The 72,089-nt window shown below is 38.8% G+C and overlaps 3 long non-coding RNA genes across 3 annotated transcripts; 1 reads left to right on the top strand and 2 right to left on the bottom strand.

The window, feature by feature from the left end:
- Positions 1–642: 642 nt before the first annotated feature.
- Positions 643–4,805, bottom strand: LOC136009296 (uncharacterized). The gene is made up of 3 exons (XR_010610468.1): positions 4,702–4,805; positions 3,155–3,330; positions 643–1,106 (listed from the first exon to the last, which is right to left on the bottom strand). It is a non-coding gene; the product is annotated as an uncharacterized LOC136009296 (long non-coding RNA).
- A 4,787-nt stretch (positions 4,806–9,592) lies between these two features.
- LOC136009297 (uncharacterized) lies at positions 9,593–13,668 on the bottom strand. The gene is made up of 3 exons (XR_010610469.1): positions 13,436–13,668; positions 12,083–12,218; positions 9,593–9,988 (listed from the first exon to the last, which is right to left on the bottom strand). It is a non-coding gene; the product is annotated as an uncharacterized LOC136009297 (long non-coding RNA).
- On the top strand, positions 13,317–19,598 carry LOC136009298 (uncharacterized). The gene is made up of 3 exons (XR_010610470.1): positions 13,317–13,400; positions 14,688–14,961; positions 19,348–19,598. It is a non-coding gene; the product is annotated as an uncharacterized LOC136009298 (long non-coding RNA).
- Positions 19,599–72,089: the final 52,491 nt, after the last annotated feature.

Genomic DNA, 72,089 nt, shown 5'->3' on the forward strand with positions numbered 1-72,089 from the left:
CACAAAACTCCAGGTGAGGTCTCACAAGAGCAGAGTAGAGGGGCAGGATCACCTCCTTTGACCTGCTGGTCACGCTCCTTTTGATGCAGCCCAGGATACGGTTGGCTTTCTGGGCTGCGAGCGCACACTGAAGCCGGCTCATGTTCATTTTCTCATCGACCAGCATCCCCAAGTCCTTCTCTACAGGGCCGCTCTGAATCTCTTCTCTGCCCAACCTGTAGCTGTGCCTGGGGTTGCTCTGACCCAGGTGTAGGACCTTGCACTTGTCGTGTTTGAACTTCATAAGGTTGGCATATATATCGAAAGTGGATTTTGAAACTGATGTTAATCAGATCGCATATGCACATCCTTTTCATGACATTGTTGAGAACCTGATCCCTGACACATTAAAAATCTGTAATTAAATTTTAGTGATTTTCATTGATATTATAAACTGTGCAGATTATTTATTGCATCAGAAATAACTCATATAGCAATGTATAGCGAATAGCTGACAAAACATAGACTTCACGTAAGCAAACAAAAATCTTTGTATCATAATGTTTTTGTTATTAAATTGAATAATTTTTCCAAGTTGTCGTCACAGCATTTGCTCCAACTACCACATTTTCAGTGGTGTAAATGAGAACCGAATAGGTACAGCATTTCCTCGTATTTTGTGAGAATAGCTCTTAATGGGCTTTCTCAGTCCAAATAACATTGATCTGGATTAGTGATGATTGCAGATAAATGATAATGAGGGAGAAGTAGGAAAAAGGATTGTAGGATTCAGCACTTTATACTAAAACATAAAGTTTACTCAAAAAATCCATTACATGTGGTCTAATAATGGTTTTAAATGAACTGTTTTGAATTGACAATGGAAACTACAAAGGCTTTTCATAGCTGTCATCATTGTATTTTTCAGATTGCCACATATATACCCAGAATACCTTTTTTTCAGATAAAGAAGTAAATATATCTGCAGTGTTGGAGTACTAGAGCAGAGGAACAGCAGTCCTGTGCAGATGTCACAGAAGTATGGGAATTAAGAAGTACTGGCCTGAGGGAGATTCCTCAAATCCATACAGCAGCTAATGCACACTCCAGTGACATTCTGTGAAGTGCTGAAATGGCACATAATAATTTTCTATTCAGTTTGAGCAACATTCATGCTTATTTTTCACAAGTCTGTTAAACAAAGTGCTACAAGATCTAAGGCCAACAGAACTGAGTTCCAGACGATACAGCATGCATTTTAAATTGCCAGTCCTGCATTTTAATCTGGTAACAGTTCACCTGATACTATGGTTTCAGTCTGTGCTAATTTTTAATGTAGAAGTAATTCTCATAGATTTAGCTGCTAACATCACAATGTTGCAGGCCTCCTGTGTTGTGTTTAAATTCTACAATATGTCTTAAAGACAGAATATAAGTGAAAAGGTACTGAAACTATGGCACTCAAAGTTGTTTAACACTTCTATTGTAGATATAGCAATAGGAACATCTACAGAGGGGTATCTACTAACCCTTGTTTATGCTTTTTACTTTGCAAAGGCAAATGAGTATCTCAGTTTTCTGGTAAAAGCACTAAGAAACTAAGGGACTAAATTATCATTATTGGATTAAGAATACAGTATGTGACATTTCTGAACTCAGATCAGCTGCAAGCTGATTTTGTTTGTGTATAATGCAAACAAAGCCTAGATACATGTCAGGAAAAATTAAATCTCCTATTAAAATTGTTGGGGTCTACTGGCCTTTTAGACTTTTAAGACTCACAATGGCAAATTAAGCCTCTGAACTGCTTCATTCTAAGAGTATAATTAATTTTCCTTTAGACATGGAATGTATGACTTTTTTGAGCTTGTAGTGACTAAACCTTTTTTTTAATTGGTTTAGTGTTGCCAAAACCTTACTAAATATACAGCAGCCTGAAGAGTCATGCAACAGAAATCTTCCTGCTCCATTTGCTTGATCAGACATATATCAATTATTTACCACACAGAAGGTGCAGTATCCTTTAGGGTCATTGAATCTATGGAAAATTGCAGCTGACATTTCTGGAACAGAATTGAATGGCAAGAGCTTCCTAGTATTCATTTATCAAAGGTGAGTTGCAGAGTAACTCCCAAGTTAGCACAAAGAAGGCCACTCTGAGCAAATGAGGTACTGCATTTCTGCCTGCCTGCAGAAAATATGCCCTGAGATGTGAGCACTCAGAAACCCACAAAAAAGTATCAGATTAATTCTAAAAATAAGAGAATGACATTCGTACGGTTATGGCCATATGGCATTTTCCGGTGCTTTAATGATAAAAGCCTTCCATCTCCAAAATTTTAGCTTGTATCAGTTGGAGTAGTATAGTCAGCCTCTCTCATTTCAATATGCACTTTTTATTTCACAGGACAAAAGCCTGCTCTGATGTTCCCTGTGGTCTGAGAGAATTCTCTCACTTTCCCTGAGCTGCATGAAACAAGGCATGTCCAAAGTTGGTTCAGTGGGCTCAGATGGCTGGTCTTTGTTAAAGTTAGTCCAAAACTGCTCAGATTTTATCTTGATAAACCTAAGAGCACCCCCACCTCCTCGCTTTCTGCACCCACTAAACAGAGAGTAGGATGGCAAGCACCAGCGGTACAAGTTAAATTGGCATATCCTCCTCCCACCCACTCTGAGGCACATGGGAATGACTTGCACTGGAAACAGTAGAGGGTTTTTTCAGGTTCAACACCTGAGAGCAAAATTTGTACATATACTTTATATACTTGCAGTCACAGGGCGAGTTTAATAATAAGCAGGAATAAACGTTTCAGCCTGTGAAAATCAAAGATTAACAGTTGTTTGCCCAAGAATCCACCTGGGCACAGGGAGATGGCCAGAAACCAGGGCCTGTGCCAGGTTTCTGTCAACTGCCCCATCTTTCAGAGGCAGAAGACAAGCATGGTCCAGTTTAAATGTTTCTTTGTGAATGCATTAGCCTCCAACATCATAAAGACTAAGTATCCAAACAGAGCGAGGTTGGTGCTGCAGGCCTGAAGATGAAGTCTAAAGCAGAGTTTTGACTCTCTACATCTTGAGTAAGCTAAACAAGGCCCGGATGCTTCATCCCTATTTGGTCAGGTAAGCTTACCTGCCCTGTAAGGCCCTGCCAAATACTACAACGTTTCTCGCTTACCTGGGCAAATAAATAGAGGTATGGCAGGATTCCTGCAATTTGGTGCAGAGAAGTGAAGAACATTTTAGGTTTCATTAACTAGGTCCCTCTCCAGCTGGTATAGCATGCCATGCCAAAGTAGTCACAGGCACAGAAAAATAACAATGGGCTTCACACTTTGGTCATTACTCTGGAATCTATTGAATAGATGAGATTTAAATATGAAGGATATTATGTCATGCTAGGCTCCACCTGCTCTAGAAGTAAAGCTAACAACTTGCCTTAAAGATTTTAATAAATGGCACAGGACTAACTTCTGCTGTTATTGAAGCTAGCCCAAGCAGATATTGTAGAGCTATGAAGACATTGTGCAGAAAAGCTCTGGCTGGCAGTCTTGGGACAAAATTTGGACAAACCAGCAAGGGCTGGCTGCCCAATATGAGAAATCTGTTGTCATATATTATAAACAACCAAAGGCTATCTCTTGATATCAGTTGAAACTTTTGCTCAGCTCTTGATGCAGCAGAATGCATATTAAAATTACGGAATTAACAGTTGGACATATTGCATATAACCATATGATCATAATTTATCTTCCTTAGCAACCAAGGACACTTTGGATACAACAGTATTTTGTTGCCAGGGCAGACTAATCATGATGTTACACTCTTAAGTCCCTTTTTAAAAAATCCAGATGCATTAAAAGTACTAGCATAAGGAACCACTGTTAGTAAGGCACTGAGGTACTGAGCACACTGCATTAGCACTGTGACAGTACGCTTATACAAGAAAAGTCTGCATTTTCTGGGAATTGCCATGATACTCTTTCAGTATCCTTCCTATTTATTTATTTTTCCTCCTCTCACTTAAGTCCAGACACAGCTAACAACAGCTGGTAACTGAGACTGTCTGGACCATCCCTATAGCAATTGTCCCCCACTCATTGTTCATTAAAAAAATTTTATTTTCTATAGACATCAATGCACTCCTATTTAGCTCAGCAGAGCAATATAAACACATCAACTGATCACGACCATTTTAACTTGAAACTGCAAGTTATTTAAGAAGGTAATTTATTATTCATTATTATACATTAAAAAAAAAAATACATAAACACACACTCCAAGTAAAATTTATCTTGCTACAGTGAGTTGCAAAAGAAATGAAGGAGAGGAATATATACTCCTCCCCTCAAGCATCCTCCAACCAAGCAATAACAAAATTACCTTCCTGTTGTAATAGCACAGCTACCTTCCAGCTAAGCTCCAGTAATGTATAGAATAGCTCTGTTGTGCCACACCTGGAAACAATATGCTCTAACAGCAAATACAGAGGACGTTACAGCAGTTTACTACTAAAAGCAATAAGAGCATAGTTACTGTTTAAGACAAAGCAAGTCAGGAGCTAAGGAGCATTTCAGAGCCTGCAGGCATAGGCCTCTCCAGTTTAGGCTGTCCCACCACTCCCAGCAAAGTAAGCAAGACAGATGTAGAAACAACAGTCATGTTGAACCACAATCCTTGATCTTAAGAAAAGACCACAGTAAAGAAAGCAGAGTGAGATCAAACCTGCAAATCAAAGCACCCATCAAGGTCAGGTCCAGCTATCACTAAATAGAAATGAAGGCAGCATCAAGATGTTCTATAACAACATAGAAGCTGTAACAGCCAGAATCCCCCAATTCTCTGATGCAGATGAAACAAGAAGTGAGGCTTCCTGGTAGAAGTTAAGTAGAGTTCTTGGGCCTATGGGGTGTTGAGGAAGCTACAGGTGAGGATGTTTTGCCCAGTCCCATCTGGGCTTATTAGTGCCACATGGGGTCAGTGGGAGAGGAAATGTTTGAAGTTATAATTGTGTGTTGGCTGGGGTTTGTTTGGTCTTTTGTTTTTGTTTTCTGCATACATGGTTGTAGGAAGCTATAAACAGTATGGCAGCATAGGCTGAGGAGAGACATGTCTAGAGCCTGTAACCTATAAGGTGCTGTGGAAGATGGCTGCACAATAACTATAAGATATGTCTCTTTCTAAAGTTCTGTTTTCAGGCAAGTGCAAGTTTACATTTCTCCTGTAATTAATGTATGTACCTACCCAATTAACAGTATTTAATTATTTTCTATTAAAAGAATTTCTAGGATACTAGAGGGTAACAGTGATTGCATACTCATTCTAACTTACAACAGTAGGAGTTTGGGGCTGTGCTTGCTCCTTCCCTCATGTCTCTAGGAGTGAAAAAAATGGCATGAGGAGAAGCATATCCCAGTAGGCAAGTCTCGGGCATGACTTGCAGCACTGTGTGTGGCCTGAGCCCTCCCAGAGACCAGGGGGTCCTGACAAGCTTTTTCTGCACCTTCTCCGGGCTGGGTGGTGAGCAGGGGCTCCTTTGAGGGCCCACCCCTGCCCTGCTCCACTCCCGCTCCCTCTGGGGCTGACAGCGTGTGGCGTGGGTGCTCAGGAGGATGAGGGGGGCTTGGCCTGATTGGGGCCCACCTGTGTGGGAGTTCGAGGCTCACGGTCCAGGTATGACTCAAAAATGATGCTCTACCTTTTGATTTTGGTGGTGGGTTTTTTGTTGGGTTTATTTTTGTCGCTCTGTCTCATTGTAGTGTCCATCGTCCCACCCCACCAACTTTTGCAGGGAAATCCTTATGCTGTTTCATACTATGTGGTTGGAAAGCAATCCTTACGTGGTAATGTAAAGATTAAGTAGCTTTATTAAAAGAAGGACTTAAAACCCCCTACTTCTCCAAGTTTTCAGTAGAAAAGCTGAACCCTTTGCTCCAAGTGCTGGAGCGCAGGAGTTTTGTTCAAACAGCATGAGCCTGTGTAGCCCATAGTTTTCATACATAGCATTCTTTCAAATGGAGTTGAGTTTTCACTAAATTTGATTTAGAATGAATTAAATGTTGGGGTTAAAGTACCTGAGCTTGTTATATATTAGTGAAAAAATTGTGGTTTTTTAATTGCTTTTATTGAAATTCTTGCTTTTTTTGCAAGAAAACAGAAGCTCTCCCTCTGTGCTATGCAATACTGGCTTTACTTCTCATTGTTTTATTGTTAGAGGGTGGAAAATAGAAAGCCGAAATTTGGATTCCTCCAAAACACTGACCCTATCTTCTCTTTTTCAATGCTCATGTATACCCTATAATTGACATTTAATGCTTCTTTGTTTCTGTCCCACTAATCCTTCTGGAGGAGGATATTTTCATAAAGCAGGGGTTGGGTTGGAAATGCTATTACTCATCTAAATGCTGTTTGAACAGTTCAGTTGGTATTGGGCATGTGCCTTTAGTGACTGCTTTCTGAGGGTCCATGTTCATAGGCACAACCTCACTAACCCTTGCCTGACAGGCTTGCCATTTGTTAGAGCAGTTCTTGCCCACTGCTAATGGGCCTTGTGCGTGCTGGTGATCATGAAGTTTTTAATTTAAAACTTGCATCTGGTGGATTCCAGAAGCAATTTTCACAGCTGGCTGATAGCTTGGTAATTTGAAAGGCAAAAAAAATGTGTGTGCAAACCCAAATCATGACATAAAACCACCCAGCTGCAATGAAAACAAACTGTAGTTTAGGGAATCTGTAATTGCTGACACACAAAGTATGTGTTTCTCCATGATACTTGTAAAATATAGCCTTAAAAATATGCTGGGAAGCAGATGTGGATGTAAAGGTTGTTACGAGTGCTGTATTGCTGTCACTGTCTTTTGTTCCATCAGATACTTAACCCTCTTTCTTTCCTCACCAACCATGGAGTTACCATGCAGATTTCTCATTAAACTCTGTGAATTTTGATAATTATCTCTCAGCTTCAAGCACGCTGAAACATAACCTGAGGAATGATGAGTGTTTAGCAGTCAAAAAATGGTGATAGTTTTCTTATGTAATAGTAAACAACAACAGAAATACAGAAACTAAGAAATGCCAGTGTAATTTTACCCTTGCCTCATAAGCTTGTAGGAGTTATTTTTTAAGTTTTGGCTCATACACTGGCTCACCTGTTACAGCACTTCATGTAATTTTTAAGGGAGCAGACTTCAGTTCTATAAGCCTGGAGGTGTGGCCTTCATACCTTCTGTTTCTATGTTGGGAGATTTGCAGGATCAATCATTTCCCTCAGACTTGTGGTATATCTGGCAACTAAAAAAAGAAGCAACAAACCCCTCCGAAAAAAAACGCAGACCAAACCACAACTTGGGTCTCTAGGAAAATGTCTTCTCCATCACTTCTAAGATATCTGTTTCCTTGCTGCTCAGAAGCTATTTGGTCTTGGCTCATGCTGCAGGTGTTTGACTTATTTGTCAAAAGTTGGATTTTGAACCATATTTTTCTCTCACAAAGGCTCCTCAAGCTTCTTATGGTCAGCTAAACTCAGAGGTGTAATCTTCTGTATTCTGTTTGACACAAAGCACAGCAGTCTACGCAAAGCAGTTAGATAGTCTTTCTTACTGCCTGGGCACTCTTTTTTAAAAAGGCATAACTTGTGATTTGTTAATGATGCATAAAGAAAGTGTGTCTGATTTGAAACTGTGGCTTAAATGATTTCGGGTGGAAAGAAGAAGGGAAAATCTGAGGAGTCTGTTGGAAACTGGACTGTTCAGGTTTTGTCTGAAAACACTCAAGTATTTTTATTAGCAAAGAGAAATTTTTCATTTAGAGTTGTCTTTCTCTGGTGCCCTGTGTTTCGTAACTTGTTCAGGCAAACCCTTCTCTTTATTTGTTGTGTAAGTCCATGCTCATGTCAGAACTAGCTAGCTGTAGAAAAGCACACAAAAATGCAGCAGTGTACCTAGCTGCAAAAGTGTGGAACTAGATATGGTGATGCTCTGCACTATCCCCACTGAATATGGAGTACAACCAAAACATGGATTTTAGCTATGTAGTCTATTTACTTATATATCATTCATCGTTTCTAGTAGCAAATAGAGCTTGACCCATACATACAAGAACCACTTCTACCGTGACAAGTATGGCATTTATTCACAGCCATATTTTAGAGCAAGACCCAAATGTGGGACCAGTTTTGACATAGAAGCAAGCTGAGATCAGGGGTTGAAATTTCAAATATCCTCAGTGTATTCTCTAGAGGTGATTGCTCTGAGTTGTATTGAATCTTGGGAGGACTTATTTCTTGTCTTTTGAGTATGTCCTTGTCCCCTTCACCCCTAGAAGGATGAAACATGCCTTTCAGTCTATTAAAGATAAAATACAAAACAAAAGAGCATTAAAAATGAGTCATCTTTGATCACTTGCCTTTTAAGAAGGTGACTCAAGTAGTTGTTTTGTGCTTATTGTCACTTTAAGAAACTTCTGAAATGTTCCATCAACCAAAAATGTGCAAAGCCTAAATGCGTTTTGATTATTTATGTATTTTTACAGTTCTCTTGTGCACTCTCCTTTGAATCAAACACAGTCGTTAGATAGCTCCAGAAAGTGGAGCTTGACAGTTGTCTCTGGGTGACAGTTACAATCAACAGAAATGTAAAAGTAAGCTGATTATTACCTAACTGATAGCTGTTCAGAAAGCCTGTGGAGAGTCTGACCAAACTTCCAAATTTGATAAAAATCCCAAAGATGGATTATTCCTTCCTCATGTTAGTTTGAATTCATTTTTGTTTGTGTGGTATTCAACATGGAAAATTCCCTTCTTCAAATTAAGTATAAAACTTAAGTTCCTCAGGAAAACCATATTCAAATTATACTTCAGAATTATTATGATACACCCAGCAGATTTTGAGTTGAAGGCTGGTCTTAATTTGACTCTAATAACCTTTGTCCCAAAACGTTTTTTTTTTTTTTGTAATAAAAGGTGTGGAAAACACATTTTTGAAGCATGAATGCTCAAAGCTGGAAGCAAATTTTTAATTATATGCATACTATAAAAGTTTACAAGTAGGGCTCTGGTGGCTAGTTTTGCAAATCACCTTCCTCTTAAATTGGTTAGAATCTTGAGGCTTACAGCTCAATCTAAAAATGTTAGGTGAAAGTCAGACGTATACTTTGATCTGTGTTGAAGTAGTTAACATGCAAGTCGAATGATAAATTCATTACTCCTGTATGAATAAGCTGGGTGACTGAGTAACACAGCATGAATTTCAAACTGTGTTTTACTAATGCCTTTGAATAATTCGGACATGATTGTGTGCTGGACAATTTAATTTTTTGGAAAAGTTAATATTACTTTATTATACACTTTAGAACCTCCCATAAGGAAGGGCAAGCTGTGATATGAAGTGTGGTATCAGAGAAGATGCCATACTTGAAATTTGACTTTTGTGCCTCTAATGAATCTGTCTTACTAACCTTGGAAGTCAGGGATGATAGCAAGCTGAGAGTTTGTTATGAGAAAATACATACGTGAGATTAATCTTCTGACTTACTATAGGAAATGCATCATGAGAGTGTGACAGCAAGTTGCAAAGTTGAGTTGGAGTTCATCCCATAGTCAAGACAAGTTTGGACATGCAAGGCTTTGAGACACTTTTATTCCCCCCACTTCAGTTCATCACACTTTAAGGATCAAAACAGGAGTAAAACTTTTGAGTCATGAAATAGCAAAGCACAATGCACACAGATAACCTGATGTGTTCAAGTCTAGCATTTATAGCTCATTGGGAAAGGATGGGGAACCTGTACAGCCCCATATTTTTTTTTATATAATAGGAAATTATGCTTTTTTTTTTTCTTCTTTTCAAACAGAAGTTCCTCTTCCTTTGCTCCTTGCAGTCTGGTGTTTGGAAGGGATGTGATGTAGTGTAGTCACGGTATTGTTTTCTCCCAGCTTGCTACTGCTCTGCAAACATACTGCCCGTCTGCTGACGCTCATCCAAGTCCTGGGTGTGCTAGCATGTGTTGCCTGTGACTGAAAGAAGGATGTAGGAGAGGTAAAGCAGGTAGAGAAATAGGTTAAGAGCTTGAAACAGCTATGTTATGAGAAAAGGGAAGAAGTGGAGAAGCCTGAGGAATGGCCATGTGGCTGGGGCTTGAAAACCACAAGGACAGTGGTGATTGTTGAAGTGCTGTTGACCAAATCCCACAGCACTACAACCAGGGGCCACTTGAGGAAACTGTCAGATCAATTTGGGATGGCTTAGAGAAAGTACTCCCCTCATCCACCAGTGAGCTTTGGGAACTTCAGGTGATCCAAGGATAAGGAGGCAGGTTGTACCAGCAAGCTGGAGAAGGGGGAGTGGAAATTGGGATAGACAACTTGCTTGCAGTAGGTTCTTAAACTGATGGGAGTAAGCAGGGAGGGTACCCTCTAACAAGCCTCACTTAAGAAACAAACAAAACCAAAGCTGTACTCTGGCTGCTAGGAAGGTGTGGAGGGGACAGACAACAGTAGGCAGGCTTGCTGCTTACAGTCAGTAGCATCTGCTGGTGCTGCTGCTGAAGAACAAATACTGTGTAAGATGGACCATTGATCTGATCTAGTAGGGCATTTCTAATGTTCTCTATCTTAAGCCTCCAAATTATTCCAATAAACAGGTGTATGCTAATGAATGCTTGTCCTTTACAGAAAGCTTTATTTTTACCTTTCTGCCCAGACCATTTTCTTTAAATGCACACAAGAGACTGATCAGTGTAAGATGAATGCTGCTTTAACTTTCCTAAAGAAAGTTAAATGGTCTTGAAAAGAATTCATGTTTGAAATATTTCACAGTAGAGCTATAAAGAGAAAGTACCTTCTTGTCTCTGATTCTGTTCAGACCCTTCTATTTATTTTTTTTTTTCTTTAGTTGTCTCTGCTGGGCTACATGTCTCGTGTTATACCTTTGTACTTCCCCCAGTGCATGGAGTCATCCAAGTAATTCACATCATTTATATACTGGCACAATTAAATCATCACCTTCTGTACTGTTTGGGACTTGCTCTTCTGGAATGAAAATTATGGGTTTGACAGATATGTCAACCAGGGAAAGACTAGGTATTTTTTCTACTGTGGATTTAAGTAGAGCAATTTCTACATATACATAGTTAGATGGCTGTAGTTGTCACATGGCTACTCAAAAATGATGCCTTTTCTTGCCTCTTGTGTCTAATTTCAGATATCTCAAGAATATTTCTGTGCACAGAATATTAGAAAATGATTAACAGCTCAATGTGCTTTCATCACAAGGCTATTATTTTCAATGCTTTGCTTGCACAAAGCACAGGCAGCTGTGTCCTATTCTTCTGTGATGCAGCAGTGCAGTGTCTGGTCATTATACCATCCTAATATGTTAAATTATACCAATATCATAAAGCAATAGCAATTTAAAAAAAAAAATAAACTGCTCAATTAAAAAAAATAAAACCCTTGACAACTCCCCAAATTTTTCAAAGGAAGCAACAGATGTTAAACTGAAACTGAGAGCTTTTTATATTTTGGTCAAACATTCATTCCACAAAACCTATTTCAAATTTCAGCTTTTTGAGCTAAAGGAGAGGGAAAGGAAGTGAAGCAGACTGCTTCATAACCTAGATCCTGTTTTTCTTTTAATTCCTAAACATTTCTAAAACTGCAATTGTAGAAGACTTTACTGCACAGGATTCCAGAGTGACATTTGGTTCACGTGGACAGTTATGCTTTCCCTGTTCACTCTTACTGTCCAAATTCTGAGAAAGTGATGGGTTCCAATTTGGTATCTGTTGACTGGCTACTCCAGTAGGGAAACTCAAGTTTGATTGGGAAAGGAAGTTTTGTGGTCAAGTTTCAAGTTATCTTTCATGTTCCCATCAGTTCTGACCCCATTGTCCTGCCTTTTCTGACAAGCCCTTGAGCTTTTATCCTCAGCTCCTGTGCCATCCTGCCTAGAGCTCTTCTCAGGAATACCTGAATATGCCCCCAGATTACCTTAAACTTGCACATTTGTCAGCCAACTGCATGTGCTGTGTACTTCCATGATGGAACAATGGTACTGTGTTTTCCATTGTGGAACAGGAAGGGGTGGAAGACTGCAAGAGGGGCTCATACCTGTGTCTGTAAAGGTGTTGTGATTTATGGATATAGTAGTCCTTCACCTCTTAACAGTGAATTCAGTTGTTTTCTTTGGTAACAAATCCTGCTGAAATGAATTTCCAAGGTATTTGGCTGGTTGAAGCGATTGCACCTATGTGAATGGAGATTTGGCTTCTGTCAGAAGGAACCATCTCAAGAGTTAGGTAGAACCAGTATGACTGGGGCCTTCCCAGCCTAATCCTTAGTTCAGCCAGAAACCAGTTCTTCTGGTCTTGTAACCAGACAAGAAATCTGTCAGGGAAATATGGGTTTGGAACAACAGCCAGTTGCTGTCAGCTTATCAAGTAGTAAGAGAGGAAAAAACTTAGTATTACAAGCACAGGGTTGAGTGTGTGAGAGAGAATTCAAGTTACTGTTCCCAATGCTGGCAAGTAACCAGTGATTTTTAATTTTTTCCACTGAGGGTGGGTTATTCCTTAAAAATATCTGAATGCAGCTTTTTGACTACATTACTAAACTTATGGCGTAAAATTTATACAAACCTATGTCAGGTGTGAAATGTATTACTAGACATCTAATACAAACAGGAAAATTCTTCTGAAGAGATTTCAGTTAGGCTTTTTCATAGTAAAATTTGTCTAAAACATTGGCTGTCTAAAAAGGTACTAGAAATGACATAATGTGATAATTAGAAATGGTTCTATTAGGCAAGGCAACTGATTGCATGGTTTACATTTCTAGCAGCTTTGCTATGTCACTTTGATTTGGAGGAAATTGGAATGAAAGAAAACCCAGTAGCTAACTGCTCCCTGAAGTACTGAAAAACTGTAGTGTAAAGCAAGCAGAAATAATTCAGGGGATTTCTCTGCAGGTGAGTCAGCTCTGCAGGGTACTGTATGAGAAACCTGCAATAGATATAAAGACGGTTTTGTATTCACAGCATTAGTTGAATATTGACACGTAAATGAAGAATATGTGCTGCAATATTTATTTTAAAATAATTCTTAAGGCCTTTCACAATAAGGAATAAAACTGTACCATGACTCTGAAATAGAAATAGTAATGAAAACATGAAGTTTTAAATTTAAGTATTGATAAATGCTAAAAAAGCAAAGAGAAAATGATTTGTGAAAATTGGTTTCCTGAATCAACTTTTTGTATCATATAGCCTAATTCAATGGAATGAAATACTTCTTGAATGTTTTTTTTTTTTTTTTTTTTGGAGGACTTTAAAGGACTGCTTGGAACATCAGAACATGCAGCAGCTATTCCCTGCTTTTCCTGTTGAGAAACAATATTATTGAAGAAAGTAAACCAAATAAGATTAGAGACAGTAAGTAGAAGCTAAGTGTAACCTAGACCACTTACAGACTTAAGGTTGACGTAAGTCAAGGCATCCTGAGTAGGCATTGTCCAAGGCATCCAAGGCATTGTCTGCAATGTGGTATCAGTTCATGCTGCATTGGATGATGCAGACTGGTAATTCTGTTCCTTCATTCACTAACGTGTTTTCAAATGGAGTCCCTCATAAAGGACTCAAGACACTGACACTGCTTCAGTACTGAAAGAAATTGATTTAACTGTACTCAAATTCAATCTGCACATTGCTGAAAGGAAAAAAAGAACAACCATCAGCACCTGAAGTTTCTAAAGGAGTCTGGCAACCACAGTGCTATTTTGAAGTTTCAACCCAGATTCAGATCACCTCCTGAACTGCTGCAGCTGTCAGGCTGCCTGTTCTTGTTAATTATACTACATTGGTACCTAACTTAGGGCAGTTGGTGTCTGGAGCATGCAGCATAAGGTGACACAAGGTAGCATCAGGATGAACTTGTATTTTCTTCCATGGAATTATTAATTCCTTTCCTGCTTGCCACAGTTGCATCACACCCAATTACAAGTGCTGTGTGATGCTCAGACCCTTTGCCATCTGGGATGGGAAATATTATTTCCTCCTCTGGTAGTGATCAGAGGAGAATGTGTGAAATGGATGAAGATTTTTAGAGGATTATAGGTGAAATTTGAGAGTTAAAATGGTTGGCTTGCATGGAATATAAAAAAAGTGAGAAGGCTGAAAAGAGCTGCTCATCCTGACAGTGCCAAAGAAGGGGATTAGGCTGTTGATACCATCATTGTCAGGCTAGCTGCTGAGCCTCAGCACTGTGAAATGTATAAAGGTGCCTGTGAGCAGAGTGGTGAGCCTTCCCCAGCAGGGCCGCAAAATAGGCAAGGAAAAGGAAAACTGGTGAATGGCTTCATGCAGTGGCCTCTGAGGCACAAATAAGAAAAGGGGCCACACAGGTTTCTGGGATATGTGTCTGTTTTCAGGATGTGATGTGCCAGCACAAAGCATTCAGAAAGGCAGCAGGCTTGTGGGAAGCACTTAAAAAATATGAACAGCAAAAAAAAAAAAACCCAAAACCAACCAAACACCCTCCCCTCCGAAAAAAAAAAACCAAAAAACAACCCAACAAACTGCTCTGTTGTATATATGCAGCTGCATTACCCAAATGTATAAAACTGGCATCTGATGGAGATGAGTCCTAGTGATGTCCAACAAATGACACAGTTTGAATACTGTGATATGAACAGTATTTCAGTATGTTCTTCATATCTTCAGTCTCCAGGAAAATGAGTCAGGAGCTAGACAGCACACCATGCAGAGGAACTGGTTACCTGCCCAGCTGCATGCAGAGAGGTCATGAGTAGATAAAAAAGCTTGGTTGCCTGAAGCAACTCAAGTGGATATGGAAGAAGCCGAAGCTCTCAGGTTACTTATCAGAGTGGCTTATTTCTCCATGCTTTGAAATAGTGCTGTTCTGCAGACCAGGTAATCATGACTATGGGAGACTGTTTCCTGTCTTTGCTCCTGTGAGCAGATAAAGATATCAAAGGTGAGCACTGTCTGCATGACAGATTTTTTCCCTTTTTTATTCATTTTCTCCAAGGGGGGAAAAAACCCGTTTTAAATTCTTTAGAATCATGGAGTTGTGTAGCAGTATAATCTTTTGTTCACGTCTTTGTCAGGATTGTTTTATTTAGTATTCAGGGCACAAGACTCTTTCATCAAGTGTATTGGCATATTGATTTGTGCCTGAAGTTAGGGGGGCTACTTTTACCTGTATGATGAATAAAGCCAGAGGATGGCTTGGCAAAACAGATTCATGCTGGAATCTACATTAGGGCTTTGTTTAAATATGAATACATTCAATAATAGAAGCTTTAAAGTTATATTTTATTTTTATATTTCATTCTACTGCTATGTGTGTTATTCTTGACTCTCAATTTACGAAATACCTGGGCATCCTTGTACAACTGTATGTAACAACTGTTACTTTATGTAACAATAAGGGGTTTTACCAATGACAAATACAAATTGGTCAAAGAAAAAAATCACTCAAGCATAATCCTAGCTACCAAGATACTTTAAAGTCCATATTGCTTCAGAAAATACTTCCCTAAGCCTGTAACTAAAGGTACAGATTAGATTATTTTGCTAATTTAAGTGGACATACAGATTTACTCTGCACATACAGTAATGAAAAGTAGCAAAACCACTTTGTGGCAGTCTGTCATTTTGTTGACTTTAATATTAATAATTTCTCGGAATGATCCATTCATCTTGTATTTTGTGTGTCTTACATCTAAATGCTAGCTGTAATTTATGATAAATGAATACTATTTCACTGTCTTGCTGTAGCACTTCTTCATAATTCTTCTAATCGCAGTGTGATTCAGGAACTTACTGAAAATGTTTTAGCCTGAAAAGCTATCCTAGAATGACGTACATACCTACCTGCCAGCATAACAAGCCTCTATTCAAACTCTGTTCTAATCTCTAGCTAGCTAAAAAATGCTGAAGCACAACATTATGTTTTCAACATAAGTTTCTAAAAAAAATTTACAACTTCAAACTCTGTCTTGTATTTAAGTAATTTGGTCTGCTGAGTTAAATTATTGGAATTGGAGTCTATGGGTTTCACTGTTAGAAGAAAAAAAAAAAACTGCACAACAATGAAATATCAGGTGCATAGCAAATGAGATTAGTTTATCAGCCAACGCTGTGTTACTTCTCTGCTAATGTAGATCACATGCATCTCCCAGGTACTGCTTCAAAGAGTTATCATATCTGGGAGTAAAAGTAATTGTTATAACACAATAGAAGGCTCTGCTCAACAAACAAATGACTTAGCTCATGGGGGCCTGATAATGAGAAAGCTTTACTTCACTTCCATTCACTTATCAATAAGATATAGTTCTCCATAATGTTCAAATTCTTTTTGGGGAGAATGGCAATGAAACTGTGTTATTGCCAATATAAATGCTAAATTTGCCTTTTCAATTACAGACTCATTCTTTCCAGGTGGGAGCAATAGCACAAAAATGATGATTAATGGCCTCACAACAATGCCGTACATAAAATATTCAGTCAAACCCCAAGAGTTGTGTATCTTAAAATGATTTTGAGAAGCATATAGATTACCAAAAAAATTTAGATATGCTGCTTAACCCTGTGTATGATTTCCTAGTGTATTTGAGTCAATTAAAAACCTAGGTCCTGTTCTCAAAAGTGCAAGGCATTTATAAGTTCAAACCTCTTTAAAAGACAGTGGCAGTTTCTAACAGTGTTATTGTTAGAAGCTAAGTTGGTTTTGTTTTTTAATTAAAAAGTAATTTTTCTTGGTTTGATTGTCTTCACAAAAATATCATAATTTCACCTCAATTATGATAAGAGTGAACATCCCACCTAATCGAGTATAATTCACAGAAGATTACCTAGTACTCCAGCTGACTGTGCCTAATAAAAGAAATAAATAAGATGAGATATCACTAGATCTCAAAGAAGTTGTATCAGAAGTGAAAACTTTATCATTGATCTTCTTTCCCTCTTCGTGTGTTCCTGAGAACAAGAAATTCAGAGGACCCCATCTTTTTTATCCATAAACCGAAGTATAGATGGAAAAGCAGTGGCACCCATCTATCTGACCCTCTGCCAATTGCCTCAGGAGCCAGTCTTTGCGGGGGAGAAGCAGGTGCCTGTGATGCTCACTGAGGAGTTGTTTGAATCCCATGAATGGATAGGCCTTTGCCTATCAGGTTTTCATTATATAAACTTCAGATATGTGGAATATTATTTTGGGGTCACGTCCTTTTTGTAGTAAAGCTTTGCTGTTAAATACTACAGCATTTGGATCCGTTATGGTATTACTAGCCATAAGCACGGGTACAATGAAGAAGCAAGCCTGTTACTCCCTCCTTGCTTCTTATGCAAAAAGCCAAATTAGTTATCTGTATTTTCGTTACGACTTATTTCATGTTAGCAGACCAGGCATTTAGGATTTAAACTTTTTCCTGAGAACATTTGATGCAGCCTTCTCTGAGGAAGTTTTTGTGGTGGTTTTTACTGCTTGAGGCAGTATTACCTGTAAGCAGAACTGCTCCCAGGTGCCTCAACAGCATGCTCAAGGGCTCTGTTGAGGTTCTCATTTCTGTGAGAACAAGCCACTGCCTTTAGCCACATCCTAAGAGCAAAATTTAACTGTAGAACCACCTCGGTGGTGTGGGAGCAGTTCATTGTAAAATGTTCCTTAAGTCTTCTGGTTAAAACTTAAATTGGAGCTAAAGTAAATGAAATTTCTTTTTAAAATGGCAATACAGGGTATGTGCCCTACGTTACTGGAAGAGTTATTATAAATAATTACTCTACTGGGTGGTTTTTGCTTTATACTTGATCATTTCAGAATTTTCTGTAATATTACAGTAGCTCAAAACTAGGTATGATGAATTAGAAACTTTAGATGAAGTCTTGTGCTTATAAAGCAGAAAATACTGAGATTAAACACTACTGTCCTGCTTTAAAAATAAATGTCTGCAATATTATACAACCACACTTTAGAAAAGTGCACATCTGACAGGTGTCAGCTTCCCTGAGGAGTCATCACAGTGATATGAAAATAATGAACTAAACAGCAATGATTAAACAGTCATTTTGATAAAACTATAACCATTCCAGAGAAATAATGTCATGTAAAGAAAGATCAAAGTTATATAAAACTGAATATAAGATGGTATTAACACTGAGGTACACCAGTTAAAAATACAATCTTTATGTAAGAAAGTAAGAGCAATAAAATTGGGTAGCGTGAACAGGCAGAAGTTTAATAAAGACTGAGCTTCAAGAAGAAGTTTAACATTTCCGCAACAGTGGAGTTAGATTCCTCTGGGATACCCATTTCTGTCCTTACTTTTAGAAATATTTTGGGATAAGTATTTAAAATGAATACACTATTTTTTTATTATTTTTTTAAACTAGAGTTTTCTAGCAGACTTTCTGCTAAAAGAAGTCTTAAGTGGCTCCTGCCATAGGCACAGACATGATCAAGTATATTTAAATTTAAATTGACAAAATATTTTAGTGAGGCGCTGCAGATACCACAATTTGCTTTCCTTATTTACATACATTTATCTGTTCATTATTTTTCAAATATCACCTGTTTGATGTGTTTTGACTCAGAATGATCTAATGAAAATACATGGTAATTTTCCCTCAATTCAATTTCCCCAAAGAAGTCCCGGTGAAATATTCAGATGAGTTTTGGGTGTAGATTAGTAAGAAAAATATATGCTAAATACCTATAGGTATGTTTTATAAAATTATGAGCTTAAGGTAACATAACAAAATTCTTTTTCAGCCTTCTAGCACTCTGATGCTTATTTCTCTTCCGTTTTTTATCCTAGATGCTATATTAGGAGAAGATTTTATGAAACTAGTTGCATTCATTGTCATGAAAATATCTGTTGGTTTTAGCTAGTTAAATGGAACAAATATGAGTGTACCTTTTGCTATAATTGCTATACTAACTATACAGTACCATTAATATACTTGTTACTATATTGTAGCTGTAACTACTAAACTATTCATCTTTTTAAAAGAAAGTGTTGAGAAGCTTGTAGTTTCATGTTATGCTGTCAAGCATAATAATAGCAACACTGAATTGCTTCTGTCCTGAAAGGAAGGTTAAAATAGAATAATTTTGGTGTGGTTTTGTTTGTTTGTTTATTTTTACCTACACACATTCTGATGAGGTGCAATGATGTTGTCTTGTGCTTTGTGAATTTTCAATTTAAAGATTTTGCACTGCTGTTTGTCGCATATTTCATTAGGCATCTGTATGAAGTTCATTGTCTTCATAAAGTAGATTTCTAGGGTGCTTGCAAAAAAGTATCTAAAAAGATAATAGATGTCTCTGCTCTAAATAATTTATTTAGTTCTCTTAAAGTCCTCAGGAAAATCTGGCAGAACAGATAAGGCTTGAGTCTCCCATCTATGCAAGCTGGACTCTGTTGCATCAGAATGAGAAGTGCTCTGCAGAGAAGACTCTTCAAGCAGCCATTCTTCCTTGAGCCCTGACAACTGTTCCAGGGGATCAGTGAAATACTAGTGTATGCATAGACCACGAAATACTAGCGAGATCTCTTGTCTGTTACGGGTGTCAGTTTAACTCATGATCTTGTTCCACTGCCTTCGAGCTCTCAGCCAAATTTCTTTGAACTTAAAGGGTAAAAAATAATTTTCCTGCAGAGTACAGCATGCTCAGATGCCGAAATAGGAAAGCTCACATGCTCTAGAAATCCAGAGGCATCAGAGTTTAGTGATGTTATTGGAGCTCTCGGGGCAGTCCCTAGTGTCCTTTTCTTGTAAGATTGCAGGCCTGATGTGAGCATCCTCAGTAAACTTGTACTTTACAGGTCTGTCATCTTACCGGAGATGTGGCCATTACCAAAGTATCATTACATCAGGACAGATCCATTTCTGAGTCCTTAGGCAGGACTTGCGAGTCTTAATTTTCCTCACATTTTGAGCTATGTAACTCCACACACTAAGGGGCGTGTGTGTATATTGCAGATTACTTTTGCATGTAAAGGAAAGGAGAGTTAGACTTAATGGGAGGCTTTGGTGAAATAAATGTTCCCTTGCTTGTACCTTCAAAAGCATGCTGCCTGAGAAATATATTAAAATCAGTGTGTCCCTTTGCATGCTTTATCAAATCCTAGCTATTAAATCTGTCATCAAGCAGTTGCTCAGCTTGCCAAAGGACATCTTGATCTGAAGTCCAGAGAATGAAGCATATAATTGACTCACTACTGACCAGCTGTCACAACAGCCCCCTCCTCCCTCAAACACTAATGAAAGGAAGCAAATGAGATGTCATGATTCAAACTTTTATTCTGATGACATCCCATTGTTGTGCTCTAGCACTGAGCCAAACCGAACTGAAGAGAAATCATTCTCCTCATTACGTTTTCCAAAAGCATATTAAAATCACTTGTGTGCTGATATGGCTGCAGGCTCGGACTGAAACTTCAGAAAAGAAGCCAATATGCTGTTTGAGATAATGGTAATGTATGCAAAACAGAAAGAAAAAGATGCTGTCAAGCCTGGGGGAAAAAAAAAAAAACAACAAAAAACCAAACCCCACAATTTTAACACACCTGAAGAATCAGACATGTTATTGGCAAAATATTTGTGATGATCTATATTGGCCATTATGTGGTCTGTCTATAGAATATAACTGATTAATTCACTTCATGATCTCACTTTTTAGCTGGATACCCATATGAAGTTAAATAGCAGGCACAGCTTAGACCTGCTACAGCATACAGATAAAATCCAGACCTACTGTCAGACTTCCCCAGTAACAATTTCCACCATGTGGAAAGCTGGAAGCTGCAGGTGCCCTGTCCCTGAATGTGTTCAAGGCCAGGTTGGATGGGGCTTTTGAGCAACCTGGTCTAGTGGCAGGGGGGTTGGAATTAGGTGATCTATAACGCAACCTGCCTAGGAATGTCCTCTGGACAGGGTTGTTTGTGGTTTATTTTGTTCCTCCTCCCTTCTTCCCTGCCCTCCACGAAATCCAGTTGTACAATGAAAGAAAATATGACAACATCATTTTAAAACAGGGAACATGAGGTGTAGATGTGTTGTCAGAAAGGACAGTCTTTCTTTTCTAGCCCCTTGCCCTGCCAGGAGAGGCTGTATGGCCTTAGAGCAGCCTAAGACTTTTCAGTTTTTACCTCTGAAACAGGCTTGTATGAGCGCTTTGTGGCTCATGGGGGAGAACTTGCATTCCTTTCAGACTCTGAAACAATTAAAACAAAAGGTTGAGAGGGGAGAGAAATAAAGAATAAAAAGCGATTTTTGTAAATACATGTTGTACCTCCATCAATTATTGCCTTATGTTTAAAAGAATTGATTGAAAGCTACAACTTCAACACTACTAAAGCTGACTAAACAAGATCAACAACAAAAGGCAAACTCTTTCAGTTTTGTAGGGGGTTTTAAATATGAAGTTATATCAAAATTTTTTCTTAACAAAACTCTTTCATAGCAGTCAAGAATGGTTTGAAATATATATATAAGTGCAGAAACACACATCCTTTATGTTTTTTCTGAGACGCCATATTCTGCAGTAGATCCATTGCTGAGTTTTCAGATAATGAAGGTAGATTGTTTTTAGTGATTTCTGTCAGGTGAATTAGAGATGATTTATCACTGTTTTCTCTGAAACAACTGAGTGTAGAATTAAGTCTATTACTTTGTTTCTTGTAGGACAAAATTGTCCTGGTATTGGATTCATAGTGTTGAGACCAACACAGTGTTTGTGTAATTCCAGTCACTTCATGTTTATTTTTTGTGCGTGGAGTTTTGGATTGGAAATTAATCAGCTTTTTTTGTTTGGTTGGTTTTGATATTTTTTTTTTTTTCAGAAGGATGTGTACATGGTGTATAGCTGAACGCATTTGAAACACGACATGCAAATGCAGACCAGAGCTACAAATGAGCCTTGTTCAGATTGATCTGAATTTCAGCAGGCACAAGAATGTTATTCAGAATTTTCTAGTAAACAAAATTCAGTTAATGGGAAAACCTTTCACAACAAAAAAGCAAAACAAACAAACAAGATTCCATAACCAAACCCCTAAAATGATACCTGGGTTCTTGAGCATAAACTACAGACACAGATGGCTTGGTTACCCCAGTCTGCAGATGACAGTATTCCTCTAAACCCTCACTATGGTTGTGGGTTTTTTTGGTTTTTTTTTTTTTTTTTTTTTACACCAGAACAGTGCTTACTGTTTGAGAATATAATTGCAACAATCTTTATTCGTGAGGTGAGAATTCAATTTCTGCAGAGGAATTTAAATAGCAAGTGCAGATAGTTATCTTCCTGACATTTGAAAAACGGAAAAAAAAGTTATCTTGAGGTGAGATTGCTTTTCAGAGAGGATGACATGCATTACCTGAAGAACACATTTCAGAAAATCCCTATTCTTTATCCAGAGGTGATGCTAGTTCTCTTTATCAGAGAAGTTGGCAATTGGGAAAAGATCCATTATTTTTGAGGAAGGGCTGCAATTGGCTTGCTGCTGCAGAGAACATTGGAATAGAGTGCCTTCTGCAGAGAAGGAAGATTTTATCCAGTGAGACTTCCAAATTCTTTTCAGTTTTGTGGTAAACTTCTTGTGCTCTTAATCCTTATCATTGATTTAAACATTAAATGAATGTGAGCTCCTTAACAGACAAACATCATGTCTATTGGGTAGTCAACATGAGAGTGAAATTGCTTGCACTCTCTAAAACCTCAGTCATTATGAGAGCAGCAGAATTAATGACTTTCTTTGGATTTGTGTCCTGTCTGCCTGTTGCCTGTCCCAACCCCCTGTTGTGTTCTCCTTTTACCCTTCTCAGCATATCTACACCACCCCTTGCCATACCTCCTGCTGTTTGTTATTATTTCTTCTCCTTCCCACTGAGTTGCTTTCCCTGGCCAGCCAAGCCATTGACCATGGGTCCTGTGCCCAAACCTGCAGTACAGAGGGGGCCTTGCTGGGCAGCTTTTACTGCCTGCCTTCCCTGCAGCGAGGGGGAGAGTTGCAGAGCTCATGCTTCCCCTTCCCTTCCCTGTAGGACACTAATTCAGTTCTGTCTTCTGTCAGGCATCTGTTTCTTATACCTCTACCTTGGCCACATTGAAATTGGCCAAGGGAATGAAAAGTAGTATTAGGAGAAGGCTAACAGATGGAAAGCAGTGCTATAACCCTCCCCTTTCATTAGAGAATCAGCGTTAAAACACAGACCCCCTGCTTCTCCCTTTTCTCCCCACCTCTGTGGAAGGAATTTCTTCATTTGTATGTAGCATGAAAACAAACTGATAAGTTTTCAAGGTGTGAGTCAATACAGCAGACCAGACTGTTACTGTTATTTTAAACGGGTGCTGCTTTCATACATGGTCTCCTGAAGGTTAATAACAAGCTATTTGAACTTCGTAATCCCATGGAAGACACCTCTGGACTTTCTAGAAGACAATTTTTAGACTCTCATTATACCTAGAAAAGCTGGAAAAGCAGTATACTAACTCAGCACATGAATGATCCTGTTTTATACTACTTTCATAGCCAATGTTGCTTAGGTTTTGGGGTTATCTATCCTTTGCATTACCTTAATCTGAACAGAGGTTGCTGTCCCTTTCTGATAAATAAACTTTTCTGCAATCCAATTTCCTGCCCTCAGTATGTTTAATCTATTAACAGGCAAGTTTAAATTGCACAACCTCTGTGCCAGCCCTTGTGTCCCCTAGACTTGCTGCTCTTTGGCATGTGGCAGTGGCTTCTCGCCATGCAAACAGAGTGACTGTGGCCCAGAACCAGCAAAAGCCAACTTCTGGCTTGAGTTTCTACTGGGGGCGAGCAGTAGTGAAGATGCCTCAGCAACCTTGCCACAGGCTGAGAAAGTGAAATAAATCAGATTCCTCGCAATAAGGAAGGTTAGTTATGGGAAGGGTAGCTAATCAAAACCACCTTTGTAAACAGTCAGCAGTTCTAAAAGAGATGGGGCAAACTCAGTAACTTCAAATGGACTGTTTCTGGACAAGCTGTTTGTCAGTTTGCAGTGATAAACCTTTATAGTGTGGATGTGCTAGGAACGGACTTTTTCTTCTTACTTAAGCTATAAACCTGTGTGGCTTGATAGGATCAAAGAAAGAAAGAACATGTATTTTCATTCTTCTGTCTTGGGAATGGAGGACTCTTAAGCCTGTTTCAAAACTAATAGTGAAGCTAACCACTTCTGCAGGTGTACTTAAAAATGGCAAAACGAGAAGAGATTATTCCAGAGTTCCAAATTAATTAATTGATTTTTTTTTTTCAGAAATTTGTCAGTATAGATTTAGTTAGGTTAATATTCAGGTTTTAATATTATGGGGATTAATTATATGCCAGAAAGATAGCTCATTGTAATATGCTTATCTAAAACTATTTTTCGAGTCTGGATGTTATGTAATTTAATAAGATATTACAAAAACTGACTTCAAGAGTTCAGTAACTTATTTCACGCTGGAATAAAAACAACAAAATGGCCTTATGTTTATTTGGCACCTCTGAAAGTGTTGGCAGTCACTCACACTACTCTGAAAGTAGACACCGTATTCTGGTCTACAATTTCATACTCAGAAGCTATTCAATATTCTCCCACTACAATTCTTGCTTCTGGTTCTTGGCTGCTAAAAATAATTTTTCTTGACAAAATGGAAGGGAAGTAGATAAGCACAACAAAGAGAATTAATAGAAGACATTTACTATGTAGGAGAGGATACTAATCATAGAATAAAGGAAAAAATTATATGTCACCTTCTGGTATAAATTCACTGCTCTACCATATGTCTTTTAGTTATGATAAAATTTCTTCAGCAGCTTCATTTTTTTTTTTTTGTTAAGCATATATTTTATAATCTTTTCTTACTCTGAACATATTATTTAACAGGCAGTATTTCTTTGTTATTTTATATGGTATTCAGAATCTTGAGTGATTGGTTTATGAATAAAGGATAAAACTTTTGCTTGAAGAGAATGAGTCCTTTCTTACACTATCATATATCTATTCTGTCAGTGAGGGTATCAGAGATAGCACTACTATCCATTAAATCATCACTCTTTCTTTCCTTGTCTAGAGTTTCATACTGCTTCCCATTACTGTACTGTCAGAACAAGTTCTGTGGAAAAACAGCTGGTAAAAATGGGATACCTTTCATATCTTCAGCTGCAAGAGAAGAGTTGAATTATGATTATGTGAGAGATTCATTTGGCCCTGATTTTGATAAACAGAAGACCCTCATCTCCCTCTGTGAAGCTGCAAATGATAGATGCAGGCCACATTTGACATTTCTCAGCCTCCTCAGGAGTCCTGAGTCTCTTTAAAGAATTTTACAGATATCACAGACCTAAATATCTTAAACCCTCTAGGTAGTAGGAGCATGGCATAACTATCTTTCTTTGTGTTGGAAACCTGGTCTATCAGCTCAGGAGCAAAACAGCAGTTTCAGTGGAGGCTGAGGGAGGAGGATGAGTCTGAGAGGATATGGACAGATTGTGGGGGGTATCATCAGCTCTGAGCTGTCTAAGATGCTGACATCTGAGTTGTTACTCCAAGCTCCCTTTCCTGGCCTGTGGTGGGGGCTTCCAGACAATAAATGCCTTTGCTTCTCTGAAAGCAGGTGTTTTGAATGTTTTTCCATAGACTCTCAAGAAAGCCTGAAATGATCAGCATGGACTTGATGTGAATGTTGAGAGATGGAAACCGGGACAAGTGAACCCCCCCCAGCCAGCACTGCATGCTCCTTCTTCACGCTGTCTTGTGAGTCAGCTGCTTGAAAATTTTTTGATGGTCATTTCAGCATGCTCTTTAATAAGCATAGCATTTGGTCACTGTAGTGGCTGTTATTTCTCCACAAGTATGTATGAATAATGCTGTTAATGGGAATTATTCCGTAAGAACAGAGCCATGCTTTCTTTATCAGTAAAGGTGATGCCCTAAAAACTTTACGTTGTGCTACTGCTCACAGTTTCATGGGATATATACATATATATATATATTTAATAGTCCTCCTTATTAAAACTAAATAATATAGTTAAGTTAGAAATCTGGAATTTATGTAGGGTAGGGCAAGGGAAGATGGCAGAACCTCTTTTTTAATTTCTTTAAGAACAAAGAATAATTCAGAGCAACACTGGGCTGCCACATCACATGTAGAGTTTTACCCTTGAACTTATAGAGTTACCTCTCCAGAAGTAGTGAGGACTGCCAGTAGCAAAAGTCTGCCAGCTGCTCTTTAGCGTCTGGATTTGGATTTACCAACCATTTCAAGGTAACTGTTTTCACTTTAAGTTAAAAGGGAAAAAAGAGGGGGGGCAGTGCTCAAAGGAGAACTGCTTGCAGTCTAACCTTGTGCTTTCTGTGCACAATGTACTGTTTTAGATGGCTAGCCCTGATGTATCTGTAGGAAATTCAGTTGTTTTTCTTTTGTTCCCTCGGGCAAGCCTCCAGAACCTTGGTATAATCTTTTTGGTTATATAGTCACCTAGATAACTTCAGGTACATTAATAGAAAAAGCATCATTGAAGGGGAAGCAACACAGTGTGTATCAGTGAAGCTGCTACATCTCCTTCAAGAAAACCCTCTTTTTCCTTTTTTTTTTTTTTCTTTTTTCTCCTGAAATGGCTATACTTAGATAAGAAAGACAGCTTTGGCTTCCGTGTCATTCTTTGGGTCTTTAGTGCCTAGTGCTTCTGCTGAAGGACTTTCTGGAAGGGTCCATAATGATTAATGTCCTCACAAAAATCAAGGCCAGAATTATTCCTAGTGTATTTTGTGTGGCTTTTCTAACCCACTGGATTTATGAAAATGTGTCATGCCAAAATGACAAGGATTGTATAGAAATTTTTCATGCTGTTTGATCCTCAGAAGGTGTTCTGAACTAATAAAGTTTGCAGTGGCTTGCAGAAGAAAACTATATAAAGCTTTGTGCCCTTTATGGTCTTTCACTCAATGCTTTAATGCATCTATATCTATAGCAAGTCCCTTGAAAAATCTTTCTTCACCTCGTATGAAGAAAGAACTGAGGAATAAAGTATGGATATGTACCTATGTATGAGATCCAGATAGATTAATTCAGAAGACTTGATGGTGTTGAGAACTGAAACTGCAAATGCAGCTGGGGAGAGACAAAGCACTGTTTCAATTTGCAAGAGGATGCTTGCAACTGATATTTACAGATACTACATCTATTTTATCCATGTTTTCTAAAGTCTTGATTGAAAGAGTGCAAGAATTATGGAGCTTTTGGCCAGATAGTTCAGATAATAAATATGAATTAAGTATCTTATATGGCTTATATTTTTCATCAACTTAAATAGTTTATTTAATATATTTTATCACCTTCCTTTCTGCAGCATTCAATGAAGTCCAATCTATGACTGAAAATTAGGAATAGCTAAATTTGGATGTTGAAAATGCCAGCTGCCTTTTGTTTTTAGAAAGATAATCACTTTTCATAACAAAATGATATATATTTTAAAGTGAAAAGGAAGATTGAGTTTACTTCAGATCACATCGGCTTTAGCAGGAAATACTAGTTTCTAAGGCTTTATCTGGGATTATCAGTCTGGATTTTCCTATTTTTTTAGCATCTAGGTATTTGTTGCTATGAAGACTGTCAAGTGTCTTATTGATATCCATTAAGGTTAAAGTTGATAAGATCAAAGATACAAGTTGTGGATACATCTCAGTATAGCTCTTTTTCTTACGTATACCCCACATGGCCCCTTCACAAACTTCAGGTTTGCTGCTTTCAGTGAAGGAAAAGCACTACGGGCAAGGGGGGAAAAAGGTGCAGGAAAATGGAGTGCAAAAATGTACTCCTTGCTGCTGGAATACTGAATTGATGGCGGTAGCATCACTCCAGTTTCCAGGAAGGAGTGAGGTGGGAGAGGGAAAACCAGCCAGTGTACAGCAAATTGAAAGGGTCAGCACAGTGATCTACACAACAGTCTACACAGATGCTCTGGTATTACTGTAAAACCTGCACCTAATCATTTCCATTGTTGTTCATTAGTCTGTAAACCATGCACTTTGTGTACCACAAGTAACAGGACTGACTTGTAACCCTGGCCAGGGAAAAAAGCTGCACAACTATTTTGGAGGTGACACATATTTTAAACTAAACCAATAAAGTTATAACTTAAAGGATATTTGAGATTCATTGAGTGCCAAAAATACATGCACAACAATTTGCTGATGAAAAATCATCCCAGGAAATCAAAGGCTGCTTGAAGGCTTAGCTGAATTTGACTTTGCATTGCACTGCTACCCAGGAAGATTATTTATTTCTGTGTTATGGTAGCTGGTGAGACACTGCATAGTACTGTGCAGAAATACACTGTGACAGCAGAGACACAGTATGTATATTTAAGAAAATGAGGCACTAATATCTTGTTAACAACAGATAATTATGAACAAATGTATTCCCTGAGGCTACAAAGAAATTCAAGAATGAAAATGAGCAATAATTCTCCAGTTTATTATGGCTGCTTAAAAAGCGATCCCAAAAGGAATCTCTCATCATTTCTTCAGCAATGACTAAAGATATAGTTTTGTTATAAAGGGTGTTTTAGGTAACAGTTGGGAGATTTGTCATGATGTAATGGGCTAAAATCTTGTAAATAAAAAGTTGTGATAATAGCAGTGCCAGATGCAAATATTATGCTATAGCAACTGGCAGATGATAGCTACAAATAACATTTTCTGCAAGTTTCAAGTAATTTCACATGATGTTCTGGGCTTGGCTTGTCAAAGATTGTAACTGAGTGCTTCAAAGTTGGTTAAGCAAGACTGGTCACCTAGCAAATGTAAGTATCTCTGAAAATCCTAACCAGAAAAAAATCTGTCAGCATTAGTGAAACTTTGCATGTGAAGAATTAATGTATGAATAGGAAGGCTGAAAATAAGAGGGAAAATTACCTTGCCAGAGATCAATATAATCATCAATAGTTAAATGAGATAATGCATTATTAAAGTAGCCATATACTAGGAAATTCATTATTAAGCTACTTGCTTACCAGTAAAGATGTGTTGTGGTTTAAGCCCCCCTGGTAACTCAAAACCATGCAGCTGCTCGCTCACTCCCCTGCCTTCTTCCTCCCCCTGCTCCTGGAGGGATGGGGAGGAGGATCAAAAGAATATAACTCCCATGGGCTGAGATAAGAACAGTCCAGTAACTAAGGTATAACACAAACCACTGCTGCTACCACCAATAATAATAATGATAAGGGAAATAACAAGGGGAGTGAACATAAAATTAAAAGGGGAAAAGGAAAATAATAAGCACAAGTGATGCATAATGCAATTGCTCACTACTCACCTACTGATACCCAGCCTGACCTGAGAAGCAATCAGGGACTTCTGGGTGACTCTCCCCAGTTTATATACTGGGCATGACATGCTGTGGTATGGAATACACCTTTGGCTAGTTTGGGTCAGGTGTCCGGTGTTTGCTTTCTCCCAGCTTCCCCTACCCCTTCTCACTGGCAGAGCATGAGACTGAAAAGTCCTTGATTGGTGTAAACATTACTTAGCAACAGCTGAAAACATTGGTGTTATCACCATTGTTCTCAGACTAAAGTCAAAAACACAGCACTGCACCAGCTGCTAAGAAGGGGAAAAATAACTGTTACAGCTGAACCCAGAACAAGATGTTGTACAGTATTACTAAACCTGACAAGGGTATGCATTGTGATCGAACTATGACAGTATGTACAGGTGTCCTGAATTTCACTTAGGACCTGTCTGTTTCTGAGTATCTATAGGGTGGGAGTCAAAAGGCCTAAATGAGATGATGGTCCTAAACAGCAGCATGTAGGTGAAAAAATGTTTGCTTTTTTTATACAGGGCTTGGTTCTCCATTTCTATTTTTAAAGTACTGCATTAAATACAGCAATACCCTTTACATTAAATTACATTGCAATTAATATGCCAGGCACTGTTTTCCTAAATTAAATATGTTGATATGTAACTTAATACTAGCTGTCTTGGTTATTGTGGTCTTTATCATAGCAAACATGTAAAATTGCATGTGATAAGTCTCAGTGATAGAATAGGAGGAGAATTAGAGCTAGGAAACAGAGTAAGATTTCTGCCATTATAGATAATTTCTCTACTATAATTTCCCTGAAATAATCATTACCACTGATTTTACTTACCTACTCTTGCTCTTTTATGTTTGTTTTTATTTTCCTTCTGTACCCATGCAAAGATAATTGAAACAGATTGTATGCCTTTGCTATGGTACATGAATTTGCCATAACATATTTATATTGTGGTGCATGATTAATTTGTTAAGTCACTGGAAAACAGTTTCTTCAGTGGAGGTTCTTTAAACTCTTACAATTTCTCTATTAATGGCAAGAAAGGAATAACTGCTGTAATTGTTTTATATGTGATATGATGACGAGGGAACATCGCTCTGGACCCTTTTTTCTTTTTTTTTAGGAAGTTAGTGTTTGTTGTGGTGTCTGATGAGTGCCCTGTTGATCTTCTGTAAGATAAAGGCTAATGTATGACAAAATACCCCATGGGCCATACGTTGTTTTTCATCTGCAAGTAGAGTGACCGATTAAAAATCATTTCCCCTGTGCGTGGTCATCTGGTACTGGTGTAATATTGAATTTTCTGGAAGCAGCTGGGGTTAGGAAGGTAGATGTGCAGGCCATGGCAAGAGGAGGTATCTACATCCTGCCTAAAGTACAGAATTTGTACATTTGACTTTGTCATTTACAACCCTTCCCCAAAATATGTGGGAGAGCTCTTAGGAAATGCATTACTGATGGTTGTGAAAGAGCCTTAACCTTATGATTATGGTGCAGAAAGACTTTTGGAAGCTGGTGGGAAGGGTACCCAGTCCATACTACAAAATGTATGAGACAGCCCTGGCTTTTCTGTCAGATTTCAGCAGCTGTTCTCAATGAGCAGTGTGATTTAACACATGTGTCAGAAGGATTTGGTCATAATTTTTCTCCTGCCTAAAGGCTCCTAGAGATTTCCCTTGTCTAAAGGGCTCAGCCGTATCTTTTATGCTGCTTGTTGGCTGAAATGACAATTACACATTAGCTGCTTCTTCCTCCTTCCAACAGTGTCAGAAATATGGAGCTATAGAAAGCATGGAATAAAATGACAATAATTTTAGCCTTTCTTCCAGAAAGTCATGGCTTTTTCTTACACAGGATTTAGCAGGCATCTCTGATATTCTTTTCCCTTCCCCCTTCCCCCCTGCCCCCTTTCCATTTTAATTGTGTGTCTTCCAGTCTCTGAAACATTTTTAAGTAACGTCTTTCCACTTTGGTTTCATAAGACCAAAGCAAATAATATTATTTGTGTTGTCATTTCCAAAGTTGATGATATCAAATTGTGATTCCCACAGCTGTTAAGATGTACTCCCAGACATTATTTGACAGAAAATTTTCCCCAAATACTGAAATTGAAAAACAAACCAAAAGGTACTGGTATGTATTTTATAAATAATGTGGTGTTACATTCATTTATTTGATGTTGTATGTGTAAATAAATATGGTACAGCTGACAAGGAGAACTTGGAGACTTGATTGCAACCTGAAACATAGCAAATCCCTATGGCAAATAAGGACTGAGCTCCCCAAAATGAAAGCATAGGCACGATGCAAGCAAAGCCCTTTTTGTCCCATGTAGTCACTTGAGCTGAATTCAGTATCTTCTATTGATATAATCTATTTCCTTTATTTAAGGAAATAATTTCTTTTATTAAATAACTTTATTTTCCTTTATTAAATAAATTTATTTAATTTAATATTTTTATTTATTTATTAAGATACTGAATTCAATTAAAGTGACTACATGGGACCTTATATGTCATTATAATAAGGATTGTCCCTGCAATCATAAACTTTATGTAATACCTACAGGATTCTTGATAGTTTCCATTTAGCTCTGAGAATTATTGTTCGCCTTTCTGTGACAAACCCATGCCAGTTTTTTCTTACTATAGTTAACAACCTTGCTGATCTCCATGGTTATAGAACCTTATGTTTCACAACAGAATCTATCCAGAGTAAGGTGAGCTGCTTAATGACATCCTAGACTTCTTCAGTCTAATTTTGTCTCCCTCTACTTAGTTGTGTATGAAGCAAGTTTTCTATTGTCTTCAGTGAAAAAAGGACTTAGATTTTTTTTTTTTTTTTAATTGTAGGCAGGGAAATGAATTAAAAGTCATAAATTAAAAAGAATTAAAAGAAAAGCTGAATATGAAAGCGTACCAGTAATTATAGCTGCTTTTGTTTGCTCTTCCTTCGGTAAAGCAGCATGGCCTCTTTAATACTGTATTCAGACTCAAGATACATCTTTGCATACCCAGGTCAATGTGTGGGGTACTTTAGGAAGTTACTTTTCTCTTTCAGTGCCACTTTGTTAATCTGAATAGCAAAGGTAATGGTTGCGATTTCGTTTGCATCGTGCTTTGTGACCTGCTGGTAGAAAGACTATGCAATAACTAGGTATTGTAATTACCATTATTCTTCAAAGATTGTTATTTTCTTGGTTTAACCAAAACAGTGTCATAATTTCTAGGTTTATTATTCTACTTTTTATATTTTATTGATTATATTTAATAAATTAAATATTGTGACATTATCTTCTAATGTAAAACTCTGGCAAAATATATTTATTGTCTTAATAGAACAGCTAAATGGAAGATTAAAATGCAGATGAGGTGAACTGCCTGAAGAGAACAAACTCACTAAACTAGTTTATTACTATAATGATGTATTCTGGAACAATTTTTAAAAGTCTGTTAGCATACATAAAAACATTGTTAACTCTTTGTTTAAAATAATTCTGAAACCTGTTCAGCAGAAGAGCTGATGTTTGAGAGGTTAGGTGACCTACGTGAAAATTGTAGGGGTTTATGATTGCCTATTTGTTGCCATCTTCTTTTTTGTTTCATTACACTTCTAGATGTACACTTTATTGATGCACATAGCTAGTATTTGCAGAATCCTCTAAGGTCTTGGAATCAATTCATATGGTGCTGTAGTTAGTTTCAAAAGTTTATAGCAAAGCATAAAAAATGCTTCCCTTGAGTATGTATTTTTTGAGTTTATTGATTATTCGCTCATTATTTTTGAAGCGAGAGAATATAAATACAGCTCCCAAATTATGTTTTCTCTCTCACAACTACTTTAATGTAAAGCAAAAGGCTTACTTTCCTCATGATGGCCTTCAAATGAATCTAAACTAAAGGTGATACTCTTTCATGGATTTTTATAATACTGTTCACTAACGATCTCTATATGCCAGTGAGGATATGTGGTTATTAAAGAATACATATATATATATATATAGTTTTATATATGTAATTCATACACAGTATTTATACTGCAAAGGAAGGAGAAGCCAGCACATAATTCTATTGTAAGTACCATACCAGAGAGGTGACAGGCTTGTGAATTGGTCAACAGGAATAAAACACAATGGCAAGTAGATGCAAAGACCCTTATATGTTACTCTTCTTGCTCGTTTCTCTTGTACCTCTTATGCAGAGATTTCCAATTCCAGATTTTGTAAACAAAACTCATAGCAAACCTTTGTGAATTCAAACTAATTGTGTTAGAAGGAGGAAACAGTTAAGCCATATCATGAGCCATTACTGTTGGTCATGAATTTCACTGTTCTTATTAAGAGGAGAGTACACTTTTTGGTTTTCTGCCAGGCCCTGACCCCTGGACAGCCCTAAGGGGATGGGGGTTGACAGCTATGGGTCCTGGAACCCATGGGCAGGGGAGATCTGAGTGGGAGTGGGCTGTGAGAGGGAATCCCTCCTTGCTTAGGGCTGCTGCAGGCCCTGCCCTCAGTCTCAATACATGCTACTTGCCTAGCTGATTGTCAAGGGGCTAAGGTCCGGGAGTGAATGCCTGTCTGGTGGTCTTGTGTCCCCTGTGGCCAAAGCTGCCCTGACTGAGGGCCAGCCCCACTCCTCTGCTTCCTGATGTTTCCTAACTAGTTTTTTTCTTGATGACTTTAGATGCAGTTAGATGGATGCTCTCCCCCAGTAGATATTCAGGACAAGATTAGATTGCCCAATTCTATAGCATTTGATAAAGCGAAGAATTTGAAAAGCAGGCCAAAGAGATAGCAGATCAAGAGAAAAGCACCATCTATTATTGGAAGGCAAATTTGAAAATAAAGATTAGAAATATTTTAAATTTACTGTAAAAAACTTTAAAGGTTTAGTTAATCTGTTTTCCAAAGACCTCTCACTGCAAGCTTCTTTATAAGCTAGTATTCTTAAGTCTGCACTGAACAGATCTGTTACCAAACTAGCAATGAACCCAGTGTTTTGGGTTCAGTACCTTTGCAGTTGCAATAGGAACAGTCAAGCATTTCTACTTACTAATATAAACAGCGGATTCACATAATGGGCTTGTGTACATCTGTGTTAAACTGCTAATCTTGGTTGGAACAGTTGTTAATGTGAGACAAAAATGAACAGATGTCTTCAGTGTTTTTATACATGAGAATACTTTCTAGGAAATGATGATAAAAAGGATCATTTGCTTTCAGATGTGTCCACTGTAGAAATATGTATAGTTTTGCATGCATCCATATTGTCCATTCAGTGTTCTCAGCATATGTACACATTTGGGCCTCTTGTACAAAAAGCCGTTGGGATGCATATAGGCAGTATGGTTGTGCTTATGCATATATAATCAGGATACTTGTGATATTCTGAATGTAAGAATTTTGCCCTGAAATCAGTGTGGAAAAGATGAGATATAATGACTGTATCTGCACCCTGTCATGCCATCCAGGTGGTACCCTTACAACAGCTGTCCAGTCCAGTGTCAATGAAGCAGCTTGGTGAATACCTCAATTCTTTTGTCAGGGAGAAATCTCAGGAGAAACAGAGAGCCTTCAGGCACACTCTGCTGCAGTGTGAACCACATGCATCTTAGAGTGCCTTAAACTGGTCAATACTGCATGATCATCATCCCCTCTCCACCTCTGAATCCCCATGCTTTTTGGTTTTTTTAGGGGGAAGTGGGATAGAAGTTCTTGAATTTTAGGAAAGAATAATTCACATACGTATTTTAGCCATTTCCTGTGGAAAGATAGCTGATATTAAGGTACTTTGCCATGTGGAGATAGAAGAAGATGGTTTAACCTGAAACTGATGAAGAGGTTGCTGCTGATTTCCATTTATAACTGTGACTCATTTAACTGAGACATAATTTAAGTACAGCCAATCTGTAAATATATTCATTAGAATAAACCCATTAACTCATTATTTATCATTTGGTTCATTCTTGTCATTCACATACTTCTAGATTAGCTCAGAAATACACATAGGAACTGGGCCCAACAAGTACAATTTAGTTACTTTAATACATCCTTTTTGACACACACAAAAATAAAACGGTCAGCAGGCCACTGCATTTCCTTTATTTAATAAAACTGCATATAAATGACACAATGAAAAATGCTTGCATTGAAATTCTTTAGGAGACTGGCAAACGATGTTGGATGATGCTCTCAGGTGCACATTTGGATGTCATTCACTTAATACACATTATATGAAAGGCACTGTATAAAACTAGAGTTCCTTCCATTCCACTTTGCTCTTGTATTTTCCCTTGCATTCACAGAATACAGGTAGACAGTGTATAGTTGGGTGGGGCTGCCAAGGAGATAAATTTTGATATTAATAAAATGTCATTGTGGTTCCACTGCCGCTATACTCCTGTCTGTGAGCATATTAAATATTTTAAAATTAATTCTATTTATGGTTCTTTACTGAGTAATCATCCGGGCAATCTCTGTTTTGGTTTGTTTTGGTAAAACTCACTACAGGTAGTGGTGTACATTTGCATTTTCCCACTTGACTATGACAAGGAAAAAAAGTGCTTCCCAAAGTTGCTTGAGACTTAGCAGTGTGAGGGTACAAAGAGCATTGTGTCTTCTCCAGTAGGTGTGGCTGGTTTGAAACATAGTCCTGCAAGATAAAACCCAGATGTAGCCTTTCAGAGATCGGTTGTCTGTGACAGCAGATGTAGCTGGTTTCTTTCTGTTGTGGAAAATAGGCAGAGAACATATGTAGGGAAACAGGTAGCATACACAGAAGCTTTCACGTCAGATGTGATGTGACGTCTTAGGCCCCAGGAGTAATTCACTCTCAGGAACTGATTTTAATTACTGTTGTGGACTGCCGTCCTGCTGCTAGCATATATCCTCTTCTAAGCAATGTTGTCACTACACACAGCCTTGCAACTAAGTATACAGAGTCCCTCATGTCAAAAGAATATTTGACTGACTGCTGAAAAAATTGAATTATTTGAATGTCATATGTAGCAGCATGTTATTCCAGTTTATGGAATTCAAACTGTATTTGTTGAGAAACTAAGACTAAACAGATTTTTTTATATTTAAAGGTGTTTTTATCTACCATATGAAATGAATAAAAAAAGGCAACGTAACACATTGTTATATATGCCAAGAAGTGTACCTGGGCTTTACCTTATAGGGGCTGAAATATGTGCCACTATCAAAGCATAACCAGTCTTGGATCACTAGTGGGAACTGACTTGGTCAGAGTAGCTTAATAAATTTCCCCACACATTAATGAACATGTACAAGTTTTTATTCCCTTGTCAACTTTTTAGATTTTACTTTTTGCTCCCCTTTCCACCCATCAGGATTTATAGCTAAATTGACGAACAGCTGCATATAAAGTTTAAACAAATCTGGTATATTGTTCCCCCAAATACATACAGGCATACTATGGACAAGGCCTAGCTTTTTTGTATTTACAAAAATACCTGTAATCATGGCTGTCCTCTAAGGGTCCAGTAAGAGGTTACATGCAAATTTTATTCAGAGAGTTATGATCATAACAAAATGTATTGGAAGTGTTTTTATTATAGGATCATAGAATAGTTAGGGTTGGAAAGGACCTTAAGAATATCTAGTTCAAACCCCCTGCCATGGGTAGGGATGCCTCACTTTACACCATGTTGCCCAAAGCTCTGTCCAACCTGGCCTTGAACTCTGGCAGTGATGGAGCATTCACACTTCTCTGGGCAACCATGCCAAGTGCAAGGTCCTAAATGTGGGTCAGAGCAATCCCAGGCACAGCTACAGTTTGGGCAGAGAAGAGATTCAGAGCAGCCCTGGGGAGAAGGACTTGGAGGGTGTTGGTCAATGAGATACTGGAAGGCTGCTATGAGGTCTCCATGCAGCCTTCTCTTCTCCATGCAGCCTTCTCTTCTCCATGCTGAACAGCCCCGACTTTCTCATCCTGTCTTCATACGGGAGGTGCTCCAGTCCCCTGATCATCCTCGTGGCCCTCCTCTGGACTTGTTCCAGCAGTTCCATGTCCTTTTTATGTTGAGGACACCAGAACTGCACACAATACTCCAGGTGAGGTCTCACAAGAGCAGAGTAGAGGGGCAGGATCACCTCCTGTTAGTCACGCTCCTTTTGATGCAGCCCAGGATACGGTTGGCTTTCTGGGCTGCGAGCGCACACTGAAGCCGGCTCATGTTCATTTTCTCATCGACCAGCACCCCCAAGTTCTTCTCCACAGGGCTGCTTTGAATCTCTTCTCTGCCCAGTCTGTAGCTGTGCCTGGGATTGCCCTGACCCATTTTCCACTGAGCAAGCTGAAATACCCTGAAGTATTTGTGATTTCAGGTAAAAAAATGCACAAGCTTTGCAATCCTTTACCTCCATTTTCAGGTCACTGTCTCTGCATACAAAAAACCTCTTATCTTATGTGTTTGTTTGTTTTGCTGACCCTCCAATCAAATATTTTAAAATCCATCTTTCTTCTCTTTACAGGTTTTAGAAAGTAGGATGAGTATTTCCTGGAAATAAATAGACAGTGATAACTGCCATAGTTCTTGTTACAGTCTGGTATAGGAATAAACCATAGATTAAGGAATAAACTGTGGCACAGGAATAAATCTACAGATTATCTAAGTTTATGGAGTAGGCTCAGGTTTCTTCAGAGAAAAGTAGGAAGTGTCTGACTAGGTCAGGAGAGAGTACTGGGTGTTTGCTAGGGGAGTATGAGGTGTTTCATCCCAGTGAGTCATAAGGGAGAACCTATTTCCCCTTACTTCCAGGGTAGGTGCCAAAAACAAGGCATGTACTACTGTGTTTCGAGAAATGCAGAAAGTTCCCCTGTGCTGTATTTAGTGTTAGTTTGAAAATGCTTACCAGGGCTTCTGTGCACAAGAGCATTTTGCTTAAAAAAACAACCCTCAGACCCCCAGTGTATTATTTTAGATTTCAGTCAAGCTTGAATGCAAGACTGCATCATGGGCTACTCAACCCCAAGGTCCATAAGAGCAAGTAAAAGAAATTTTAAGTGGCAAAGAATAATAAGGTTAAAAAAGTGAAAATGTTCAAATTCTGCGTAATTTGTCTAAATGTTTGTCAATGAAAGGGGCTTGCTTTTAGTTTGAAGAATGAATCAAATATCCTTTTTCACTGTGTGGATTTGGAAATGAAGTTAGTTTAGTACTTGATTGGCAGCAAAAATGCCCAATTGAAGTTTTATGGATCACTGATAAATGCCAGCTTCAGCATTCCCTAGAAGCTTGGAGAAATTAAACTGGGCTGTCTGGAGCTCAGTAGGCTAGCTACCTTTTTTTCACTTTCAGACATGAGTTGATTGATTTGCTGAAAGGTAATTTATTGAGGGGGAAGGGCAACAGGATAATTTACAGTGCAATGGGATGATTTGCCATCCCTAAAATTGCTTTTTCTGAAATCTGAAGCAGTCCTCTTCTTGGCAAGGCTATTAGGGGAGCCACTCTCTGCTTCCCACTGCTTTGGACACAGCCTTCTCTCAGGTTGTGATTTTCAGGTCCCTGTTACATCTACTACTCTGCTCACATCAGCCTACATCCTGGCAGAAGCTGGCTATGCAGCTCAAGTCCCTTGGCTACTGCTCCCAAGGCAGTCTGACTCTGCTTCATTACACGCTCAGAGTGCTTGTGCTGCAGCAGCTTGCTGTAGCTGCTCTTGGCAGCCCCTGGTAAGATTGGCAGCTGCCTCTTCAGAGGGTATTTCTGCTACCTGAACAAATACCTACATGTAGTTCCTCACTAACAAGGCACTCCTGGAGCAGTCTTTACTGTCCCTTTTCTTAGATTCCCACCTTTTTACTTTGAGCAGTTGCCCGAGCCACACTTCAGCACTTTTGGTTGCCCCAGACTTGTAAAAATCCTTCATCGTTGCAAAATATCATCTATTTCATACTATGGTACATTTGTTAACAAAAACACTTCTGTTGAAACAACATTTAAAAATGTTTTAGGCCTGCTCATTTGTATCTTTCTACAAATTTTTCTGTACATCATTTGTCAGTTGAATATCTTTTATTTTCTCTGGGCAGAGCTCAATTTTCTAAAGCTTGATCCACTGCACTTACATCAGTAGAGGAAGTGATGCTATTTTAAATTATGGCTTGATTTTGATGCTTGAGCTGTTCACTCAAAATGGCTTTCAACTGCCTTCTTTTGTTTAGAAATACCCAAGAATTACAGCTTTTTACTACAGTTATCTTAAAATAGTTGTCTTTACAGTTTGCTTTCAGTAATTTCTTCTTATTATATTCATCTAGACTCAATGTTCTTGAACCCATTGATTAAACATATATGTGAGAGTTTGCTTATTTTGAGCCTAAGAATTAGAGAAAATTTTGAGGCTATTTCTGACCCAGGGCTCCCATGTGTAGTGGAAAAAATACCTCAAACACTGGTATAGAAAATCCTGATGTGTCCCTTAGGCAAACAGTTCAGCACCTTGAATTGTAACTGATAATAGAAAATTCAGTACTGAGTTGCCGAGTGCATTTTAAAGTTTTACTGCTTTATTTTATTACGTAGAAAAAGTAATAATTTCCTTCACAGCCTAGATGAGATGATAACTGTTTTCAGGGCTTTTCTATGGACAGAGTTAATCTAGCAGGATTTCTGTCTCATTCCTTCTTGTATTTCTCTGCTAGTGTTTCTTTTCCCCACACCCCTACTATCTCAAGAGATGCCTTAAATTATATTCAGCCTGGGTAAGACAAATAAATGGGGAGAACAAAAAGCAGCACAGCTTGCCTTAATGGTAATGAACTGAGAATTTCCTTGGAAATTGTAGTCTGAATAAAGAATAAATTGAAGTTGTTAAAATTTCAGAGAACAATCAGCATATTCCATAACTGACATCAAAATATTTGTACAGCCATACATGTCTTAAACAGTAATGGTTGCATTCCTATTTTTTGGAAAATAATCAACCCTTCTGTACCGTGGCAAACAGAATCTCAGATCTGGTCTTTCCTCTGTGTTATTTACTTATGCCCTCAATGACAGGAAGAGGAGATGTAAAGAAGTTCACTTCTCTCTTTCTCTGTATCTCTAATTTTTGTATGGGGACCTATTATTTAGGGCAGTGACATTAACTGCTTTGGTTTGAGTATCTTTCCTCCACTCTCTTTTTGTTTGTGGCAGTCCTGCAGTATCAGATTCTGAAAATCCTGGCTGTTTTGGAGAGAAAAGTTAACATTTCACCCATGTTTATTTGTAAACCACAAACAAATAGTCTTTCTTATTCATTATTTAATACATAGAATCTAACATGGAAAACAAAGAAGACCGTAGTGAGAGAGAGGTCTCCTTGGGACACTCGTAGGTACATGGAAAGTCTGTTTTCAAAGGAGCTTCCAGAAGGGTCAGTCAGGAGAACGAACAGAAGAGGAGAGTTTTATGTGACTTGCCCCAGTTTATAGGGAAGGTAACTGAAAGAATTGAGAATACATCACAACAGTTTTGACTCACAGGTTGCTACTCTTATAATTGGATGTTAATTTTTGCAGCTACCTCAAAATATAATTTTTGTTGTCAGTGAAACAGGAGAGATAAAACATTCCTAAGTAAGAAAAGGCAGATATCATACAAATGCAAAAAAAAGATTCAGCTAAAGTTACGAAGGATTTGCCATGCAAATAGCTAAGTTATTTAGAGGGAATTGTATGAATTGGAAGAAGGTTTAAGTGTGAACAGTTGTGTAAGTTTGATGTGCTTTGACTTCCAGGATAATTACAATCTATCAATGGAAATGTATCTTGAAATATATGGCAAATAAGAGAATCTTTCAGGTTTCAATGGTGTTAATGAATACCTCTTGTATGTTAAGAACATGCCTTCACGCTGCTGAAATCAACATCATATCTGCTGAAGAGCCTAGAAGTTCTAGTTCAAAGGAAGTTAAAAAATATTGGGTGTACTGGAGAAGAGATTACTGAGAAAAGGAAGAAATTACTGGAAAAAAATCACACCTGTAACTTATAGAATCATAGAATAGAACTTTTATTTTTGTTTCCTTCTGAAGCAGAAAAATAGACTTCTGCCTTGAGAGTAGGAATCTTTCCTGGCTGGTTGCCACTCAGAGTCTTGTATTCCATTTATCTTACTAACTTTTAATCATTTATTTTGCTGTTAAAAAGATTGCTTAAATCTAAGGAAAGTGTAGTTGAAGCATGAGACAATGAGGTGAAATCTGAAGTCTCCAAGTAACTTCAGTGCTTCTTCTGTTCTCCCTACCTTGCCCCCACATTTCAAGTCATACTGTCTGTCATATGAACTGATATCGAAGTCAACGGGATTAGTCTTTAGGCATTTTTCAGGAAACCACACTCTTACAAGTATAATAGACACAAGTCATAAAATATTACTCTAGCTGAAGAAAGCCAGAGAGAATTGTGGAGCAGTTAGCTATCTAGGTAATAGAGATCTTAACATTTAACACAAAAGTTCTCTTAAGTGGTCATGTTAATTGGCATATTGATAGATATACTGTATGTTACAGAAAATATTCTAATATTCATGTTTGATATGGAAAGAATGCCTTCCCCCACTCCCGGTGTGTTTTGGTTAAGTCTAAGACTAGACCTTCAAAAATTATCAGTAACTTAACAGTTCATTTGTTAAATTGCTGAGTTTTCTGATGTTGATTATGGGATTAGTCCCACAGCCAGCATGCATAAGAAACACTCCTTGAAATTGCTGAGTCATTTCAGACAGAATAATAATTCAAGTGAATTACCTTGAATTAGCTGAAACAGATGTGTTCCTGGTTTTAGCAAAAATCACCTATAAAAATTAAAATAAGTCAATTTACTAGGCGGCTAACTTGATCTATAAATTCCTCTCTAGAGGGATCTAATGAAAGCTCTGGGTGCAGGGTTGGGCTGTATGTTTAGCAGCTAATTTGCATCTTAGCTGGTATTTGCCTTGCTACAGTGGAAGAATAATTGGAAATACATGCACTGTATTAAATGTGTTGACTGAGGCTGCAAATTGGAGGAGATTGTGTTTGGTATATAAATCTGGAGAGGACTGCCAGCTTTGGTCATAAATATGTAGCTTTCTGAATTCTATGTCAGATAATAAAAAATATGTCAATGACTGATGAAATGTAGATTTCCAATTATTTTAACAAAAATAAACTGCCTTTTTTGGATGTATTTATTACAAATGTTTCATCAGTTCTAGTTGAAAGAATAGGATGGAGGGTGCATAACTGGAGGGGATTCCTGGGTGAATAACAAACTAATGTGTTCAAAATTCCAGTGGGAAAAGGAAGACTTATGTTTGTCTTTTGCAGTAGTAATTCATTCACTCTGTTGTTTTCAAAGGAAGAGAGCTGTATTTTTAATATTCTGATAGAAGGAATTTATGAACTTAGTCTGCCTGTGACACTGCAATAAAAACATTTGGAATTACAAAAAATTATCTTTTCAGTATGCTTTAAAACTGTATCAAAACACTGGAAAGAGATAAGTTTTTGTTTCAGGAAGGATATAAGAAAGATAGTCTCATTAACAGAGCTGGATACCAACAGCTTTGTGAGACCACCTAGTTTAACTTTCATGGTTTCTCTGGGAAATTGTGTAATTTTGATGCTGCAGAGAACACAGCCACCTCATAGAGGGGAATAGAGATATATTAATGAAGATGGGCTATGTGAACATGTGCCTGTGTTAAGATGTATTACAGGGTCTCATAATAAAAAATTCTGACTTGCAACTCAGAATTAAGGTTGGTGTACTGAGGGTTTAAGAGCTGCTTGTCAAGAGATACGCTTCCTGTTTGGGATGCTGTCCTGGGTTCAGCAGTAGCAGTCATTTTTCTCCTTCTTAGCTAGTGCAGTGCTGTGTTTTGATTTTTTGGCTTGGGAACAGAGCTGACAACACCGATGTTTTCAGTTGCTGCTCGAATGTTTGGTCTGGCCAAGGACTTTCTGAGCCTCATGCTCTGCCTGGGAGGAGAGAAGACTGGGAGGAAGCAGAGACAGGACACCTGACCCAAACTGACCAAAGAGGTATTCCATACCACAGCACGTCATGCCCAGGATGTAACGGGGAATTACCCCTGAAGGGCTAGGGGACTGCAGGGTTGGACGAGGTATCGGTCAGTACTCAGCTGGGGGAAGTGGGGCGAGTTATTGATCGGCTGGTGCTGAGGTGTTGTATTCTCTTCCCTTCTTATTTCTTTTATCATTATTATTATTGGTGGTAGCAGTAGTGATTTGTGTTATACCCTAGTTACTAAACTGTTCTTATCTCAACCCATGGGAGTTGCATTCTTTTCGATTCTCCTCTCCGTCCCTCCAGGAGCAGGGGGAGGGCAAGAAGGGGGGGAGTGAGTGAACGAGGTTTGTGGTTGGGTTTAAGCCACGACAGATGCTCTTCTCAAGTTCAGGCCATTCTCTTCATACCAAATGTCTAAAATCCTGAGCTAATTAAATGTCTTGGTGTACTAAAACACACACCTAATTCACAGGTTCAGTGAGGCTTGGGAGTATGAGGTCTTACAGAATTTGCTTCTACAAAGGGAAAAAACGTGGGTTCTGTGCACTGTTTTCATTCAAGTACTTTAAGAGGGTGGGGATAATACAGGTTAGCATGGATTACACAAGTATTATGAAATCTTTCCCAAACTATTTCTTTGGTGTTATAACAGACTATAGGTAGTGAATGAAAAGAGTGCTTTTCTACTTTGGGAGACTAGGGAAGACACAAACAAGAGCTGTGCCTTTCCCAGCAGTTCTAGTATACTCTTTTGCCTGTAACTATCTGTCTGTAAGCAAAACCTTGTGCTGAAGAACATAAGCAACTGTGTTTTATTGAGCAATTACTTTTTCTTGACATTTTTTTAGAAGAACTCTGATCAAACACACATGAGATAGGAAAGCAGATGTGTAGGTGAAGACTAATACAAAGGGTGGAAATTACCTAGATTGCATGGAAATGTCATTACTTTACATATAGCACACTGCAGTGTTTTTTTTTCTAGATGTGCTGGTTTGGGCAATGCTGAGCTTCTATGCTGCTAACTTTTATTATGTCGGCTGTTACAGTGACCTACATAGAATCACAGAATGGTTTGGGTTGGAAGGGACCTTAAAGGATGCACTAGTTCCAACCTCTCTGCCATGGGCAGAGACACTTTCCTCTAGATCAGGTTGCTTCAAGCCATGTTTAGCCTGGCCTTGAGCACCTCCAGTGATTGGGCAACCACAGCTTCTCTGTTCCAGTGCCTCACCATTCTCACAGTAAAAAAAATTCTTCCTATTATCCAATCTTAATCTATCCTCCTTCATCTTAAAGCCATTAACCCTTGTTCTGTCACTGCAGACCCTTGTAAAAAGTCCCTCTCGAGATTTCTTGAAGACTGCCTTTAGGTACTGGAAGGCTGCTATAATGAAGGTCTCACTGGAGCCTTCTGTTCTCCAGGCTGAATAAGCCCAGCTCTCTCAGCCTGTCTTCATTAAGAGAGGTCTTCACCCCTCTGATCATCTTCATGGCCTTTCTTTGGACTCATTCAAGCAGGTTCATGTCCTTCCTGCCTTGGTGGCACCAGCGCTGAATGCAATACTCCAGGTGGGGTCTCATGATTGCTGAGTAGAGGGGGAGAATCACCTCCCCTGACTTGCTGGCCACATGTGGTTTGGTGAAATTACATACTACTATGAATAATTTTACCCAAGCATACATGTGCTTTGAAGCATAGTCTTAGAGCATCTGTTGTTTATTTTTTTTGTTCCATTTTTTTTTTCTTTCCCCTTTCTTTTTCAGTTTTGATCCTAAATCCATTTTATCCCTGGTGGTATATTTTCAAAGAACCCCATTTTGGAGGACACTTCCATTTCAAGTGTCCATTATTTAACAGTGCAGAACATATTTTTGCAAAAGTGAGATGTGCTTACAGTTCACTCAGGATAGGAATTTCTATATAGGAACAATACTTGTTAGTATGTCTAGCAAGTGAAAAAAGAAACTCTGAATTATTCTTATTCCACCCCCCCCCCCCAACAAACTACCAAGTAAGCTAAAGACATGACAGTCATGACAGTTTGCCCCTTTTCTTGTTTGTAGTCCCCCTTTTAGGGGAGAACATCTGCCACATTCCAAGGCAGATAAAATAAATGAAGACATAGAGACTATACAGAGCCTAGATTTATATTAGCACACTGTCTTAGTGCAGTAATTTCAATATGATGTATACGGAGACTACGCTTTCACAGCTACCCTGGTTACAAGTTCATCTCGTACTTCTTGCTTGTGCTTTTCTTCTTTGAAAATACACATAATTAAAATTTAGTACATAATCTATGAAAGCACCTTTGTCTCTTACAGGAAAATGGGTAGAATAACCTTTCATCTAGGAATTACATTGTAAACCAAATACCATTTTGATTTCAACTACCTAACAAGAAAGAAACCTTTGTAAGTTGCATGTTGCATCTGTTGATTATATTACAACAGAGGAAAGGAAACAGCAATATTATCAAAGCTCGAGTGACTTTTTACTAACAGTGGTCATGAAGAACAGCAAGGTTATTATTCATAAATTCACCAGCTGTAAAGCACTTACCCTGATAGAGTAGGAACCAATAGAACAGGAAGCTTGGTAATGATTTTCAGGCTAACCAAAACGCATATCAAACTTTGATTTCTTGGTGTTTTCTTCTCTTTCATTTCATTTGGATATACCTAGTGAGGGACATGCACATGTCATCTACCTGGACTTGTGCAAAGCGTTTGACACTGTCCCACACGACATCCTTCTCTCTAAATTGGAGAGATATCAATTTGATGGATGGACCACTCGGTGGATAAAGAACTGGCAGGATGGCCGCACACAAAGAGTTGTGGTCAATGGCTCGATGGCCGGCTGGAGACCGGTAACAAGTGGTGTCCCTCAGGGATCGGTGTTGGGACCGGCCTTGTTTAACATCTTCGTCGCTGACATGGACAGTGGGATTGAGTGTGCCCTCAGCAAGTTTGCCGATGACACCAAGCTGTGTGGTCCGGTTGATATGCTGGAGGGAAGGAATGCCATCCAGAGGGACCTTGACACGCTTGTGAGGTGGGCTGATGCCAGCCTTATAAAGTTCAACCACGACAAGTGCAAGGTCCTACACCTGGGTCGGGGCAATCCCAGGCACGGCTACAGACTGGGCAAAGAAGAGATTCAGAGCGGCCCTGTGGAGAAGGACTTGGGGGTGCTGGTCGATGAGAAAATGAACATGAGTCGGCTTCAGTGTGCGCTTGCAGCCCAGAAAGCCAACCGTATCCTGGGCTGCATCAAAAGGATTGTGACCAACAGGTCGAAGGAGGTGATCCTGCCCCTCTACTCTGCTCTTGTGAGACCTCACCTGGAGTTTTGTGTGCAGTTCTGGTGTCCTCAACATAAAAAGGACATGAAACTGCTGGAACAAGTCCAGAGGAGGGCCACGAGGATGATCAGGGGACTGGAGCACCTCCTGTATGAAGACAGGCTGAGGAAGTTGGGGCTGTTCAGCCTGGAGAAGAGAAGGCTGCGTGGAGACCTCATAGCAGCCTTCCAGTACCTGAAGGGGGCCTATAGGGATGCTGGGGAGGGACTCTTCATCAGGGACTGTAGTGACAGGACAAGGGGTAACAGGTTAAAACTTAAACAGGGGAAGTTTAGATTGGATATAAGGAGGAAATTCTTTCCTGTTAGGGTGGTGAGACACTGGAATGGGTTGCCCAGGGACGTTGTGAGTGCTCCATCACTGGCGGTGTTCAAGGCCAGGTTGGATGAATCCTTGTGTGGGATGGTTTAGTGAGAGGTGTCCCTGTCCATGGCAGGGGGGTTGGAACTAGATGATCTTGAGGTCCTTTCCAACCCTAACTATTCTATGATTCTATGAATGCATGGAGGAGCAGCTGATCAACCCAGAAGCTAAATAAAGAGCTACCTCAACTCTGAGCCATCCATTTTCAGTAGAAGCAGCTCATCTGAGGAAAAGGTAGATAGCTATTATGATGACCTGGGCTAAATGAAAAAAATGCAATTAAAGCTATGAAAAATTATTCTAATGACCAGAGCTGCTTTGTGTAGCATCCAAAATTTATTGCACTGTGTCATTACATTATAACTGCTGTGGTAAATTTAATTTCTGTTTTAGTTACCAGTTTTTTTCTGGAAAGCAATAAGGTTTCTATCATTCTATGGATGATAAAGATGTAACATGCTTAGGTACATTTTTTTAATTTAGCAGAAAGTAATTTTTCCACTTGATCCAAGATAGGAAATTACAAATTATAAGGAAAATAATTTTGTAAGAAGGCAACCCAAAAGTATGCTTTATACAAACTCTCTGGTGAAAAAAACCCTTTGTTCAATAGATATGCAGCTGAAGATGAGTTCTGTGAGAGCACTAATGGGCATTAATGGCCCTGACGAACCTCACCTGTAACCTCCACTCTACTCATGAGACTGGAGGTCCAACCTCAGCTCCCCTCAGGGCACCTCCCTGGGATTGACCTATGTTATAGGTCCTATGCCTTCATACTTTTGCATCTGTAAAAAAAATTGATAGTTTTGTCTCCACTTCATGTGTTAATTCACTTAACTGTGAGATGTTAAGTGATGAGAAAGCAGGTAGGTTTTAAAGCAGTCGGTTCAGGCTGGATGTAGCTACCTGCAGCCTATAGGTTGTCGATAGATAAAAAAATCGTATAAACTGAAATGCTGTAATGCTTATCTGAATGCTTTGAGACATAAATAACTCAATCCTCAGTATCTAGTCAGACATCACATTCCTAAAGGAAAAGACTTCATGCTCTGTGTAAATGAAGGAAAGTAAGTCTTATTGAGATCAGTAGAAATACTGCAAGTATTCAGCTCTATTTGTGGTGCTGGTGGGGGAAATAGGGACTTCTTTTCCTGAAAGGTGAGTGTTTTCTTCTATGATCTAGGTAATTAATTGTTTCTATATGAAACACTTTTAGAGTAAAGGACAGGCTTTCATATTTAAAATATTAAGCTATGTGGATAAAGTCCTGAATCTCACCATGCAAAAATTTCAAGCAAAGGCTGTGCTTGAAAAGAGCTTTCTGTAGGTCACTGTGCACCTCTGTAGAGATGGGATTTTGTCTTGGTTTTGGTCTTGGTCTTGGTCTGTATGTATGAGCCAGCAAGCACAGGGACTGGGAGTAGGTGAAGAACCCTCAAGAGTAATAAAATACAGATGGACCTTGTGAGGTCTTGTTGTAACTCAAGTCACTAGTAGCAAGGCCCTATTTACAGTGGATAGAGGGAGGACTTGCATATAAAATCTTCCTATTGCTGCCTATCTTAGTTGCTTAAATTATTTTGCAGAGGTATTTATTCTAGCACAATTTAGTGAAATATGTAGTAATTTTTTAAATTTTATTTTATTTTAAAGCCTTTTGGTTGTTTCCAGGAATTTACTGTAGGAGGAGAAAAGGTGTTAGGCAGATCTAGTTCAAAACCCTTGTTGACTTGGTATACTCTGCAGAACTAGTGAAAAGCTGGATGCATAAACCACGTGGCGTTTGTGTAATATTTTCAAAACATTGGAAAACCTGTATCATATTCTACAATCAGTTTTCAGAAAGCTAGTTATGGCTAGACTGAAAGAATTTCACCCTTTAAATGACTGCTGTAACTTGCTGTGCTTTTTGAAACATCCTAGCTCTGTTTAGCCCCTGGCTAAAAGGGTAACTGGTGTGTGTGTGTATATATATAGATATATATATTTAAGCTTGTCTTGCTTAGTAGGCTACTTGTAGAACAGAAAAAAACACTAAATCAAGTGTGAAACAAAAATTTTTATTCATCAGTTTATTTCATTTAAGGGAAGAACTAAATTTTTGTCCTTCCTCTGTAAATCTCTTCCACTGTAAATCTCCTAAATGCTGATGTCCCACCTAGCAGACAGCTATAAATTTGAAAAAAAAAAAAAAAAGCTGCTTTATTATTTTTCAAGGTTTTAAATGTTACATGTCTTTATCTTCTAAATCCAGTAGAAGATACCCTTTAGATTCAGTTTGAATTCAGTAGCTTAAAGTTATTAGCCGTAACGGAAAAGTAATTACACTTGAAAGCTGAGGACACCTGATGTGGAAATCATCTGTAGACAATAAATATAAAATGTGACAACTGTTTTCAAGTGAAATCAACTTTAGACATCTTTATTAAGTATGTCGTTGATCGCTTTGTAGAGCGGTCTTCTTAATGTGACTTATTTGGCATGAGGGATTTAATTGAAAAGGCATTCTGAAAGAATAATTTTGTGTCTTATAGCTAAAACCCTATAAATATGTTAACTGTTTAAGGAACATCATATATTTAATAGAAACCTTCCTCAGTTAAAAGTGACTGGAAGGTCTTCAAGGAGGAATACAGAAAAATTAAGGGATAACAGATAATACAGGTTGTAATGCAACTATGCAGTAAATTTGGCCTGAATTCTGACTTCTGGACAAAGTGTTCAAGTACTTTTAGTCCCTTTAAAATTATTTGAGAGCTGAGAGCTGAGAGTTGTTGTTTCTCTTTTGAAGAACACAATAATTAGTTTCTAGATTTGCTGAAAACTTCCTTTTCACGGTTGTTATTGGTAAATCCACAATACCACGTTTACTAGACATAGCATTATTGTGTCAACTTTACACCAATGTTTTGCTTCTTGTGAAAATGCTTTGGGTCTTACTATGATTGCTTTTATTTTACAGGAATATATATTGATTGAATACTGCATTTTGTAATAATATTTTCTGTAAATTAGTAAAATAATTAAGTTAGAATTGGATTATGACAGTTTTTTTTTGGGGAGCTATTTTTTTTTTGGGGGGGGGTGTTGGTTTTTTGTTTGGGGTTTTTTTTTCTTTTATCAGTGCTACCAGAACAAGTGTTGTGGTTTACTCTGTATTCTATCTTTTGGCAATACATGTTCTGTCCGTAAGAAGCCTCTGCTTTGTTTTATTATTTTTAAGTGTGTATGAGATGGTTTCTTGCCTAATGTCCACTCAGCCTTCCAGGACTTAAGAGATTGATATATGTTACAACTACCTTCAAACCCTGACTTTAGTTTGTATTTAGGTGTTGAAGATGGCTGACTTACCTTCCTCCACTAAACTGTTGAGTATCCAGCAGCTCTCACTGAAGAATTTGGGTAATCAAATGTTTGGAAAGATCAATCCACATATTCTGCAACCTATGAATATGGCTTTAAGAGGCTGAATTCTGAAAAAAGTTACATATACATATGCATGAACATATATTTAAGATTTTGTTTTGGGATAGAAGGAAATTTTATGAAAAACTACTGTGTTGTGGAATATTATTAACCATTGAAAGTATAAGAAGTGTAAAGATGGTCCTTGTTTGGGAATGTTTAAGAGTCCATCCCCCACCCCATTCATACGTGCTTTTAAGCTTCAGTTACTGCAAATACTGTGTAAAGCTTCTCTGGGAGCAAACACATTGCTGTGTGTAGACACACAATTAAGAAATAGCAAATTTACTGGTAAATTCCATAAAACTTGTAAGACGGAAAAGATAGACTGACATTAAAAATATGTACTCTTCAAGATGAACATTGGATGTTTGTAAACTATATGAGATGTGGTCTATTTTAATGACTTCACTGAATTCCAAGCTAGTGCTGTTGCTGCCAGGACATCCATTCTGTCTGGAGCATTCAATAAGAAATGCAGCTGCTCTACTTAACCCAAGGTCAGCCATGCTTTCATAAACCAAAAAAATCTCATTTTTGACAAGACGGAACTTAATTTGGCCAATTTTAGTATATTAGAATTGTAAATTAAAATTGTAAATTATGCAGATGCATTTGGCATACAACAGCTATGTTTGAAAGATGATTTTTTCTACCTTTGTAGAATTGGTTCATAGAATTGTAGGATACCAGATTAGAAGGGACCTCAAGGATCATCTGGTTCAACCTTTCTAGTCAGAAGCAGTCTAGACAAGATGGCCCAGCACCCTGTCCAGATGAATCATAGATATGTCCAGTGCTGGGGAGTCCACCACTTGCCTGGGAAGATTGTTCCAGTGGGTTATTGTTTGTACTATGAAAAATTTTGCTCTTGTTGTCCAACTGGAATCTCCCCAGGAGTAATTTGCACCCATTACCACTCACCTTTTCCATGTGACTCCTTGAAAAAAAAGTCTCCATCTTCTTTGTAGGTACCCTTTAAATACAGGAACATGGTGATAAGTTCCCCCTGAGCTTTTTTTTCCTAAGCTCCCTCTGTGCCTTTTTTCTTCAAGGCCAAAGAAACCTGGTTCTCTCAGGCTTTCCTCACATGGCGGGCTACCCAGTTCTCTGATCATTTTTGTGGCCCTTTTCTGAAATGTCTCCAGCCTGTCCACATAATTTTGTAGAGCAGGGACCAAAACTGAACACAGTATTCCAGGTGTGGCCTGGCATGCAGTGAGTAGAATGGGATAATGACTTCTCAGTCTGTGCTGGTGGTGCCCTTGTTGATGTAACCTAGCATCTTTTTGGCCACCTTTGCCACAGCAGCACACTGTTATACATCGTGAACTTCAGATCCCTTTCTGGAGAGCTGCTCCCATCCAGGTAGATTCCAGGCTGTACTATACTCCTGGAATACATTTTCCCTGTGGCAGGACTTTACACTTGTCCTGGTTGAACTTACACTTCTCTTTGTTGCAGGTCTTCCTGCAGCGTGGTTCTCCCTTCTGAAGTGTCCACTTCCCCACTCAGTTTTGTACCATTGCAAAACTTGCTGAGGGTACACTTGATCCCATCTTCCAGATCACTTATGAAGATATTAAATGTGTTGGGCCTCATATCGACCCCTGGAGGACCCCACTTGTGACAGGCTGAGAGCCATTTACTACCATCCTCTGAGTGTGGCCAGTCAGCCAGGTTCCCACCCACTGCATAGACCACTTGTCTAGACCATAACACATCATTTCCTCTAAGAGTAGGCTGTGGGAAACCATGCTGAAAGCCTTGGAGAAATCCAGGTAGACAATATCCACCTCTCATCCTGCATCAACCAACCAGGTTACTTTGTCATAGGAGGCAATCAGGTTTGTCAGGCATTTTGCCCCTGGTGAATTCATGCTAGCTTTTCCCAATCATATGCTTTATTTGACTTGTAATAGCCCCAAGGAGGATTAGTTCCATAACTCTCCCAAGGACTGAAGTAAAACTGAAGGGCCTATAATTTCCTGGACCCTCCTTTGAGTCATCCTTGTAGATGGCGGTGACATTAGCCTTCTTCCAGTCTTCTGGATGTCCCTTGATCTCCACAGCTTCTCAGAGATTACTAAGAGCAGTCTCACAATGACATCAGCCAGCTCTTTTAACACTCTTGGGTGGATACTGCCAGGGACCACCAATTTGTAAGGGTCAAACTCCTGTAGTAGTTCACATACCAACTCTTCCTTCCCAGATTTTTGTTCCCAAGGTCTGGGCCCAGCAATGCAAGTAAACACAGAGGTGAAGAAAGTGTTGAACCTCAGCTTTTTTCAGTGTTGTTGGTGACTAATTCACCTGTCTTGCTTAACAGGAAGCCAATATTTTCTTTTGGTTTCTGCATGTTTACATACCTCAAGAACCCTTTCTTGTAGTTTTTCTACATTTCTGGCCAATTTCAGTTCAAGCTGCTCTTTTGCTTCACTAACTGCACACCATGGTAATGCTCAGTGGGTGTCTGCTTGTCCATCTCTGGTACACTTCTCTTTTGGTTTTGAGTCGAAGAAGTCTGGCAGCAAAAGGCCTCTCATAGTGATATATATATGTAGTGGGTTCTCCTAGCTGGTGATCTTGTACCTAAGAAGAAAATCACTCATGTTCATCAGAAGTGCTCATTAAGCAAACTTAAATTTGTTCCATTGTCTGAAACTTGACTGTCCCCAACGGACTGTGATGAATAATGCTCATTACTTAGATTAAACTTTCAGCTTTGGAAAGAGTACTACATTGTAAAATGTTTCACATAATTAGGCCAAGAGAAGTCATGGAGATAAATGGTAAAGTTTTAATCAATTAACTGGAAAAGTCTAGGTATACTACATACCATCAGACTTACAATAGTTCACAGTTAACACTGGGTATTGAAGTGTTTTCATACCCACTGGGGAATAAAAATCATGCCTGGGTGTTTTCCCTCTTAGCTGAACAAGATACTGACATGGCCTGATGTACTCCTGTCGTCTTTGGGGGCTGCTTACTTTTTGAAAGCAAAGCAGCTATACTTGTCCGTATGGTTGCCCAAGTGGTGTTCTCAGTGCTGAACTCGATACGAAGCAGTCTGCTCTTCACTGTAGATCAGGTAATACCAAGCCAGCCTGTGAGCTCTTAATTGGGCAATTAATATGAGAAATGGAGGCTATAACTTTAAACTTTATGATATGGAATAATACAGCATGCAAGTTCCCTGCTATGATGTGTAAATAAAAGAATAAATAACACAAAAGCTTGCTTATAATTTCACACAGACTACTAATACCGAATAATTGCTTTATAACAGCATCTTTCTTTGCACAGTTTTCATTTGTTATGCTTTAATTGTTAGGAGTGCTTAGTGAGCTGAATCCAGAACTTGTAAGTTTTATGCAGAAATAAAACACTTAGCAAAGGCACTGCTTTTCATCCTGTTTTCCTGAGAGATTTGCACTGTGCCATTTAAATTGCAATTGAAAGGCAAAAGAGGAAACAGTGGAATAAAGTTGCGAGATTGTTACGTATAGCAGAAGGAAGAGGAATGGCAGAATAGCTTCTACTGCAGAAAAAAACCCTGTTAGTAACCTGAATATTTCATGATTAGAAACCGTGGTTTGGTCCAGTAAGAGTGAGAAGGTCAGAATAAGTGCATTGCAAGTTTGGTACAGCTGCATCTATCTTTACTTCAAAATCAGAATGAAAACAGTTTATTAAAGGCAAACACCCCATGGTGGAAAAGGGAAAGTTCTTGGCTATCCATACATATATAAGTTTGGTGTTTGTTTTGGGTTGATTTGGTTTGGGTTTGTTTTTTCACCTCTTTTCTTTTCTGTGGGGAAAATTGTGAAGCTAATGCTACTACTGTAAGTGGTAGCTACACGTTCTTATGGAAAAGTATTGGCACACAGATGCATTATTTTATGCTGTTGTCTGGATTCTCTGTCAGTGGACTTTTGTGCAAGTGTAGTAATTTGTGTTGGTTGTTTCTAGCCTTATTAGTATTCATTCTGAACAGAAGCCTTGGCTCTTCTTTAACTCCCACTGCCTGATAATTCATCATAATTTGGCTCCAAATCACTTTGGCATAATGGACCAGAGTTATCTTTGTATTTCTGCTGAAGCCTGTAGAGTAAGCATAGGGTAGGATTGGTCAAGAATACTACCATTAATATAAAAATAAAGTCTTGCCATATTAAACAACCAGAAAGCTAGAATAGGTTGTGATGGCTTTCATTGCAACACGATGAATACAGTATTGTTGAAAAGTTTCAGGTGTGTAAGTACAGACAACGCATCTGAGCAAATCATAGAATCATAGAATGGTTAGGGTTGGAAAGGACCTCAAGATCATCTAGTTCCAACCCGCCTGCCATGGACAGGGACACCTCTCACTAAACCATCCAACACAAGGCTTCATCCAACCTGGCCTTGAACACTGCCAGGGATGGAGCACTCACAACCTCCCTGGGCAACCGATTCCAGTGCCTCACCACCCTAACAGGAAAGAATTTCCTCCTTATATCCAATCTAAACTTCCCCTGTTTAAGCTTTAACCCATTACCCCTTGTCCTGTCACTACAGTCCCTGACAAAGAGTCCCTCCCCAGCATCCCTATAGGCCCCCTTCAGGTACTGGAAGGCTGCTATGAGGTCTCCACGCAGCCTTGTCTTCTCCAGGTTGAACAGCCCCAACTTCCTCAGCCTGTCTTCATACGGGAGGTGCTCCAGTCCCCTGATCATCCTCGTGGGCCCTCCTCTGGACTTGTTCCAGCAGTTCCATGTCCTTTTTATGTTGAGGACACCAGAACTGCACACAATACTCCAGGTGAGGTCTCACAAGAGCAGAGTAGAGGGGCAGGGTCACCTCCTTCGACCTGCTGGTCACGCTCCTTTTGATGCAGCCCAGGATACGGTTGGCTTTCTGGGCTGCGAGCGCACACTGCTGGCTCATGTTCATTTTCTCATCGACCAGCACCCCCAAGTCCTTCTCCGCACGGCCGCTCTGAATCTCTTCTTTGCCCAGTCTGTAGCCGTACCTGGGATTGCTCCGACCCAGGTGTAGGACCTTGCACTTGTCGTGGTTGAACTTCATAAGGTTGGCATCAGCCCACCTCACAAGCGTGTCAAGGTCCCTCTGGATGGCATCCCTTCCCTCCAGCGTATCAACCGGACCACACAGCTTGGTGTCATCGGCAAACTTGCTGAGGGCGCACTCAATCCCACTGTCCATGTCAGCGATGAGATGTTAAACGAGACCGGTCCCAACACCGATCCCTGAGGGACACCACTCGTTACCGGTCTCCAGCCAGACATCGAGCCATTGACCACAACTCTTTGTGTGCGGCCGTCCAGCCAGTTCTTTATCCACCAAGTGGTCCATCCATCAAATTGATATCTCTCCAATTTAGAGAGAAGGATGTCGTGTGGAACAGTGTCAAACGCTTTGCACAAGTCCAGGTAGATGACATCAACTGCTTTACCCCTGTCCATCAATTCTGTAGCCCCATCATAGAAGGCCACCAAATTGGTAAGGCAGGATTTCCCCCTAGTGAAGCCATGCTGGCTGTCACCAAGCACCTTTTTGTTTTTCATGTGCCTTAGCATGCCTTCCAGGAGAATGTGCTCCAAGATTTTACCAGGCACAGAGGTGAGACTGACTGGTCTGTAATTCCCCATGTCTTGCATTTTCCCCTTCTTGAAAATGGGGGCTATATTTCCCTTTTTCCAGTCGTTGGGAACTTCACTTGACTGCCACGATTTTTCAAATATGATGACCAGTGGCTTAGCAACTTCATTCGCCAGCTCCTTCAGGACCCGTGGATGGATTCCATCAGGTCCCACGGACTTGTGTGCGTTCAGATTTTGAAGATGGTCTCGAACCTGATCCTCTCCTACAGTGGGCCCAAGGTCTTCATTCTCACAGCCCCTGCATCTACCTTCTAAGAACTGGGTGGTGCAGTCAGAGCCTTTGCCAGTGAAGACCGAGGCGAAGAAATCATTCAGAACCTCAGCCTTCTCCAAATCCTGTGTAGCCAGTTCTCCTGAAAGCTTCCTCAGGGGGCTTATTTGGTCCCTAGTCTGTTTTTTGTTTGCTACGTACCTGTAGAATCCCTTCCTATTATCCTTAACATCCCTGGTTATGTTTAATTCTAACTGGGCCTTAGCCTTCTGTCGTGGCTTAAACCCAACCACAAACCTCGTTCACTCACTCCCCCCCTTCTTGCCCTCCCCCTGCTCCTGGAGGGACGGAGAGGAGAATCGAAAAGAATGCAACTCCCATGGGTTGAGATAAGAACAGTTTAGTAACTAAGGTATAACACAAATCACTGCTGCTACCACCAATAATAATAATAATGATAAAGGAAATAACAAGGGAAGAGAATACAACACCTCAGCACCAGCCGACCAATAACTCGCCCCACTCCCCCCAGCCGAGCACCGACCGATACCTCGTCCAACCCTACCATTCCCACCCTTCCGGGGTAACTCCCCGTTACATCCTGGGCATGACGTGCTGTGGTATGGAACACCTCTTTGGCTAGCTTGGGTCAGGTGTCCTGTCTCTGCTTCCTCCCAGCCTCCCCTCCTCCCTGGCAGAGCATGAGGCTCAGAAAGTCCTTGGCCAGACCAAACATTCGAGCAGCAACTGAAAACATCGGAGTTATCAGCACTGTTCCCAGGCCTAAAGATCAAAACACAGCACTGTACTAGCTCCTAAGAAGGACAAAAATGACTGCTGCTGCTCAACCCAGGACACCTTCCTAACCTGGTCCCTAGCTTCCCGGACAACATCCCTGTACTCTACCCAGGCCGCCTGTCCTTGCTTCCATTTTATATAAGCCTCTTTTTTCCTTTGAATTTTCCTCAGCAGCTCCTTATCCATCCAAGGAGGTCTCCTGGCCCTCCTGCCGCACTTCCTTCTAGTTGGGATGCAGCACTCCTGAGCTTGCAGCAGGTGATCCTTGAATATAAACCAACAGTCTTGGGCCCCCCTGCCCTCCAGGGCTATATCCCATGGAACCTTACTAAGCAGGCTCCTGAAGAGGCCAAAGTCTGCTCTTTTGAAGTCCAGGGCAGTGAGCTTGCTACACGCTCTTCTCACTCTCCTGGGGATCTCAAATTCGACCATCTCATGACTGCTGCATCCAAGGCTGCCCTGTAGTACCACATTCTCAACAAGCCCTTCCCTGTTGGTGAGCACAAGGTCAAGCATGGCACCTCTCCTTGTCGGCTCCTCTATTACTTGCAGAAGGAAGTTGTCTTCCACACAATCGAGGAACCTCCTGGATTGCTTGTGCCGTGCGGTGCCATCGTTCCAGCAGATGTCAGGGTGGTTGAAATCCCCCATGAGAACAAGGGCCTGCGAGCGTGAGGCTTTTCCTATCTGTCTGTAGAGTGCTTCATCCACAGGTTCTCCTTGATCAGGCGGTCTGTAACAGATCCCCACAGTAATGTCTCCCACAGCTGTTTTCCCTTTAACCCTGACCCACAAACTCTCTGTAAACTGCTCACCTGTCCCCAGACAGAGTTCCATACTCTCCAGCCTATCCCTAACACAAAGGGCAACTCCCCCTCCCAGCCTGCCAAGCCTGTCCTTTCTAAAGAGCCTGTAACCTTCCATTCCAACACTCCAGTCATAGGAGCCATCCCACCATGTTTCTGTGATGCCTATTATATCATACCCCCATAGATGTGCACACATCTCTAATTCCTCTTGTTTGTTCCCCATGCTACGGGCGTTTGTATAGAGGCATCTGAGACGAGCTCCAATTGAAGCCGGCTCGTTGGCTGGAGCAGCTGGAATATATCTACACTGTTCCGAGCATTTATTATAGGTGCTGGCAACTGACTGGGTGTGTTGGGATGGAATGATGCCCCCCTCCCCCAACACATCTAGTTTAAAGCCTCCTTGATCAGTCTGGCAAGCCTCCTACCAAAACTGTTCTTCCCCTTCTTTACCAGAGCAGCTCCACCAGCCCCCAGTAGACCTGGCCTACTAACTTCAGTCTTATGTTCAAGCCACCCAAACCCCTGACTATGACACCACCCTTTTAACCATCTATTGACCTGGCCAATCCTCCTAGCTTTTTCTTGGTCCTCCCCTGTGTCCTGGAGAATTGACGAAAAGACTATCTGAGCACTGGAGCCCCTAACAGCAATAAATAGCAACCACTTGAAAGGAATGTAATAGTTTCTAAGGCACAGAAGCTTAATATTAGAGGAGCTACATTTTGTTATATTTTAAAATTCAGATTAAAAATTCTGGTGTGATCATTTTGCACAGAGCAATGTGTTATGCTCATTGTGTGCTGAGATACAAATTTTATTAAGTATGGTTATGTGCAAAATGAAAATGGTAATTCTTTTACAGATGTTGGTTTCTTTTAAAAGCTGAATAGTTACCCATATCTTTGATATGTAGCTAGTTACTGTGTGGTCTCTGCATGTGATGGTGATCCATCACAATCTTATAGAACACTGGGTGTGATTCTGGAACCATGAACTAAGTACAGTGAAAATCAATGTAGTTTTTATTTTTATTTGCTCTGTAAACAGGATCAGCAGTTTTGAAGACTAAATTAATCTTCTGTAAGTTAGATATGTCCACTAACCATAGATTAGTAGCTTCCTCAAAAAAGGGGAGTTATCTGTGGTTTAATGTTATATATGTTTGTTTAGGTTTGTTTCACTTATTCTAGAACAAAATCTGTTTAGTTTTTATATACAAATATTACATGAACTATCAAGCATCATGAATGAACTGCACAGCTTTGTGAATTATTGTGTCTCATCTGAGCTGGAGTAACTACTCATGAATGCATCCTCAACTGTACTTATGGCAGCAGATAATGCTGTAAAGTGCATTAGATTAAACCTTTCATTAGTATGAGTAAGTTGTAATGGCTTAACGGGTTTCCTCCCTTCATCTAACCTTTGCTATCTATTAGTTGGGTGCATGCTTTGCCTGTCAAATTGAGAGATAATGCAGTTTAGTTTCAGATTTGAGCTAAGTCATGTTATCTCACATTTAGTTCTTACATTGAAGATTAAGCTAAAATGTGTTATCTTGTAATTGAACTGGGCTAAAAGCATGCAGACAGATGGCTACTTCAGCCTGGCAGCATAACGAATTAAGATCATGATAACTTGCTTGTGTCTGAGCCAGGAGTGCTCTCTCTATTAGTTCTACTGCTGTAGCAGGGAAAAAGAAAAGGAAAAATGGCAGGTTGTGGAACTGGAACAGCAGAACAGCAGGTAGGACAGTTGTGTGGCAGCACTTCGCACACAAATGGTAAAATGGGGCTTTCCAGAAATGGCATATTTCTCTGTACAGAGCTCCAAGGCAACCTCTTCCCTTAAAGTTGTGTTCTTCGCATTTCAGAGATATTGTTGTTGCTGTCATTATTGTAATTATTTTAAGGGAAGTGGGAGGGATATATGGGGCAGTTATAATAATTATGCTGCCTTTCTAGGGTACCCTCTCAAAGGGTATCAAAATGTTGTGTGGAGAACAGATGGTTTAAAAGCCTTGAAGGAATGGAACTGGAGAGTCTAGTAATGAAAGAACTGAAAGAAAGTGATAGTCTTTATTTAGCTGCATCTCAGGACTGCCAATTTCTGAAACAGCAGTAAGCTTGAAATATATGCAGATACTTGCTTGAGCCTCAGGATACATTTTTATCATTAATAACCTTAGTACCTAGCCAAGAGTATTCTGCCAACAGTTGCTACATCTGAAAGCGCAACTCAAGGTGTTTCTCCTCTAATTAAGGAACAATAAGAGTATCCTTAACGAGCTGACCTACCTGAAGAGGTAGATCAAATTTAGAAAATTTGTCCTTTTTCTCACTTCACTCTTGACTCCTTAGTGCAAAAGAATAAAAGAAATAATATCACAACCCCAAACGTTTAATTTCTGAAAACATTGTATGTTTTCTTGAAGGCTAATTCAAGTGTTTCTTACTCTTTTGGCTCCTTGGCTATGCTGCTTCTCCCATGAGATGCTGATTTCTTCTCAGCCTGGAGTTACAGACAGATATTCCAGATGGAAAGCCTAGAATGTGAATGTAAATAGGAACACAGCTATTTTTGTTTTTTGACAATCAGCTCTTCTGTTGTTAGAGTTTATGGTGAAAGAAAACCGAAGGCAAGTGACATCTTTCAAAGCCCTAGCTCAACTTTAGCATCATGTTACCAGGTATTAAAGGCATCATCTAATAGCTAAACCAGGGTTAAATGTGTCTCTCTAATCTTTGCCTATAACTGGCATCAGTGCTAGCTTGGTAATATTGAGTAAGTTGGTCTCTTTCTGACATGTAGAAATGTGACAAATCAAAACCCCACGACAATATATTATTTGCATTTTTTTAAATTAATATTAATTGAAGCAATTAGGAGTACTGGGATAAAAAGTGGTAGAGTGCCAAGAATTTCTTATAAATTTAATAAGTTTTGGAAGGTAATGCTTGCTGCGGATGAAATTAAAGAACTTTGAGATTACCTTTTATGTTATTAAATATTCCTAGTGCAAATGAGAACAAATTTCTGTTTTCCATAAAAGCTGCTATGCTGTAATCATACATAGAGATTATGTGTTAGGATTGCTTCAAAATGAAAAAGATTAAAACCTACCATTTTAAGGTGGAGACATGAGATAATGTACATTAGTAAATTTATAAATTCAAGTCATCTGTATGTTCCTTTCCTGAGGGACTCAAAGGTGGGAATCAATTTCTCTGCACAAAACGGGCTTTCCTACAAACAATAGCATATGAACTGTGGTAGTATTTATGTATTTTATTCTGTTCTCCACAATCTCTCCTTTTGTTTCAGAACAGCCTAGCTTTTAGCAATGTGGTAGAGTACTTGCAAGCACATATAAACCTATGAGAAGGTCAATGATGTGTGCAATAGTTTTCATGAACCTTCAAGGAAATTCTGTAGTGATGTTTCTTTTGGAAGTAGTGAGTTGCTTCAGATAAGGGTAATGTGAAGGATGACTGAAAAGGTGCCATTTATTGGCATGTCTTTGCCCGTGTCTTTTAGTGTTCAAAATCTTCTTTAAAATCTTCATTGAATAGAGTTCATATGCATTTATTTCTGTTGCTTAACTTTGATAAAATAGTCTGATCTTTTTGCTGGTAGAACCTTTGTGGATATTTCAGGCATTTTCATGTTTTGGGCTTTTTTTTTTTTTTTTTTTTTTTTTGACATTGCAGGGTCTAGAGAAATCAATCTTATACTGAAGAAATACAGCAATTTCCAAGGATTCTGAAGTAGTCCATGTCAACCATAAGTATACAATAACCAAGATCAAGAAACCATATAGCAACACGAAGAAACCAGTCAAGTCACTTCTGAAAACAAAAAGCAAGTATTATGAGAAACAGTAATAATTGTACAGGTCCAGGGGCCTCCATTTTGAAAATAAAAGGAAAAAAAAACAAAACCCAAAACCCAAAAAACTTAAAACCGAGTAACCGTGAGTAAACTATTCCTTATAAATATCCTAAATATCAGTCAACTGATTTTATCCTCATTAAGAGGTAAAGCTATCTTTAGATGGTATCTTTTTGTATCTTTAGATTAGTTTACTCTCACTTGGGCCTTTCTAGCAAGTATGCATATATTCTCTTCTGCCACTTCATGTATCAAAGAAGTAAAATCTTGTTTTGTCTTTCTTTTTCCCAGACAACATATATAGAGAAAAGATTACTGCTTTCCTATTGAAAATGCTCGAAAATGAAGAATGAGCTACTTAAGGCAGGGCAAATGACTCATGTTGGGATCAGACATACAGACATGCCATGGAGCCAACTTTTTCACCACTGTTGCATCCCTTTCTTCCTTAATTAAACGTCCATTTTTATGAAATGTAAGCTGAAAATTCTCATGGGATCTTTGACACCATGTTTTCCTCCAGTCATCTGCTGATCACCAGTTGTACCAAGATCCCAACAGTTATGTTAAATGGCTATGGGCTGAGAAACAGTGTCTTTGCTTTTAGGGTCTATATGTGCTTACATACACACATAGAAGACAATTAAATCCACTACAGTGCTGCAATACTGCTGCACTCATTTATTCTAGATCTAAATAAAACATGATCAATATATAAATAACTTTACCTACATGGTCAATACAGACATAACATAGGTAAAGCACCTTTTGTTGAGGTACTTCATTGGAGATTGTATAATTGAGAAACACTCAAATTCAGATGTGATCTTGGTTATCAGTTTAAATTTTAAATACATTATCTGAAATTGAAATTATTTAAAAGGGAGCAGGTATCCAAGGAAGGAGGATAGCTCTGAACAGTTTATTAGTGGTTTTAAGCCATGAATAATTCAGGACCTACATATCCGTAAATGACATGCCATGAACTAAATTGCTACAAATTACAAGAGTATGAGAATGATATAATAGCACGTAAATTTGATACTCATCTACAAAGGTTGGTTGTTTGTCAAGCTGTTTGTGGGTTTGCAGCTGACCTTTAAAAACTTGAGGATGAATCAAACTAATAGCCTGAACAATGAAAATCTTTCAACAAGTGACTATAATAAATCTTCCCACTTTGAGAGGGAGGCAAGTATAATATATAAAACTAAAGACAAGTTTTAATAGACACACAGAACATAGGTAATTAATTCTGAATAGAGAAAGATTAATTATAGCTATGGTCACATTTTGTTTCGAAGATGTATGAATGTATTGAGGATTCAGGATTTCCCCCCTCTATTTTTAACTGTATCTTTGAAACAGTTCAATGTGAAAATTATCTTTGTGAAGCAGGGAACTTGGAAATGGTGTTCCTTTACATTTCAAAACCATGTCTTAGTCATGATAATTATGCTGCAATCTGTGGAACCACTAAATTTTTGTAGCTCTAGTTGAACTGGGGGGGAAGGATGAAGAACTGATTGAAAAATAGCAATTCCAATTGTGAATTTTTGACAGCTGGTTTTTAGGGCATTGTGAAAGAGGATGAAATACAGACTGTAAAATCTTTAGGGCAAGGATGCTGTATGTTTTGCTCAGTGCAAAGCCAACACAGAATCATAGAATAGTTAGTGTTGGAAAGGACCTTAAGATCATCTAGTTCCAAACCCCCCTGCCGTAGGCAGGGACACTTCCCACTAGACCATGCTGCCCAAGGCTCTGTCCAACCTGGCCTTGAACATATAAGTCAAGATTGGCTAATGACTGGGGTTCTTCAATGCAAAGGTTAGAAAACACCAGTCTTGAAACTAGTGTCTGGATGCCTCCTGATCTTGAGGCACTTCTGTGCTTATAAATATCAGATTAATGTGGTAGGATGCTTATTGTGGTTTTTAACCTCAGTATACACACAGCCCTTCGCATTTCCATTTGGCAGGATGGAGTGGTATAATTTTAACTATCTACGCAATATTTATGACTACACAGCAAAAGGAATGCTATTACTCTAACGAGTAAACCCCACAATCAAACCCAAACATTAAGTAGGATTATTAAAAAAATGAAAGACAGTTGGTGACTTAGAAAGTAGTCTTCCACTTTAAATGCAAATTGTGGAATTTATTTCTCTCTAGCTGCCAACTGAAGAACATGTGCTGTGTATGCTGCTTACAAATGGTAATCTTTCCTGAACAAGTTGCTTGCTTTTCTGCTGAAGTTCAGGATTGATTGTGACGGCAAGAGAAAATCAAAAGTAGCCATGCATATGATTTTGTGTGCATTCAGAAATGACCATGTTTAAAGTATCAACATGGAAAGTTAAATTTAGGCACAACATCACGTTTCTGACTGATGTGGTATCACACTCAATCCATCTGCCTCTGAACTACAGGTTGCATTTAGTGTTGTGCTTAGTTAAAATTATTGTGCTAAATCAAAACTCAATTTTCAGTGAGGTACATCCAGCCAAACAGCAAATATAATCACGTTTAAATTGGGACTATAAAACAAAGTTCTTGCAAAATGTGAAGCTGGGCAGAAATAATTTGGCTTTGTCCTTCAGAAACTCTGGCTAAGAGCGCTGAGCTGTTTGAGCATTTTGAGCAAACACCAGTGAGTTAAGTTCTCCCTCAGTGCCACAGAGTGGTTTTATCCTGTTTAGAATTGAACAGAGTCTGGTAGTATTTATGAACTTACTGCTTTTCAGGCTTACTGGGACACCAAATATAAAATGAAACCAACTGAGCATCTAGTACAAAGAGGATTTGTAGAGCGTAGGTGAAGCTCTATCATGTATGACTGTGCCTGCCTCCCCCATAGGTAATAGGTATATATATTTGTATGGTTTATTGATGCTTAAAAGGCTGTCAAATTATAAGAAGTGTAAAATTTAATGCCTAGCTATGATATTGAAAAGGGGATTTTCCTGTCACTATGGTTATTTTCTTATCACACGAGACAGTTTAGTAACTGTATTGCTTTCATTTTAGACTGTCATGCAGTATGTGAGTACATTAATCTTTCAGTAAAATTAAAATTAATGCAGTAAAGGGTTTTTTCACTTGTGACAGAAGTTCATGTAAAAAGGTGCATGCTATGCTTACACCTTGTATAGTACTGCAAGCTTAGGAAGGCAGTGTTAAGCAGTAAATTCCTACTCAGTGTGGATCACTTCGGAATGGTAAAGTGGTGCTGACCTACATGCAAAACACAACTTGTACTTTGACTAGAAAGAATGGCAAAGTAAGTAGTCATAACAGTGAAATATTTGGGTAAACAGATTTTTTTGCCACTTTAATATACAGTTGTATGAAGTCTTTTCTTGTTTCTGTAGTAAGACTTGGACAAGATGATGATGTTTAGGTATAACATGGTTTTCTCCTTAGTTGTGCCTAGACCTTAATCTAGCTTCTCCTTCCATCTTGCAACCTGTTCTGTCAAAACTACTGAAGGGCTTAGAATGAGCAAAGCTACTGGCTGCTCAGGTTAGCCAAACAGGCTGCTGTCTACTAGCTATGCCATTAACTAGTGTTGGCCACAGTATCCAAATAACTTGGTGCCCATTCCAGAAGGATTGTTAAAAAAAAAAAATGCAAGTATTTTGGGAAGTGAGAACTGTATGAATTATGCTGATAAAAAAGTGATATTACTGCAGTGGCATTTGGCTTTACAGAAAGTATGGCATACTTCAGCATTTCTGAGGGAGCATGGGAATAATATTATAAATGGTTTGTGTATGGACACTGTGTGCCTTGTGCTCAACAAAACAGTGGTTCTTAGCATAACAAGCATCTCCAGTGGAAGCAGTGTGGCTTTTAAAAAGAGAGCTTGCATAATGTTCCAATGAGGTGAATTTTTAAGTTACTCCTTTCTGTTTGTAAACCAAAACTGTCTGTTTTTTTTTATGCTTAACTATTGCTTCATTTTAATTTAAAAAACTTCACTTCAAAACCTTCTGCTTTCAACACTTGTGAACCACAACTTAATGCCACAAGAAGATGGAAGTACAATAAAAATTTGTACTTAATAATTCAGAACAAAGTTACTATGGTTTGTTTTTTTTGTTTTGTTTTTGGTCTTTTTTTTTTCTTTTGTTAAATGAGGCTTTAATAACTGTTTTGGAGGCTATATGTGAATATTTTGACGTGGTGGTTAGATGGTTCAGAAAAGATTATATTTCTGTCTTCATATCACAAACTGTAGGGCTTTGTCTGAAATAACAAGAGAGAAATATGCTTTAAAAGTCACTTACATATCAAACTTCCTTGAAGTCCTAACTGAGTAGTGTTATAAGTTTTTGAGAGCTTGCAAAAGCAAGGAAATAGTGCTTCCGAAGTAGGCTAATAGCATTTGCTCTTGACTTTCAGATGAATGACAATGTGCTTAATTGGGAGAGAATCCTAAAATAGATTCCCAGGGTGATAGTAATGCTAATCAATCACTATGTTTCTGTCTTTCTCATATAAGCTGAAAAATGTCAGAGTGCTGTTGATAGTCTAAAAGTGGGAGAACTGGAAGAGAGGACTAGCACTAACTAAAATACCTAGCCACACCTGATCATGTTAGTGACAGGCTAAGTCTTCTTGCTTAAGCCATCCCTAGCATTTTTGCAGATAGCTGATTTAAGTTGCTTCTGGTACTATGGAACTTGATGCATTACAACTGTGAAGATCCACTGAAACTGTGGAAAGGTGAGCTGAGCTGAAACACTGCTGGAGAGTCAGACCAGAGGCTTTGTTTTCAAATAGTTTCATTTTCTTACTATCTTAATATATGCTCTTTAACTAAAGCCTCCTAGACTAATACTGATCTCTCAGGACTTTGATGGATTTTCTGAATTTTACTATCAAGACAAAGTCTGGGGATTAAGTAAGAGGTTTTTATACAATGAAAATATAACTTTATTATGCTCATCTATGGAATTGTTAGAAAAACTACCCACATCCTGGAGTGTTAGCAAATGCCATGAATTCAGAGTCTTAAACCTCAGGTTTCCAGGTAGCAGGACTCAGTGATGGGACAGTGCTGGAAGATGCTGATGGGGGTGCTGGAAGCAGCTGTACAGTATACAGAACTAGGTGGGAGACCTGCAAATGCCACAGTGTAATGTTCTGGCTTGGAAATAAAGAATAGTTCAATGGCAGCCAGACTATAGATCAGCTGGACCTCACTGTACCAAAGAAAGATGCCATCCCTCTAATTTTACATGTGGGTGAAGATTTTGCCATTCTGGGTAGGCTCTAAACAATTGGAATGGCTTAAAGAGCTCTTTTTTTTAAACAAGTGGGAAAGATTTGAAACCCATTCTGGATATGGTAATTGTGTAATAAAAAAAAAAAAAGATTACTTAGCAGAATTATTTTTATTTTTGGTCATTATGATTATTCTTCTACACCCCATTGCATCTGGACTTGCCCTCTGCCCCCTTCTCTCCCATATTTCCTATCCTTTGTATATCATCAAAACAGTAGAAATAACTATGTCCTATTAAATCCCCAAATTCATATGTTATCATCTGTCTGACAGTGTTGCCATTGGAGAGTGTGGGTTGTAGATGAACTTGTGCAAGTGCTTATTTTATGAACAGAATAAATAGCTCTCTTTATTTCCATTATTTTATCTTACAAACATTGGATTCTGACATATTCACTGTATTATATCTTGGATAACCTTCCAGAAAATTCAAATGCCTTATTTTCAGGACCTCTTTTGTTTTAAACGGCTGTTGCTTCATCAGTAATCCCATTCCTACCATATTCTTTTGCATAATAGGCATAGAAATCACTTATATAAAGATTATAGGTGCATAGTGACATCTATAATTATCAAAGCAATGCTCCTAGTAACTAAAGAGACGAAAGGAAATATCAAATGCTTTTGAGTTGTTGGGGCTTTTCTTACTCTTAAATACCTTTGTTTTCCTTGTGGTAGTCCACTGATACCAAAAATTTAGTATTGCAGAAAAACAATTAAACAAATGTGTGTTTAAAGACAAGAAATTATACACTGGCTCAGTTTTGCTTACTGTGGTGGATGAATCCATATTTTTCGAATTCGAACACCATATATGAGCAAGCATTCTCAGTGAATGACTTGGTCATAGTGCAAAGTTTCTTGACGCATATGCCTGTATGTGGATTTCCATGAGCAATATGTAATAGCACAGCAAAAAATTGAATTGTAAGATCTCAGTCTGACCCATATAATGCATAAGGTTTTAATAAGATTAAATGAAAATGCAGAGCCTTCTTGTAGTAAGCTTGTGTTCCTAAAGTGTCATTTAATGTCTTTCTAATGTCTTGAAGGCACTGTCACCTCCTAGGAATAAACTTCCATTTCATGTTATAATTTATTTCTTATAAAACAGCACTTTAAAAAAAACCAACAAAAAAACCTTCATTTTGAGATTATAAAGGCTTCACTTCAAGTATATCCTGTAGCTATAGCCCTGTAAGAAGCATTTGAACTTGCAATGAATATCAAATTGTTCTGGAAACCACTGAGCTCCAGAAGTATGCCATGGCTGGCTTGTATTTCAGGTGTGTTCAGAATGCATGGCTATTCTGCTGTGTTGCTTTAATGTTACTGTTAACTTCTAAAGTAAATAATGTCTTTATCTTTCTCTATGTATTCATCAGGGTGTTGTGCTGTGTCTAGTTTATAGAATTTGGCTTTACTACTTCCATTCATCTTCTACTTGTCTTGGGATGTCTAGTACAAGGGTAATTGATAAAGAAGGGTGAATTCAACTGAGTAAGATATATAGAGTGACCATGCTTTGAAAAATGTGTACAATGTTTCTTGTTAATAATAAATATGTTTAAAGAATGGTTTGTCACTCTGGATGATGGATGACATTTCTCAGTTGGTGCTGTGAGGAAGGTTATTACAGCTATGACTTAGTGGACAAGACTGAAAACTACAGTGGAATTTTAAAATGGCAAAGATTTTTATCTGTTTTACATATTGACTCTCAATTTCTGAAAGGAGAAAAAAACTTGTAGATTATCACATCACATGTCAGTCAGAGTTAGAATTGTCTCCACAGACAGGAGAAATTGTGTGGTACCTGGAATAAGCACGCCTTCCCCTAAACAAATAAGCTATACTTGATTTTTTTTTTTCCCCTTTAGAAAGGGCTTTCGAGGATGTGATACTCCATATAATAACATGACTGTAATCTCTTCTCTGAGCATTTATCACTTCTTAGCAGAAAAGTACTATCTAAAAGAGGTCAATTGTCTTTCAATAACAGACAAAACTAGAAGTTCATATCTTTGTATATTTGTTTCTAATGGACTAGTGAAATATGCAGAATGGATGTTGGATGTAAGAGTGTACTGTGAAGAAATACATAAGGATATAAACACCCAAAGTATGGAATCTGAACAAGTCAGGAAGAGCACATAGTATTATTTCTTAAATGCTGTTATTTGACTGTAAAATAGCATTAAAGTCTTACAGTAGTTTGACTTCTTACTTTTTGTAGCTGCTTTGAAAACTTTCCCTGTGGTATGCCTTTTGCATACCAGTTTCTTAGCAATTATTGTCACAGATCTGAGTAAGTTCTGGACTTCTTGGTTTGCATGTTAAAACTTATATGGTTAGGTTTGGTGGGTTTTTCTTATTTAGTTGAGGGTCACGAGAATGATCAGGGGACTGGAGCACCTCCCATATGAAGATAGGCTGAGCAAGTTGGGGCTGTTCAGCATGGAGAAGAGAAGGCTGCGTGGAGACCTCATAGCAGCCTTCCAGTATCTGAAGGTGACCTATAAGAATGCTGGGGAGGTACTCTTCATCAGGGACTGTAGTGACAGGACAAGGGGTAATGGGTTAAAACTTAAACAGGGGAAGTTTAGATTGGATATAAGGAGGAAATTCTTTCCCATTAGGGTGGTGAGGCACTGGAATGGGTTGCCCAGGGAGGTTGTGAGTGCTCCATCCCTGGCAGTGTTCAAGGCCAGGTTGGACGAAGCCTTGGGTTGCACGGTTTAGTGTGAGGTGTCCCTGCCCATGGCAGGGGGTTGGAACTAGATAATCTTGAGTTCCTTTCCAACCCTAACTATTCTATGATTCTATGGATCTCTACTATGCTATCTATAAACAAAAAGATCTGTGAGTGAAAACAAGAAGAAATCCATGCCCATAAGTACAGTTGTAAAATAAAGATTATGATTTCTTTCTAACTCTAGAGTCTACAGAAAACTGAGTTCATTCCCCCCCCCCCAAAACCACCATCCCCTCCCCCCCGCCCCAACCCAACACCCTTTCCCCCCGCCCCCCAAAAAAAAAACCCTAATGAAAAACAAAACCAGAAAAATCCCGGCACTGATATTTTTCAGGCTGAGAGAGTCTATGCTATGCTCAATGACATTGTAGCTAAAAAGCAGTAATGAACTGTTTTGCCAAGGTTATAGACTCTGGTAAGAGGTGCTCTTGAGATGTGCATTGCTGTCTCTATTGCAAGCCAGCATTGGGCTGTTACCAAGATCGAAAGCAAACTTGTTCTGAGCTAAATGATTGTCTAATTGCTTTAGTTACCCCCAAAGATGATATTACAACACCACACTTGGAAATGCTATTCCAATGTTTAATTGTTCAGCTAATGGGTTTTCTTAGTTAACCTAAATTTCCCTTGTTCCAATTTAAACTATTTTTTTTCTTTCCTTTGTATTCTAGACTGGAAGATGTCATTTGCATTCTCTTGCAAAGATGTATTAAACATTTCCTTTTTCAGGTGATGATGTATATTCTATCTCTTTACAGATGTATCCCTGAAATCCTTTCAAAAGTCTTGTGCCACTGTGTTAAGCTCTCTTCAACTACTTTTCTTTGAGTTGTAACACCTCGAAGTGGATGTTACTGTTCTGATAGCTTTGTTAATGGCTGGTATAAATGAAAGACTAACTTAGGTGTTCTCTATGCAATTTTTCACTTTGTGTATCTTGTCATATTGATTTACTTTTTCAGGCTAATGACATGTTACTTAGATTTATCTTGGGATCCATTATAACCTTTGATCCTAAAGGACTTTCACCCAGCCAGTTGTACTGAGTTACTGTTATAAAACAAAAATGAAGACAGGGAGCTAACCTTTGGTCTTCTCAAGAGTGCTTGTTCTACAGTAGTTTATACTCAGCTAAAATGCAAAGCAGATTGATGTCAAAGTTACCTAGAGTGATTCTGGGTTTGAAATAGAAGGCCCGTACTTGGGCAGTGATAGTTTTTTAACAAACCTTGCTTAAAACTGAAGACGTATGCTAAGGAACAGAAGTTGTATTGGAATGTTTGCTTCCTCCTTTTCTCACAAGCAAGTTAATGGGGCAGTAACTGGTGGAGCTGAGAACACAAAGTGCCTGTCAACCAGAAAAATGTTGCCTGCCACAAACAATGTTGACATGCAACCCGGGTGGCTACCAAGGCTTGCTTTCTGGCAGGAGGTGAATGGTTTATTGCAGAAGAGCAGCACGGTGTGAGAGCTCATTCTGACTTGCTGTCCTGCTGGTAGGCTGGATACTTGTATTGTGTGCTGCTAACGTCTAACATCACTGGCAGTGTGCATCTTGAACTGTAATTGAAGAATAACAGGATATATAGAATGCAGCCTCAGATATCAGAGCTGTATGTAGACCTTAACTTTTTGATGGTTAAAATAGTTAATATTGATTTCCTTCCACAAAGCCCAGGAGAACAGGCAGATGGGTCCTCTCATGATACGCAAGTAATAACTTCTCAGTGTTATATATTTGTAGTTTGGGGTTTTTCTTTTTTTTTTTTTTTTTGCATTAATAATGAAGGTTAAGCTGAATTCTGATTAATTCTGCCCTTTCTCGGTCTATTCTCAAGGTAATTTTGATTGTTGCAGAAATGCTCAAGTGGTACCTTAAACATTCTTGATCGTGCTACTTAAAAATGAAGCAGTTTGAGAGAGGAATCACACAATCTGGATTTGGAATTAAAACATGAAATCTATTTGTTAGCCAAAGCACTATCACAGAATGCGAAGTATGCATGTCATCCTGATCTTTACTGCAGAAAGTGATTGTAATTTATGACCTTAATATTTTCACTTTTTTTCTTTTTTTTTTTCCCCCCTGTTTTTGAGGAAAAC

The sequence above is a fragment of the Lathamus discolor genome, chromosome 2, assembly GCF_037157495.1.
Source record: "Lathamus discolor isolate bLatDis1 chromosome 2, bLatDis1.hap1, whole genome shotgun sequence".
Taxonomy (NCBI): Eukaryota; Metazoa; Chordata; class Aves; order Psittaciformes; family Psittacidae; genus Lathamus; species Lathamus discolor.